This window comes from Myotis daubentonii, chromosome 12 (assembly GCF_963259705.1).
Source record: "Myotis daubentonii chromosome 12, mMyoDau2.1, whole genome shotgun sequence".
Taxonomy (NCBI): Eukaryota; Metazoa; Chordata; class Mammalia; order Chiroptera; family Vespertilionidae; genus Myotis; species Myotis daubentonii.
Genome location: NC_081851.1, coordinates 61,391,304 through 61,463,102, shown reverse-complemented (window position 1 = coordinate 61,463,102; position 71,799 = coordinate 61,391,304). Strand labels below are relative to the sequence as shown.

The 71,799-nt window shown below is 42.0% G+C and overlaps 4 protein-coding genes across 7 annotated transcripts in view; all 4 read left to right on the top strand.

Annotated features, from left to right (window-relative positions):
- LOC132213709 (protein FRG2-like) overlaps nt 1-159 on the top strand; it is an 801-nt gene extending 642 nt beyond the window's left edge. The window contains exon 1 of the mRNA XM_059660666.1: nt 1-159. This exon is cut by the window's left edge and continues 642 nt beyond it. Coding sequence (XP_059516649.1) covers nt 1-159 — 159 coding nt within the window.
- A 3,203-nt stretch (nt 160-3,362) lies between these two features.
- On the top strand, nt 3,363-4,163 carry LOC132213708 (protein FRG2-like). Its single transcript, XM_059660665.1, has one exon. The coding sequence runs from the start codon at nt 3,363-3,365 to the stop codon at nt 4,161-4,163; it is 801 nt and encodes a 266-aa protein (XP_059516648.1).
- A 3,196-nt stretch (nt 4,164-7,359) lies between these two features.
- On the top strand, nt 7,360-8,160 carry LOC132213706 (protein FRG2-like). The gene has a single exon (XM_059660664.1). The coding sequence runs from the start codon at nt 7,360-7,362 to the stop codon at nt 8,158-8,160; it is 801 nt and encodes a 266-aa protein (XP_059516647.1).
- Nucleotides 8,161-26,768: 18,608 nt separating this feature from the next.
- Nucleotides 26,769-55,953, top strand: RMDN2 (regulator of microtubule dynamics 2). 4 transcript variants are annotated; one of them, XM_059660086.1, is made up of 10 exons: nt 26,801-27,283; nt 38,212-38,386; nt 40,385-40,487; nt 41,775-41,835; nt 46,074-46,149; nt 47,362-47,439; nt 49,052-49,150; nt 50,391-50,444; nt 50,531-50,611; nt 55,358-55,953. In XM_059660086.1, the coding sequence occupies exons 1-10, from the start codon at nt 26,802-26,804 to the stop codon at nt 55,409-55,411; spliced, it is 1,263 nt and encodes a 420-aa protein (XP_059516069.1). In that variant the 5' UTR covers nt 26,801; the 3' UTR covers nt 55,412-55,953. The 4 variants fall into 4 exon arrangements, with proteins under 4 accessions (XP_059516068.1, XP_059516069.1, XP_059516070.1 ...); XM_059660087.1 differs by having other exon boundaries at nt 26,820-26,918; XM_059660088.1 differs by lacking the exon at nt 38,212-38,386 and having other exon boundaries at nt 27,154-27,283.
- The last annotated feature ends 15,846 nt before the right edge of the window (nt 55,954-71,799 follow it).

Below are 71,799 nucleotides of genomic sequence, written 5' to 3'. Positions count from 1 at the left end.
GCCGAGGCGTGGCTCAGCCCGGCCCCACCGCCGGGGCCTTCTGGTCCACAGGGAGATGGAGAGGAGAAGCCCAGAGCCCTTCCTGGGAGGGCGCCCTGGGAGCCGGGGCCTTCCTGGATTCCTCCGCAGGGCCCTGTGGGACAGAGACACAATGTGTGACTAAGTGGTTCGAATTGTCCTCACAAAGACTTTGAAAACCAAGACTCAGCTGGTGAACCCAGGGTTTCCTGCAAGACTAGAGTTCCAAACGATAAATTTCATCTTAGACACTTCATCTATGTTGTGGACACTGCTTTGGAGAGCCAAGCATTACTTCAAAATGAGAACCAATCTGTGGGTTCAATGCTCATGATTCAATTCCGAAAAGCCTGGAGCTCCTTTCGCTGTCACCTCCATCCCTGGAAGACTGATATCGCAAGCCTTGAGGACCCTTTCATTCTGTTGGAGAAATGTTTCTACTTTTCCATTGGATGGAATCCTCCTGAGATCACCATGTCCCTTTTGTTTCCCGCGAGTGACTGCATATGAAATGCTATTGGTCGCATGTATTTATCCTTCAGCTGGCTGATATGATAGGTGTAATTGTAAATTTCCTCCTATGTTATAGATTTCAATGGATTCCATTTTATTAGAGGATACTAAATAAATATTGGATAGTCTTATTTTCTTAATATATTGTATTTTATATGATTTTTTATTTGCACTTGATAATGGACTCATGTAATCTTTCATCAAATAAATTCTTATAATTTTTATATTTTTATTGCCCGTATTTACCTATCAAATCCCTCTGAGTGCTGTTTGTTTCAAGTCATTGATGAGCGTTACCTGCTCAGGTCCCCGGAGTCATGGCTGTTTGGCGCTCCAATCTGTCCATGTGCACATGGGGCACTGGGAGCCTTCACTGGGCCCTTACCTGGCTCTGGTTGGAAGGCCCAGCTGATTATGTAACTTTTATATAAGAAAATCAAAGTTTGGGGGGGGGGGAGATGAAACCAGTTTAGCCCAACTGGCATAGTTCAATGTTTCAGCAAGACCTAGGAACCAGGAGGTGATGATGATTCAATTCCAGGTCAGGGCAGCTGCCCAGGTTTTAGGCTCAGGATGCCTGGGATCAGTCATTCTCTCTCATCATTGATGTTTCTCTCTGTCCCTCTCCCTTCCTCTCTAAAATAAAATAAGATATATATTCAAAAGAAATGAGAGTTTAGTCCCAGCTTTTGTTGATGTGAACTCGACAGACCAGAGCGCCAGGGCCCAAACCAAAAATTCCCTCATTGTTCTCCTGCTATCATGTTACTTGTGGCCGCTTGACTATCTGTACTCACCTCAGCAAAAGAAGCCTGTGTCTATCATTTTACTCTTTATCCAGTCTAAGAGGTTCCCCCTCCCCCCACGGCCCTGCTTTGCTTTCTCCCACTTCCCTAATCTATCACCAGTGGATTTCCTGTAACCCACTTACGTCTCCTCCTTTGATTGCAAAGTATAAAACAGTGATGGCGAACCTTTTGAGCTCGGCGTGGCAGCATTTTGAAAAACCCTAACTTAACTCTGGTGCCGTGTCACAGGTAGACATTTTTTGATATTTGCAACCATAGTAAAACAGAGATTTATATTTCTGATATTTAACAAAGAAAAATCAAGCAACAAAAATGAGTTCAGAGGTGACACGCGTGTCATAGGTTCGCCATCACTGGTATAAAACAAGGTGGAAAACTTCCTTTCTCTGGAGCATTATCCCAATACAGTGGTCGGCAAACTCATTAGTCAACAGAGCCAAATATCAACAGTACAACGACTGAAATTTCTTTTGAGAGCCAAATGTTTTAAACTTAAACTCTATGGGTAGGTACATTGTTCTTAACTTAATTAGGGTACTCGTAAGCTGGCATTTGCTAAAAGCGTCCTCAATCTGAGGGGTCGACCTCAGCGAACATACCCCCACTGCTTCTAACGCCACTTCTTCCAAATAGACTCGCACAGGCCGAAAACCGACTTCTGCGCACGCGCCACGAAGTTTCCCTCGCACTGAACGTAGTGCGTGCCCGCACGGGTCCAAAGAGCCACATGTGGCTCGCCAGCCTCGGTTTGCCGACCACTGTCCCAATACATTGAGCTTCTGCTTCCTGGCAATTGTCAACAGTTTGGCTCAAATAAACTCACAAAAATTCTCTACAGGTTAGAGTGTTTTTATGCCAGCAACAGTCTAAAAATCTCATTTGGGATGAAGTTAAACCACTTATAAGACACTAAGAAATCAAACCACCATGTCTGAAAAATCTTTAAAGAGGGTATTTGTAACTGATATTGCAACTGAGAAACAAACTACCTTGACCCAAAACCTTTGCAATTTCATTTCTGACCATAATGGAGGGTTTTCTTGTCCGTGTTGCCCTCAGATCCAGTTTTGTTTTGAGTACTACTCAGCTTTGAAGTTTAGTGATGAATCCTATGTATAGGGCACGGTTTGGGAAGAGATTGGCTAGGAAATCAGTTCCCAAAAAAGGTCTTTTGAAAACCTTCCTTAATCATTAGCATCGTAACTATTTTTTTAAGTATATTTTTATTGATTTCAGAGAGAAAGCGGGGGGGGAGAGAGAGAGAGAGAGAGAGAGAGAGAGAGAGAGAGAGAGAGAGAGAGAGAGAGAGAACGAACATCAATTGGTTTCATCCTGCACACACCCGAGTCAGGCCAAATGAACCCACAAACAAGGTACTTGCCTTGACCAGAATTGAACCTAGGACTCTTCCATGAGTCTGGAGTATGGTGTGAGAGGAGGAGGAGCGGATGCAGAACCAGATGCTCTAACCACTGAGAACAGTGGCCAGGGCCTCACTTGGATCCTTACTGACCAGTTAGAGCAGCTCCATAATGTGCCATCAGAACATGTGATTCCAACCAATCAAGATAGTACTATGGGGTCCAATGAGTCAGCTCCAGATTGGATGAACCATTTGCTGACAACAGAACTCTCAGGGAGCAGAGTGGGGAATTTATAACAATCAGCCTCCCCTTTGTCTAAGGGAGACACGCTCAAGACCCTTCCCGCCAGAGCCTGACCTGAATCACGTGTCTACTTGTATCGCCCCCACCCCCACCCCACACCCCTATGATGGAAACTTCTGTTGGCATGAAATTGATTGATGGCAGTGACCTTGTGTGGACAAAAACAACCCTCCCTATCCCTAAGGGATTTGAGCGCACCCGAGTCTCCGATGATTGGTTGAAGATACAAATTGCCAGCCAATGGGAGTGAGCCACACCCCACCAGGGCCTCATAAAAGGCAGGCACCTCAGGCCAACCTGCCCTTCTGATTCCAGACAGATGCCAGGAGGAAGGGTCTCTCCTTTGGGCCGCGAGATGGGTTCACGACCAGGAAACCGCAATCTCAGCCGCCCCTCTGGGCCAAGACCCACTGACCCGCCTCCGCTCCGAAGGAATTCCTTAGGAGGAAGAGGAGGCTCGGGTGTGGAGGAGAAACCACTGGAAGAAAAAGGGAAGACTTCCTCCCGGTTCACAGAGACCGCCAGCACCCAAAGAGGAGAAGCAGGAAGCTGCTCCAGGCAGGGGAGCTCCGGGAAGAGGAAAAGAGGCTCCAGGGACAGCCCCTGCGCCACAGCAGAGCCCTCTCCCGGAGAGGAGCGCAGTGCGGTTGGGGAGAAGCCAGCAAAGATTCCTGATGCTGCTGGCCACCGCAGCTGCGGCCAAGAGACTGGGCGCCCCTGCCCCAGCCGAGCGCAGAGGAAGCGCCCTGGGCACAGGAAACAGCCCAGATCCAGGCCCTCGGGAGGCCAGCCGCCACTGCTGCGGACAAGCCTGGTGACTTCCCTGCGCACCATGTCGGAGGCCACTTATGGCAACATCGTCCAGATGCAGCACCAGCAGGCACCTGCCCCGCTCAGCTGGCACCACTGGGCCCTGCTTGCCGAGCTGCGGGGGCATTTGCACGCCCAGATGCAGACCATCTATGCCATGGCCACCCAGGCCGCCTATGTCTTCCCTGCCGAGGCGTGGCTCAGCCCGGCCCCACCGCCGGGGCCTTCCGGTCCACAGGGAGATGGAGAGGAGAAGCCCAGAGCCCTTCCTGGGAGGGCGCCCTGGGAGCCGGGGCCTTCCTGGATTCCTCCGCAGGGCCCTGTGGGACAGAGACACAATGTGTGACTAAGTGGTTCGAATTGTCCTCACAAAGACTTTGAAAACCAAGACTCAGCTGGTGAACCCAGGGTTTCCTGCAAGACTAGAGTTCCAAACGATAAATTTCATCTTAGACACTTCATCTATGTTGTGGACACTGCTTTGGAGAGCCAAGCATTACTTCAAAATGAGAACCAATCTGTGGGTTCAATGCTCATGATTCAATTCCGAAAAGCCTGGAGCTCCTTTCGCTGTCACCTCCATCCCTGGAAGACTGATATCGCAAGCCTTGAGGACCCTTTCATTCTGTTGGAGAAATGTTTCTACTTTTCCATTGGATGGAATCCTCCTGAGATCACCATGTCCCTTTTGTTTCCCGCGAGTGACTGCATATGAAATGCTATTGGTCGCACGTATTTATCCTTCAGCTGGCTGATATGATAGGTGTAATTGTAAATTTCCTCCTATGTTATAGATTTCAATGGATTCCATTTTATTAGAGGATACTAAATAAATATTGGATAGTCTTATTTTCTTAATATATTGTATTTTATATGATTTTTTATTTGCACTTGATAATGGACTCATGTAATCTTTCATCAAATAAATTCTTATAATTTTTATATTTTTATTGCCCGTATTTACCTATCAAATCCCTTTGAGTGCTGTTTGTTTCAAGTCATTGATGAGCGTTACCTGCTCAGGTCCCCGGAGTCATGGCTGTTTGGCGCTCCAATCTGTCCATGTGCACATGGGGCACTGGGAGCCTTCACTGGGCCCTTACCTGGCTCTGGTTGGAAGGCCCAGCTGATTATGTAACTTTTATATAAGAAAATCAAAGTTTGGGGGGGGGGAGATGAAACCAGTTTAGCCCAACTGGCATAGTTCAATGTTTCAGCAAGACCTAGGAACCAGGAGGTGATGATGATTCAATTCCAGGTCAGGGCAGCTGCCCAGGTTTTAGGCTCAGGATGCCTGGGATCAGTCATTCTCTCTCATCATTGATGTTTCTCTCTGTCCCTCTCCCTTCCTCTCTAAAATAAAATAAGATATATATTCAAAAGAAATGAGAGTTTAGTCCCAGCTTTTGTTGATGTGAACTCGACAGACCAGAGTGCCAGGGCCCAAACCAAAAATTCCCTCATTGTTCTCCTGCTATCATGTTACTTGTGGCCGCTTGACTATCTGTACTCACCTCAGCAAAAGAAGCCTGTGTCTATCATTTTACTCTTTATCCAGTCTAAGAGGTTCCCCCTCCCCCCACGGCCCTGCTTTGCTTTCTCCCACTTCCCTAATCTATCACCAGTGGATTTCCTGTAACCCACTTACGTCTCCTCCTTTGATTGCAAAGTATAAAACAGTGATGGCGAACCTTTTGAGCTCGGCGTGGCAGCATTTTGAAAAACCCTAACTTAACTCTGGTGCCGTGTCACATGTAGACATTTTTTGATATTTGCAACCATAGTAAAACAGAGATTTATATTTCTGATATTTATTTTCTATATTTAACAAAGAAAAATCAAGCAACAAAAATGAGTTCAGAGGTGACACGCGTGTCATAGGTTCGCCATCACTGGTATAAAACAAGGTGGAAAACTTCCTTTCTCTGGAGCATTATCCGAATACAGTGGTCAGCAAACTCATTAGTCAACAGAGCCAAATATCAACAGTACAACGACTGAAATTTCTTTTGAGAGCCAAATTTTTTAAACTTAAACTATATGGGTAGGTACATTGTTCTTAACTTAATTAGGGTACTCGTAAGCTGGCATTTGCTAAAAGCGTCCTCAATCTGAGGAGTCGACCTCAGCGAACATACCCCCACTGCTTCTAACGCCACTTCTTCCAAATAGACTCGCACAGGCCGAAAACCGACTTCTGCGCACGCGCTACGAAGTTTCCCTCGCACTGAACGTAGTGCGTGCCCGCATGGGTCCAAAGAGCCACATGTGGCTCGCCAGCCTCGGTGTGCCGACCACTGTCCCAATACATTGAGCTTCTGCTTCCTGGCAATTGTCAACAGTTTGGCTCAAATAAACTCACAAAAATTCTCTACAGGTTAGAGTGTTTTTATGCTAGCAACAGTCTAAAAATCTCATCTGGGATGAACTTAAACCACTTATAAGACACTAAGAAATCAAACCACCATGTCTGAAAAATCTTTAAAGAGGGTATTTGTAACTGATATTTCAACTGAGAAACAAACTACCTTGACCCAAAACCTTTGCAATTTCATTTCTGACCATAATGGAGGGTTTTCTTGTCCGTGTTGCCCTCAGCTTTGAAGTTTAGTGATGAATCCTATGTATAGGGGACGGTTTGGGAAGAGATAGGCTAGGAAATCCGTTCACAAAAATGGTCTTTTGAAAACCTTCCTTAATCATTAGCATCGTAACTATTTTTTTTAAGTATATTTTTATTGATTTCAGAGAGGAAGGGGGGGGGAGAGAGAGAGAGAGAGAGAGAGAGAGAGAGAGAGAGAGAGAGAGAGAGAGGAGAGAGAGAGAGAGAAAACGAACATCAATTAGTTTCATCCTGCACACACCCGAGTCAGGCCAAATGAACCCACAAACAAGGTACTTGCCTTGACCAGAATTGAACCTAGGACTCTTCCATGAGTCTGGAGTATGGTGTGAGAGGAGGAGGAGCGGATGCAGAACCAGATGCTCTAACCACTGAGAACAGTGGCCAGGGCCTCACTTGGATCCTTACTGACCAGTTAGAGCAGCTCCATAATGTGCCATCAGAACATGTGATTCCAACCAATCAAGATAGTACTATGGGGTCCAATGAGTCAGCTCCAGATTGGATGAACCATTTGCTGACAACAGAACTCTCAGGGAGCAGAGTGGGGAATTTATAAAAATCAGCCTCCCCTTTGTCTAAGGGAGACACGCTCAAGACCCTTCCCGCCAGAGCCTGACCTGAATCACGTGTCTCCTTGTATCGCCCCCCCCACACACACACCCCCATAATGGAAACTTCTGTTGGCATGAGATTGATTGATGGCAGTGACCTTGTGTGGACAAAAACAACCCTCCCTATCCCTCAGGGATTTGAGCGCACCCGAGTCTCCGATGATTGGTTGAAGATACAAATTGCCAGCCAATGGGAGTGAGCCACACTCCACCAGGGCCTCATAAAAGGCAGGCACCTCAGGCCAACCTGCCCTTCTGATTCCAGACAGATGCCAGGAGGAAGGGTCTCTCCTTTGGGCCACGAGATGGGTTCAGGACCAGGAAACCGCAATCTCAGCCGCCCCTTTGGGCCAAGACCCACTGACCCGCCTCCGCTCCGAAGGAATTCCTTAGGAGGAAGAGGAGGCTCCGGTGTGGAGGAGAAACCACTGGAAGAAAAAGGGAAGACTTCCTCCCGGTTCACAGAGACCGCCAGCACCCAAAGAGGAGAAGCAGGAAGCTGCTCCAGGCAGGGGAGCTCCGGGAAGAGGAAAAGAGGCTCCAGGGACAGCCCCTGCGCCACAGCAGAGCCCTCTCCCGGAGAGGAGCGCAGTGCGGTTGGGGAGAAGCCAGCAAAGATTCCTGATGCTGCTGGCCACCGCAGCTGCGGCCAAGAGACTGGGCGCCCCTGCCCCAGCCGAGCGCAGAGGAAGTGCCCTGGGCACAGGAAACAGCCCAGATCCAGGCCCTCGGGAGGCCAGCCGCCACTGCTGAGGACAAGCCTGGTGACTTCCCTGCGCACCATGTCGGAGGCCACTTATGGCAACATCGTCCAGATGCAGCACCAGCAGGCACCTGCCCCGCTCAGCTGGGACCACTGGGCCCTGCTTGCCGAGCTGCGGGGGCATTTGCACGCCCAGATGCAGACCATCTATGCCATGGCCACCCAGGCCGCCTATGTCTTCCCTGCCGAGGCGTGGCTCAGCCCGGCCCCACCGCCGGGGCCTTCCGGTCCACAGGGAGATGGAGAGGAGAAGCCCAGAGCCCTTCCTGGGAGGGCGCCCTGGGAGCCGGGGCCTTCCTGGATTCCTCCGCAGGGCCCTGTGGGACAGAGACACAATGTGTGACTAAGTGGTTCGAATTGTCCTCACAAAGACTTTGAAAACCAAGACTCAGCTGGTGAACCCAGGGTTTCCTGCAAGACTAGAGTTCCAAACGATAAATTTCATCTTAGACACTTCATCTATGTTGTGGACACTGCTTTGGAGCGCCAAGCATTACTTGAAAATGAGAACCAATCTATGGGTTCAATGCTCATGATTCAATTCCGAAAAGCCTGGAGCTCCTTTCGCTGTCACCTCCATCCCTGAAGACGGATATCGCAAGCCTTGAGGAGCCTTTCATTCTGTTGGAGAAATGTTTCTACTTTTCCATTGGATGGAATCCTCCTGAGATCACCATGTCCCTTTTGTTTCCCGCGAGTGACTGCATATGAAATGCTATTGGCCGCACGTATTTATCCTTCAGCTGGCTGATATGATAGGTGTAATTGTAAATTTCCTCCTATGTTATAGATTTCAATGGATTCCATTTTATTAGAGGATACTAAATAAATATTGGATAGTCTTATTTTCTTAATATATTGTATTTTATATGAATTTTTATTTGCACTTGATAATGGACTCATGTAATCTTTCATCAAATAAATTCTTATAATTTTTATATTTTTATTGCCCGTATTTACCTATCAAATCCCTTTGAGTGCTGTTTGTTTCAAGTCATTGATGAGCGTTACCTGCTCAGGTCCCCGGAGTCATGGCTGTTTGGCGCTCAAATCTGTCCATGTGCACATGGGGCACTGGGAGCATTCACTGGGCCCTTACCTGGCTCTGGTTGGAAGGCCCAGCTGATTATGTAACTTTTATATAAGAAAATCAAAGTTTGGGGGGGAAAGATGAAACCAGTTTAGCCCAACTGGCATAGCTCAATGTTTCAGCAAGACCTAGGAACCAGGAGGTGATCATGATTCAATTCCAGGTCAGGGCACCTGCCCAGGTTTTAGGCTCAGGATGCCTCGGATCAGTGATTCTCATCATTGATGTTTCTCTCTGTCCCTCTCCCTTCCTCTCTAAAATAAAATAAGATATATATTCAAAAGAAAATGAGAGTTTAGTCCCAGCTTTTGTTGATGTGAACTCGACAGACCAGAGCGCCAGGGCCCAAACCAAAAATTCCCTCATTGTTCTCCTGCTATCATGTTAATTGTGGCCGCTTGACTATCTGTACTCACCTCAGTAAAAGAAGCCTGTGTCTATCATTTTACTCTTTATCCAGTCTAAGAGGTTCCCCCTCCCCCCACAGCCCTGCTTTGCTTTCTCCCACTTCCCTAATCTATCACCAGTGGATTTCCTGTAACCCACTTACGTCTCCTCCTTTGATTGCAAAGTATAAAACAGTGATGGCGAACCTTTTGAGCTCGGCGTGGCAGCATTTTGAAAAACCCTAACTTAACTCTGGTGCCGTGTCACATGTAGACATTTTTTGATATTTGCAACCATAGTAAAACAGAGATTTATATTTCTGATATTTATTTTCTATATTTAACAAAGAAAAATCAAGCAACAAAAATGAGTTCAGAGGTGACACGCGTGTCATAGGTTCGCCATCACTGGTATAAAACAAGGTGGAAAACTTCCTTTCTCTGGAGCATTATCCCAATACAGTGGTCGGCAAACTCATTAGTCAACAGAGCCAAATATCAACAGTACAACGACTGAAATTTCTTTTGAGAGACAAATGTTTTAAACTTAAACTCTATGGGTAGGTACATTGTTATTAACTTAATTAGGGTACTCGTAAGCTGGCCTTTGCTAAAAGCGTCCTCAATCTGAGGGGTCGACCTCAGCGCACATACCCCCACTGCTTCTAACGCCACTTCTTCCAAATAGACTTGCACAGGCCGAAAACCGACTTCTGCGCACGCGCTACGAAGTTTCCCTCGCACTGAACGTAGTGCGTGCCCGCATGGGTCCAAAGAGCCACATGTGGCTCGCGAGCCTCGGTTTGCCGACCACTGTCCCAATACATTGAGCTTCTGCTTCCTGGCAATTGTCAACAGTTTGGCTCAAATAAACTCACAAAAATTCTCTACAGGTTAGAGTGTTTTTATGCTAGCAACAGTCTAAAAATCTCATCTGGGATGAACTTAAACCACTTATAAGACACTAAGAAATCAAACCACCATGTCTGAAAAATCTTTAAAGAGGGTATTTGTAACTGATATTTCAACTGAGAAACAAACTACCTTGACCCAAAACCTTTGCAATTTCATTTCTGACCATAATGGAGGGTTTTCTTGTCCGTGTTGCCCTCAGATCCAGTTTTGTTTTGAGTACTACTCAGCTTTGAAGTTTAGTGGTGAATCCTATGTATAGGGCATGGTTTGGGAAGAGATTGGCTAGGAAATCCAGTCCCCAAAAAGGTCTTTTGAAAACCTTCCTTAATCATTATCATCGTAACTATTTTTGTTAAGTATATTTTTATTGATTTCAGAGAGGAAGGGGGAGGGGAGAGATTGAAACATCAATGATGAGAGAGAATCATTGATTGTCTGCCTCCTGCACACCCCCTACTGTGGATGAAGCATGCAAGCTGGGCATGTGCCCTTACCGGGAATTGAACCGTGACCTCCTGGTTCATAGGCCTATGCCCAGCCACTGAGTCAGGCCAGTCGGGCCATGGTAACTATTTTCTAACTTTAATATTCTCCCTCACATTGATTTTTCTCTCTCTCCCTCTCCTTCCCTCTCTCTCTAAAATCAATAAAAACATATACTTAAAAAAAAATTTTCTTCTATCCTTTGTTTCAAATCCATGGCAAGAGTGCAGATCATTCAGAGTAAGAGATTGCCTTGTGTGAGAGGAGAGGGGGAGGGAAGGGCCTCCAAGTTCTGGCCACATTCTGCTCTTCAACCTTGGAGGGGTTTACGCATCTTTATGACCTTGTTTGAAATCAACGTGTCTAAATACTCCTTGGTATGTGGTCTAGTTTCTCAGGAAAACATTTGAACAGATACCACTCTCCTAACCATCGCGTTTGTCCTTCTGGATCAAGGTCACCGAGTGGGAGATTCTGAACGGGGAGCAGTGCCCCAAAGCCAGCCGTGGAGCTGCTGCATCAGCGTCCTGTGGGCCCTGTGCTAAAACTACGGACTGCCGGCCCCACCCATGCCACAGAACCAGGAAGTCACGGGTGGGGTCGAGGAATGGGTGTCATTCTGCCCTGGTCATTTTCTACAAGGCAAGTGGGGTCACTCCAAAACAGCCAGGCCTCTGTAGCCATCTCCTGAGGGCATCGGTGGCTCCCTACTGCCCTCCTGTGGTAGGAGAAGCTCCAGGCATTCCATCTGCCTATCTGCTTTATGCCTCAACACAACTTCAAGGCTAGGCCTGTGCTCCATTATGCTCTGTTTGCGACTCTCGCCCCGCCCCTCCCGGCCCTTGGCCTGTTTTTCTCATTACAGGTCTCATGATTGATGGCCTTCGGCTTCCAGTACACGCGAAACCCAGTTTCCAGTGGACCGCCTCCATCTGGCCTCCACCTGTCCCGTTTCTCTGCCTAACCCTTACAAGAGACATAAATACCCCACCCCCTAGCCCTAACTGGTTTGGCTCAGTGGACAGAGCACTGGCCTGTGGACTGAAGGGTCCTGGGTTTGATTCCAGTCAAGGGCATGTACCTTGGTTGTGGGCACACTCCCAGTAGGAGACAGCTGATCGATGTTTCTAACTCTTTGTCCCTCTCCCTTCCTCTCTGTAAAAAAATCAATAAAACATATTTTAAGAAAATATCCTGCTCCCCCTACTCTGCCTCGATGATGCCATTTTGGCCTCAGCCCTTCTGCTAGCAGATGTAACAATAATTTATAATTCTTTACCCCTTTTGGCCTCATGCGTTCCTCCTTCGGGGGACCCTAACACTCTACTCATCTATGACAAAGATCCTGCAGAGTGACTTGCTGGAGGTCATAAAGTAAATCAAGTTCAGAGTCCAAAACTCCAACCCAGGTCTCCCCTCTCCCCCTCCTCCCCTCCCCCCCCCTCTTTTGCTCCCCTAGCTTTATTACATCAAGACAGCTTAAAACAATCCCTCACCACTGCTTTCTCCAGAAGAATTCTTGATAGACTTATATCCACGTAAAACTCCCTTTTAACTTAAATTTGAACTTTCAAAAGGATATATATTTAGACTGTTGTTATTCAAAATTCTTCCTTTAACCGGCATGAAACCTTCATGAAAGAACATTTAGAAATTGCAGTGAAATGATAACGATGAGCTTTTTCTTACCATGTTTGTTTGTTTTTAAAAAACAAGACATTTTAGCTTCTATACACGGCCCCCATGCCACTCGGGGCCTGGTGGCACTGATTGGACCAGGGGGACTTGTATTCTTCAGTTCTTCATTTGAGAAGCTTAATGCTTTATTTGCAAAGCTCGCTGGCACAGAAACCCACACGGACTCAGTCCGGAGTATGGAAGAGCAGCCAGGCTCCCTGGAGGGAAAATCACTGAAAGCAAACGTTTGTTTTCCCCCAAGGCAACATTATCTTATCTTAGACTTTGTTCCCTTATTTAAGAAAAGAGGGTCAAATTCTTCCTGGGTTGCCCGAGCTGTACTTGCACTGTTGGAAGCAAGGCTGGTTTCTTTTCTTTTTTATTTATTTATTTTATTAGTTAAGTTATTACAAATGTGTCCTCATCCCCCCCCATTAACCCCCAACCTCCCTCCTATCCACCCCCCCCCCTCGCACACTCATGCTCCCATCCCCCTGTTGTCCTTCTTATTTTCCCCTATTGTAATCTCGATTTTCATACAACTATGTAAAAGGAATGAGGGATTTTGCAACAGCTCATGGTCAGGAAGTCTCTTTTTATATGGTTGTGCTTAATTGTGTCAGCGTTATTTTTATGAAAAGGCCAGTTTGTCTCAGAAAATTCGACTACCCCACCCAGGTAGGAAAGCAGGCGAGAGGTGGAGTGGGGAGGTAGGGAGGGGAAGCAGAAATGCCCAGAGAGCCAGAGGCCAGAGAAAGCTGATGGTTGGCCCACAAAAGAAACAAAGTACTTGCCCTTGAAACCAAAGGCCATGGAAATGACCACGGACACCAGCCGCTGAAGCCGGAACATGAACCCAAAGGCAGGGGTGGAGGTGAGGGTTGGGAGTCAAACAAACTCCCTCTCAAGGGAAGAAGACGGCAACTGAGCACACCACACGGGTGGGGTGCCAGGATGATCCAGGAGCCTCATCAAGAGTTTAGCTCATCCTCAGGGCAAAGGAGAGAAGGTGAATGGGGTGGGGGAGTGCCCCAGGTCTAACATCTAGGAGTAATCCAATACCTTGAATAAGCAATTTTAATTTCCATTGTATTGCTAGCCAGGACTAAGGGTTCAATCATTAAATTCAGTCACAGATTAATAAAAAAAAACATGACATTTCTGCATAGTTGAATGTTATCTCTGAAAGGCTTGCCTGCTATATGAGCAATATTTTGGTTTATTGAAGGATGTTGTTGGAGTGAATCTTTGTAAAATATTTTTACAACCCCTCCCCCCCAAAAATGTTAAGGTCATTGTCAACATGCCTTACAGAAAATCTAATTCAAATGTGTAATAAGTTAGTTTAGCTTTGATAGTACCAAGGTTTTTTTCTCCTTAGTATCAAATAATAGAACAAATTCATATTCCTAATATATAATGTTCTTATCAGAGTTTCTCATACTTTGGTAATATATGAACCTGCTTTAAAGAAAAATAAGCAGAATCCCTATGCTGACTTTTTCTATTATAATGTTTCTTAAATAGGTGCAAACATAAAATAGATATATAAAATCCTTATGTTGATGTCCCTTTATTACAGAGGATATATGCAATCTTATGCTAACCAACAAAATAACCTTCTCAATTAAATAACCTGTAATGAACAATGCTTCTCCCCAAATCAGGGAACAGAATGTATACCTAGAAACAAAGGCCTGGTTTGTCATGCCTGCCATGAATCGCTAACAGCCCTTTGAGCATATTACAGGAACTAGCTAGGGGGAAGGAGGCTAACTCCAGCAACTAGACGTTCTGGCTTTGGGAGACTTGCTGACTTTCAACCATAAAAAGTGGGCCTCTGCTTGACCAGTTTCAAGATAATCATCAGAATGGACTGTGCTGACTTACCCATAGAGAACTTCCAACTCTCCTCCCGTTGATTTCTTTGTTCTGCTTTTCCTCTCCCTCCTGATTAAAACCCCTACCTGCACTGAGATGTTAAGATGGGCTTTGCAATGAGAGTCGCCATCATCTCAGGTGGCTGGCACTTGAATAAACCACTTTACTTCTCATCAGCATCTATCTCACAAGTTTGGCTTTCTTCATGGCAGGCAGCCTAACCTGTATTCAGTTACACCTTTATAACTATAAGGAAAGAAACATAAATTAAATATAAGTAATACCCATATAATTCAAGGTAACAATTAATTTAATGATAATTAATGCTGTTTTGCTGAAACTAAATTGCTATTCTAAGAGTGAACCCAGATGTTTAGGCTTATTGGCTGAAAAAAATATTGACTAAGTGTTTCATCAGCAAAAAAAGGATTTCTTAATAAAAGGAATTATTCCGGAAAGTGGATTGCAACCCCATACATGCAGACATAGCAAGCCACATGCACACTCTGGCCTACGTGCCAAGATGAAGAGCTATTTATAGAAGGAAAAAGAAAGTTAAAGGGAGAGGAAGTTAGAACCACAGAGCGTTATTATAAACAGAGCTCTTCTGGGAGGATTCTTGTGATTACATAGAAAGCAATAACTTCCATAACCCTTGGCTCTTTCCATCAACCCTCTTGTTTGATAAAGTTCCTTTCTTTTTTTAAAATATATTTTTATTGATTTCAGAGAAGAAGGGAGAGGGAGAGGGAGATACAAACATCAATGATGAGAGAGAATCATTGATTGGCTGCCTCCTGCATGCCCCCTACTGGGGACCCAGCCCACAACCCATGCATGTGCCCTTGACCAGAATCAAACCTGGGACCCTTCAGTTTGCAGGTCAATGCTCTACCCACTGAGTCAAACCAGCTAGGAGCTAGGGCATGATTATGTTCCTTTCAAGCTTCCAGGTAGTCTTACCAGGCTTTAGAACTGAATCTAAAGAGGTAAACATGCAGGGTGGGACAAAAGTAGATTTACAGTTGTTCATATGGGGGGGAAAAAGATACTTAATAAATGATAACACAAGAATAAATTCTGTTTCATGTACTCACAATGTAAACCTAAAAAAAAAAAAGAGTGACTGCATGTTTGGTGTTCAGCATGTTTATCCCACCATGTACCCTGGGACGACTCAACCCTTTGCTCCACTTATGTGTTTTGCAGATGCAGAAAAAGGTGCATTCCAAGTCTGATGGCCATTGTAACCCACAGGTATTAAGAAACCCCCAGACTCAAGGAGTCTGAAGCCCAGAACCTCTAGCTTAATATAAAACTGGGGGAGGAACATGCCTGTTCTTTCAATGCCAGGCATTGCTCAAGCCCACCAGGCATTATTTAATTCCCTAGGAAAATGTACTTGTGTTTGTGCTATTTCCTATTAACCAAGGGCTGGGATTCACAAAGTTACATGTTAACTAGTAGATCTACTCGTAAACTAGTGGGTGGAGGCCAGGGATGCTGCTGAGCATCCTATGACAGAGAATTCTTTCTCCAACAAACAATTTTTATAGTCCAAAAAGTCAATAGTACCGAGGGACTCTCTTCTACAGGAGTCAAAAGCCACTCTTTCTGAGAAATCAGGAGGCATTTGTCCTTCTTGGAGAAAGCCGTTTCAGCGCCATTTTGGAGGTTTCTGCAGTGGACTAATGAAGGGAAGGCAGTCAGCAAGTGAAGCCTGCAAGTGGAAACTTTTAAAGTTTGTGGTAGTGAAGAGTGTGAGTGAGATAATGTAGTAACACACGAGGGGAGGCAGGGACCAAGGTATATTTTAAAGTATCTGGATTCACTAACATTTGCATTTTCTTTCTTCTTTTTTTTTTTTAATCTTTCCAGTATGCAGCTTGGCTTAGAAGGGCCCTTAAGCTATATATATATATATATATATATATATATTCATTTATTTTATTGCTTAAAGTATTACAAAGAATATTACATATGTTTCCTTTTTCCCCCCCTTGACAATCCCCCAGCCTCCCCACCCCCCAGTGTCTTATGTCCATTGGTTATGCTTATATGCATGCATAAAAGTCCTTCGGTTGATCTCTCCCCACTCCTCCCGCCCCCCAACCCTCCCCAGCCTTCCGGCTGTAGTTTGACAGTCTGTTCGAGGCTGCTCTGCCTCTGTATCTGTTTTTGTTCATCAGTTTATAATGCTTCTTATTATCCATAAATGAGTGAGATCATGTGGTATTTTTCTTTCATTGACTGGCTTATTTCACTTAGCATAATGCTCTCCAGTTCCATCCATGCTGTTGCAAATGGTAAGAATTCCTTCCTTTTTACGGCAGCATAGTATTCCGTCGTGTAAATGTACCACAGTTTTCTAATCCATTCGTCTGCTGATGGCCACTTAGGCTGTTTCCAGATCTTAGCTATGGTGAATTGTGCTGCTATGAACATAGGGGTGCATATATCCTTTCTGATTGTTGTTTCTGGTTTCTTGGGATATATTCCTAGAAGTGGGATCACTGGGTCAAATGGGAGTTCCATTTTTAACTTTTTGAGGAAACTCCATACTGTTCTCCACAGTGGCTGCACCAGTCTGCATTCCCACCAGCAGTGCACGAGGGTTCCTTTTTCTCCACATCCTCTCCAGCACTTGTTGTTTGTTGATTTGTTGATGATAGCCAGTCTGACAGGTGTGAGATGGTACCTCATTGTTGTTTTGATTTGCATCTCTCGGATGATTAGTGACTTTGAGCATGTTTTCATATGTCTCTTGGCTTTCTGAATGTCCTCTTTTGAAAAGTGTCTATTTAGGTCCTTTGCCCATTTTTTGATTGGATTGTTTATCTTCCTTTTGTTAAGTTGTATGAGTTCCCTATAAATGTTGGAAATTAAATCCTTATCAGTGATAGGATTGGCGAATATGTTCTCCCATGCAGTGGAACATTTGCATTTTCATTAAGATGATTGATGCCTTCAAAGCAGCATTATATGATTTTAATGAAAGATCTTTACATAGTTCACACCTGAAAAATGTGGGAAAATAATGATACCTAGTTATGCTCATAGCTGCATAATCGCAAACATTTAGCAGAGGAAAACGATGGCAGTGCCTTTATGTCTAAAGCTGTATTTTCACAACTAAACACTGAGTGAAACTCTGAAAATCCCATGAGCTATTGTCACTCTGTAAAATCTTACTGTATTTCTGTTTGTAAATATCTAAATTATGTAAGTGGTTTGTTAAGAGTCTTTCATTCATGAAATAGACACCCCTTCAGTTGTGCCTTGTGTACCATGAGTGGCCAGTCATTACGTCCAGAAGAAAAGTTCCTTTTAAGCCCTGCTGTTTGAGAAATGGGAACTTTCCATTACTAAGAGAGAGAGTAAATGTCATTACTGTCAATTTTTTTTTTTTTTTTTTTTTTAAGGAGCAGTGAAGAGTTGTTTTGCCTCAGGTGAGAATGGCAAAAAGCCCTGTGGCTGAATGGGTGGTTCTTTTACAGTACACTTTGTCTAACTGATGGAACATTTAACTTTATTTTTAACCTTTCACAAACAATGAAACTGGCCTTGACTTGTGAAGTGGACATATACGTGGTCAAGGACGTCCTTGAACATCCCCTCTCCAGATGAAGAAGAATGCGGAAGGGAGGGGCAAAATTCCTCTTTGCTCTGACTCTCTTGTTCTCCATTTCAGAGTGTATTCAAGGCTGCACTTTGAACAAGCTGAGTACAGAAAATCAGTAAGAGTATGACTTACATCTCCTGCAAGTTCTGAAGAACCTATTCCTATCTTGAAGTGCCACCAAAAAACTGCTGATAATCATTGAGCAAGGTCAGTATCAACCAGGCAAGATACATGCTTTTCTAAACAAAAATGTAATTTTTCCAACAAAACAAAGTTTCTAATAAGAATTCTGTATCTTAATTAGATAGATTTTTAAAAAGAAATTGATTCAACATTGAATTGCTAAGAGCCATTATATAAATGTTGCTGCTAACTTTTCTTTCATGCATATCTTCCTAAAATGCTGTTTTTGATTTATTCAGTACAGGCATATTGGGTCAACTATGTTCTTGTATTTAAGTGATGAATAATTTATTCCATTAATTCCTTAGTCTTATGGAAATAGTTAATAAACGTATCCTCATGCCTTTTCCAAAGAAAGCATTTTTGCCTTGGGAGGTCCAATTTCGTCATAACAATTTTTCAAAAATTTTCTGGGTCATTTTCTTATGTCCTAGGGAATAAAATTTTAAATGTTTATATTAGACACAGTATTATTTTCCCTCAAACTGTATTCCCAGCCTAATCTGATAGACCCACAATAACTTTATACCCCGTGGCTTAGAGATAATGGTAAACCCCACAGAAAAGCCCTCCATGGGGTGGGTAAGTGCGCCTGCCCGGGATTCTGTCCTTCCTGTAAGGGGAACAGTGAAAGGTGAACCGAAAATAGCTGAAGAGGGAGACGGAGGCAACAATACCACGTGAGAAGTGTTATGATGTGCTTATGAAAGGTGCTATGGAGAGTCCCCTTCCAATGCCTGGCTCACAGGAGTGGTTAAGAGGGTCTCTGAAACTGACTGCGTGGCTGGGACAAGCATCTTCATCTCTCTAGCCCTCTCTTTCCTCATCTGTAATTTTTTGTTGGGAAGATGAAATACAATTATTCATGTAAAGAATGGAGGAGCAGCCTGGCCAATGTGGCTCAGCGGTTGAGCGTCAACCTATGAACCAGGAGGTAATGGTTGGATTCCCTGTCTGGGCACAAGCCAGATTGCAGGCTGGATCCCCAGTAGGGGGTGTGCAGGAGGCAGCCGATCAATGTGTCTCTCTCATCATTGATGTTTCTTTCTCTCTCTCCCTCTCCCTTCCTCTCTGAAATCAATAAAAATACATTTTAAAAAACATACTATGCAATATATTGTAATAAACTTTTTTTTTTTAAAAAAAGAATGAAGCAGCAGCTAAATATAAGACTCGGTCATGGTTTTTGCTGTAGCTGCTGTTGTTTGCTCTCATTCCAGGTCACAGAACTGGGGCGTGGCTCCTGCCTGGCTGGCTCCTCTCCCCACCTTGCTCTTTGTACAGGCAGACTTGGGTCTCTGACTCGCTTTCTTAATGTGTCCTTAATTTTTTAAAAAAATATATTTTTGTTGATTTCAGAGAGAGGGAGAGGGAGAGATAGAAACATCAATGATGAGAGAGCATCATTGAACCGCTGCCTCCTGCATGCCCCCTCCTAGGGATCGAGCTTGCTACTGGGACATGTACCCTGACTGGGAATCAAACTGTGACCTCCGGGCAGGACTACAATTTCTTAATGCCTTTCTTTCGAGTGTACATATAACTTTCACAGAAGTGTGTTCAAATATTTATCTAATACAGAGTATGTGCAGACATCAAGGATATACAGATAAGTATATCCTTGCCTTTAGTAGTTCACCTTCTCCTGGACACGACAATCACTGACTAAGCAGTAATGTACAGTGTCCAAGACAGAGGTGTGCTGCAAGACAACAGAGAGGAGTTTTATATTTGTCTAAACCAGCGGTTCTCAACCTGTGGGTCACGACCCCTTTGGGGGTCAAATGACCCTTTCACAGGGGTCGACTAAATACATCCTGTATATCAGATATTTACATTATGATTCATAGCAGTAGCAAAATTACAGTTATGAAGTAGCAACGAAAATAATTTTATAGTTGGGGGTCACCACAACATGAGGAACTGTATTAAAGGGTCGCAGCATTAGGAAGGTTGAGGACCACTGGTCTAAACTCTTCATCCTTCCGAAAAATTTTTGATTGGGCATGGATGACTACTCCTTTGGGGGAGGAGGAGAATGTGTAGAGCAGTGGTTCTCAACCTTGGCTGCCCATTAGAATCACCTGGGAATCTTTTTAAAATCCTGATTTCTGGGCCTCATTCTGGATTTTAAAAAGATTCCCAGGTGATTCTAATGGGCAGCCAAGGTTGAGAACCACTGGTGTAGAGTCACTGCTCAAGGGAAGCGGATTAGACTGGATGAGTTCAGTTTTGACAGGCGGCTCAGAGCAGAGTATTCCAGGCACAGGGAAGCAGCCTGAAAAGGACACGGAGACTAGAAAATGGGTGGCTGTGGAGAGATCGTAAGGTGGTTTGGCTACAGCTAAAGTGCAGGGTGATGCCGGTGGAAGGGTAGGGAAAAGCTGCAAACAAGGGTGGGGGTAGATTGAATGCCACTGGTGCCGGGTGATTGCAAATGCTGTGCTGGGTGTGATGGATGAAAGCGTCTTAATCTGGGTTGCTATAGCACATGACCAACTGGGCAGCTTCAATGAGAAACATTTATTTCCCACAATTCCAGGGGCTGGAGATCTCTGATCACAGTGACATGGCTGGGTTCTGGCGAGGATCCTCTTCTGGGTTGCAGACAGCTCGCTTGCTATACCCTCACCTGGTGGGAAGAGCGAGTTCTGGTCTCTTTCTCTTCTTATAAGGATATTACACTATCCCATTCACGCAGGCTCCAACCTGCTGGCCTAATGATTTCCCAAAGGCACCACCTCCAAATACCATTACACCGGGGAGTAAGGCTTGGATGAAATTGGGGATGGATGAAATTCTTTAGAGAAGTTCTTTGAAGACTATAGACTCCTATTAAGGGTGGGGTGAGTCATTTCGCCTTTTTTGACATAATCCCTACCACACTGCCTGGTAAAGATAGCGCCTCTCTTTGCCAGCCAGCCAGGCAGGACCGACACGCCCATTATCTAAGTTCTACCTCTCAGATAAATTGTAATGATCAAGGAACACAATCAAAGGAATCAGAGAGCAGGCAGAGGAACTGGTGTTGCACAGGAAGAGTCCAGCTAGTTTACCCTGTTTCCTGAACCTGAAGAACAAGTGAGCAGCTGCCATCTCCCTCTTGGAGCAGAGGTGGCAAGGTCCTGTTCTCAGCCCACACCCCACGCTTGCACTGGGGACTCTTCTGTGCTGTGTGCTGGGGAGGCAGCAGGGAGCAGTTCCGTGGGCTCCTCCCGGGAAAGCTCAATCTCAAGGTGCTTTTTAAGCTCCTTTTAAGTATTGGAGAAACTGTCAAGTTTCTTTTAAAATCAAATCCTGTTTTCCTTCCTATTTTTTCAAGATATTTTTATTGATTTCAGAGAGGAAGGGCAAGAGAGAGAGAGAGAAACATCGATGATGAGAGAGAATCGTTGATGGGCTGCCTCCTGCACGCCCCCAACTGGGGATCAGCCCGCCCCCTGAGCATGTGGCCTGGGCCCCAGTCAAACTCGGGACCCTTCAGTCTGCAGGCGGAGGGTCAGGGCCATGGTTGGCCAACTGCGGCTCCCGAGCCACCTGCGCTCTTTGGCCCCTTGAGTGTGGCTCTTCCTAAGCCTTAGGAGTACCCTAATTAAGTTAATAACAATGTACCTACCTATATAGTTTAAGTTTTAAAAAATTTGGCTCTCAAAAGAAATTTCAGTCGTTGTACTGTTATTTGGCTCTGTTGACTAATGAGTTTGCCAACCACTGGCCTAGGGCCTATTTTTCTTTTCAAATAAAAACCTATTATCACTCAGCACGCCAGGTTTCCGTGCTATGGTGTTCTGGTGGAATAGTGCACCTTTTAGCATTACGTTGTAGCATCTTTGCCAACCATACAGAACAGCGCTGAAAGCGGTTCTCAGAGAGGCGCGCGCTCGCTGACGGGGCGCCATACACCGGCAGCGGGCATTAGAGACGGGCATGGCCCCATGCAGGATGATGCGCAAATTCCCCCAGAGCGTTCTTCTTTTTAAAGAGGAAAAAGAAGGGAGGAGGGGGGGGTGCTTTACTCGTTTCAAATATTAGTTTTGCCGTCTCCAACACATAACTTCGTTTTCATGACAGGACAGTGGCCGGGCTGGCTTACTCTGGCCTGCGCCTGCCTACAGCTCCTGAGCCGTTCTGCAGCCTGACATCCCGTGGAAGCCCCGTCGGTAGCTTTGTCCGGCCCGGAGAACCAGGCGGCCTTTTAGGCAGGAGGGCGGGGGGCGCAGGAGGGGGGGGGGGCGCGAGCAGTTGCTGGAGTTTATTTGGCAGAACTTTATCGTCGTCGACCGAACCGCAGACAGTGAGGCTCAGTTCTCAGAGGCGAAGCTTCTGCGAAGACGGCCGTTTCCGTTCGGAGGCGACTTGGAACGGCGGGGGGCGAGCAGGCGGGGCTGCGCTCATGGAGAGGGAACGGGAGCTAATGGAGCGCGGGAGGCGGCGGTGCCGTGATGACCGGACACCCGCGCCTGACCCTGTCGCGCGGGGTCTGTGCCCGCGAAGGGCCCCAAACAGGCGAACGCCAGGGGAGGGGGTGGGTGTGGGCGCGGCGGCGGCGGAGGGCCGCGGGGCGGAAGGAGCGCGCGAGGCGGGAAGCCCGCGCCGGGCCTCCGCCGGGGCGGCCGCGGGGCCCCGAGCGGGCGCGCGGGGGGACGCGCTTCGGGGGGAGGCAGCTTCCGGGCTTCAGTGTCCGGCGAGGGCCGAGGGCCAGGCGGGCGCAGTTTTCCTCCTTGGGACCCAAAGCGCTGGGCGCCCTCCCAGGTGAATGAACGAGCCGCGCGAAGAGGCGGGACCCGAGGGCGCGGGGCCGCGGGCTCCTCCCCCGGCGCCTTGGCGGTCAGGGTCGGGCCGCGGCCGGGCGCGGACTCAGGGCCCGCGGGCTGTGGGACTCCGTCCGCCGGCCGCTGCCTCCCGCTCGCCCCGCCGAGGTGCCCGGTCCCGGTCCCGGTCCCCGGTCCCCGACGGCAGAGGAGCCCGCGCGGGAGCACAGGTGCGTGCCGAGGCGGCGGCGGGCGCTCGGCGGCCGGGACGGGACGCGGCCGGGGGTGTGTGCCGAGTTGGGAAAGCACTTCCGGGTCGCCGCCGGGCCCGGGGTCCCGCTGGGTCCTTCTTCCGGCGGCGGAGGGGCGCCTGCGGGGTGCAGCCCGGCGGCCGGGTGCGGGCTGAGAGGCGGCGTGTGCCTCCCGGCGGGACGCGCAAACCCCGCGGAGTTCCCGCCGGAGGCACTTGCTCGCCGCTCCCCTGGACCCCGGGTCTCACCTGTCAGCCGCCAACACACTCTCCTGTTTTGCTCAGAACAAACTCGCGCTTCCTACCTGGTTCACCCCAAACGGAGACTAGAGGTTCAGCGCCACAAACATGCGAATAAGCCAAACACCGGGGAGCCTTACATTAAAAAGAAATAACATAGGAAAAGTTGTGAAAACCTGGTGAAATGTGAGCGTTAGCCGACACTTCACGGATCGGATTATCCAGGTCGCTGTGGGACATCTGACTGCTAATTCAAGATCCTTGGGCGACTCCTTGGGGATCTTAAACCTCAGGCTTGTCCGTAACCCATAATGTCCCTCTACCTCCCCCCCCCCCCCCCCCCCGCCCCAAGACTTTCCATTCATCCCCTGACTCTATCAGTTACATATTTTACCTATTTCCCCTAAGAATCTGCTGATGAATTAAGTGAATATGTGTTAGATATTGCTGCAAGCACTATAATTAACTTGGTAAAGTATAACTTTTATTTAAAAGATAATTTAAACTAGAACATAAACATTAAATGATGTTTTCTGAAGTTAATTTCTCGTGACTGTCTACAAAGACATTTTAATATGGAAATTTCTTTCGCGACAAATACCACAGGATCCAACTTATGTGTGGAATTTAATGAACAAAATAGCCCTCAGAGGAGGTGGGTAGGGGAGACTGGACGAAAGAAAGTGAAGGGATTTAGCTAAAGAACATCTATGCGTAACCCATGGACACAGACTATAGCGTGGTGATGGCCAGGCTGAAGGGGGAGCCGGGGAGGAGGTGGGCAAAGGGGGTTGGGGGGACGGGGACATCTGTAATAGTGTCAACATAAAAATAAAGTAAAAAAAATTTTTTTTGAGTCAACATTTTGATTTCAGTAGAATTCTTGATTCTCATTTCTGAATAACCTTTAATTATGTATTGCATGTTAATTTCAGATGGCAAAAAAATTAAAATGTCTGTCATTTTCCATTGTCATTACAAATTGAACCTTGTAACCGGAATAATACTTACATCTAATTATATAGTTAATAAGTTGTAAAATAATTTTTTTTATTGGTTGATTTTAGACAGAGGCAGGGAGAGGAGGAGAAAGAAAGAAACATCTATTTGTTGTTCCACTCATTTATGCATTCACTGGTTGATTCTTCTATGTACCCTGACTGGGAATTGAACCTGAAACCTTGGCCATATGTTTAGTATTTATATTAAATAGTGAACATATTTGTAATAGTAGTTTTAACATTGTCCTGCTTCTTTACATGTCTAGTAATTTTTGATTGGATGATCAACACTGATTTTTATGTTGTTGAGATCTGGATTATTATTATTATTATTATTATTATTATTACTATTTTTTACTATTTTAAAGAGTATTGACCTTTTTCTCTTGAAGGCAGTTAAATTACTTAAAAATAAGTTTGGTCCTTTAGTTTAAAGGCATTTTAAAGCTGTCTTAGGGCAAGTCTAAATAGCCTTAACTCTAGGGTTAATTAAGCCCCACTACTAAGGGTTGCCAAGGAAGGCATTGCGTCCCCTGCGGAAAGCCTCATGTATTTCATAAGCACTGAACTTGAACACGTGCCAGTTCTGTGTCATCTTTAGGAATGGTTAAGCTAATAGCTCCAGGAATGGTACTTTCCCTGGCCCGATGGGGTTTGACTCCGTGCAAGTGCTGACTGGCATGCAATCACAGATTTGGGGAGACTCCTCTACCTATTGCGGGAGCTCTTTCTCTGCCTCCCTCCATCACCTCAGGACCATGCCACGCAGATTGTAGGTGCTGCAGTTCTTCTGAACTCTGATCTCTGGCCAACTCAGTGAGACTACCAGGCTCTGTTTGGTTTTCCTCTGCAATTACAGACTTGGGGAGATGAAAGAATTTAACTCCTTTGTTTCCTTTTCCTCAGAGATCATAGGTGGCAGTGCTGTAATGCTCTTCTGCTGTAGAAAGTGTCGGGAAAAATAAAATAAAAAATTACACATTTTATGTTCTATAACAGACAGTTTACCATTATTTGTAATGTTCTTCCAAGTTGCTAACAGAATTTAATACAAAATAGGGGAAGTTGATGGGAAAACAATTCGAGGAACTTCTCAGTCTGTGAAAAAGCCTTACTATATTTTACTCTACGTAAATTCATCATAGTTCTCATATACTGAGTGCCATTTTAAAGTCTCGGAAGGAAAGGGGGCTTTATGTTAATATTTTCCTTTAATGGTCTTTTGACTTTAAGAACAGAGACAAGCAATTAAACTAGTGAAGATGGGATGTCCTAAAGAAAGATTAGGTGCATTTAGTCAAAGTAGCTGTGGTTATATGGAATCAGGTGGGTCAAAGCTGGGGCCTTGAATGCAGAAAGGTGACATTTCAGAAGGAGAAGAGAGTCAATTAAATGACTTTTTGTTACTTTTTAAAAAAGTTACAATTTGAGCCCTGGTAGGGTAGCTCAGTTGGTTAGAGCTTCGTCCCCTTATGCCAAAGCTGCATGATCCCTGGTCAGGCCACGCACAAGGAGCAACCAGTACAAGCATGAATAAGTGGAACAACAAAGCTATGTCTCTCCCTTCCTCTTCCTCTCTTTCTAAAATCAATTGAAAATTTTTAAGTTAAAATTTGAAAGAAAGGAAAACATTAAGACCCCAGACAGAAATAGCAATGTAAGGAGCAGAAGATTTCTGGGTCCTAGGAAGAAAGGAAATGAAGGCTGCACATATGTTAGCATTTCTGCTCTCCATGTTGAAAAAACAGAGATGGGGGTTGGATTACAAACTTGCCAAAGTTCTCTAATATATTTTGTACCTCAACGCTCTGGGGTTTAAAAATGTTTATCACCCTAAATATAAACACTAGGTGCTAAGGAAGAGCTTCTTTCTGGCTTCTTTAAAGATTAGATAAGACCCAGAAATCAGCATACTAGTTAATTTTACACAAATAAAAGGTTCAAACACAGTTAAGCATAATTTTAATTCTTAAATAGTTTTTTCAGGATTTTTTTTTTAACATATTTTATTGATTTTTTACAGAGAGGAAGGGAGAGAGACAGAGAGCCAGAAACATCGATGAGAGAGAAACATCGACCAGCTGCCTCCCGCACATCCCCCACTGGGGATATGCCCGCAACCCAGGCACATGCCCCTGACCGGAAGCGAACCTGGGACCCCTCAGTCCGCAGGCCGACGCTCCACCCACCGAGCCAAACCGGCTTCGGCAGGAATTTTTTAATGATGCTTTTATCTCTCTCACATCCTTTAAAAAGATACGGTAGAGTAAATGTCAGATCAGTCATGTAGAATAAGTTGGTACTTTACAATGGACTTCAATAATATTCTTAAAGTAAATATTTCCACTGGGCCACATACATTATAAAGGTAATAAATTTTAGTTTATGATTTATGATTTATCAAGTATTTTTGTGTATATTTGATGATTTAGACTTGGCTTTTGCTGTTTAAAAAGCTCTAGCATTTTTTTTGTACAAAGACAGAGACAACATTCATTTATATTTATGCTTTTTAATTTTAGAAACAACCAAGAAATGCCTCATTCCACAAACAAAGAACTGATACTTGGCATCATGGTGGGAACTACTGGAATCAGTTTGCTTCTTTTGTGGTACCACAAGGTTTGTAAACCAAGGACAGCAGTGAATTTACCTAAATTTCTTTCTCTGGGCAATGCATTTGATTTGGTGACTTCACAAGATGAGATGCAGAATGACCAAGGAACAGCAGCGATCTATCAAGGAAGGCAGCTTCAGATACTGGAGAAGTTAAACGAATTACTGACAAATATGGAAGAGCTCAGAGAGGAAATCAGAATTCTTAAAGAAACCATTCCAAAGCTGGAGGAATGTGTATGTGGTGAACTTGGAGGAAAGACAACTGCTCACAGGATTAGTCCTCAGCACAGAACTAGGAAAAGAAGGCTTGCCACAGTTCAAAGTTCAGGAACAAGCAATAGTTCAGAGGAAACAGAAAGTGAAGGAGGGTAAGCTTCCTTAAGATGTTTTCCATGTTGAATTGCTTATTGATTGCATTATTGCTATTATTTAGGTACTTTCATTATGCATTATGGAGGATAAAGTTGCTTTAAGATATTTTCCATGTTGAATTGATTATTGATTGCATTATTGCTATTATTTAGGTACTTTCATTATGCCTTCCCAGTCATATACAGGGGTGGGCAAAAGTAGGTAAATAATAATAAATAATACAATAATTAACAAATAATATAAGAATAAAATTTTTTGCATACTCACTGTATTCTGCTACAAACAAGCTATAAAAGAAAGTGATTATTTTGGCTTATATTACAATTAAAACTATATTCAATAGAGGTCGGTATTTAAGCTAGGGTAGACCGCATTGAAAAAAATAATATAAGTAACTTACTACTGCTAGGTGGTAGCATGTTCGTATTGAAGAAGACAGTATTTGTTTGCTAAAATTTGTAACCTGTTTTCATATGTAGCTCCTTATATAAGAACTAGAGCCCGGTACACAAAATTCGTGCACTGGAGGGGAGAGGGTACCTCAGCCCAGCCTGCACCCTGTTGCAGTCCGGGACCTCTCAGAGGATGTTCGGGACCCCTCATTCCTTACCGCCTGCCTGCTCCCTGCTCCTTACCACTCGGCTCGCTGCTCCTTAGTGCTGCCACGGAGGCAGGAGAGGCTCCCGCCACACCGCTGTGCTCACCAGCCACGAGCCCCGCTTCTGACTGAGCAGTGCTCCTCCTGTGGGAGCGCACTGACCACCACGGGGCAGCTCCTGCATTGACCATCTGCCCACTGGTGGTCAGTGCGCATCATAGCGACCAGTCATTCTGGTCGTTCTACACCAGTGGTTCCCAAACTTATTTGGCCTACCGCCCCCTTTCCAGAAAAAATATTACTCAGCGCCCCCTGGAAATTAATTTTTTTTAAATTTTAATAGCAGTTAAACAGAAAGATATATGTATTAATGTTTCTACCTTTTTCGTAAAATATAGTAAAGAAAGGTGTAAATTAGAAACATTGAAGTTTGAAATTATGAAACTATTTATTGAACTCAGAATAGAAAGGTAATACAAAAAAAGTTAAAACAAATGCACCTGTGGCCATCACCGCCCCCCTGGATCGCTGCAGCGCCCACCAGGGGGCGGTAGCGCCCACTTTGGGAATCACTGTTCTACACTAATGGTTGCTTAGGCTTTTATTATATAGACTAGGGCCCCGGTGCACGAAATTCGTGCACTGGGTGTGTGTGTGGGGGGGGGGAGTGTCCCTCAGCCCAGCCTGCCCCCTCTCACATACTGGGAGCCCTCAGGCGTTGACCCCAGCCCAGGCCTGACGCCTCTGACAGAGGCGTCAGGCCTGGGCTGGGGGCAGAACCAGTGATGGGGGGAAATGAGGGTCCCCTGCTGGGCGGGAGAGCGGGTTGGGGGCGAGTTGCCCTGCCGGCCCGCGTGATCGGGTCCCGGGCGACCACTGGCACTCACGCCGCCAACCCGCTCTTGCGTGCGGGCGGACGCCGCAGCTGCCCCGCCGGCTCGCATCCAAGTCTGCCGGCCGGATCGGGTCCCGGGCGACCGCTGCAGCTGCCCCGCAGGCCCGCGTGATCGGGTCCTGGGCGACCACCGGCACTCACGGGTTGAGGGCGTGAGTGCAGGCGGACGACACAGCCGCCCCGCCAGCTCGCGTCCGGTTTTCCGGCCGGATCGGGTCCCGGGTGACCGCTGGCACTCACGCCCCCTACCCGCTCTCGCGGGTTGGCGGCGTGAGTGCAGGCGGACGCCGCAGCCACCTCGCCGGCCCGCGTCCGGGTCTACCGGCGGGATCAGGTCTTGGGCGACTGCTGGCACTCACACCCCCAACCCGCTCTCTGATGGCACTGTACCATCCTGCCTGCAATATGCAAATTAGCCGCCATCTTTTTTGGCGGTTAACTGCCATCTTAGTTGGCAGTTAATTTGCATATCTCACTGATTAGCCAATGAAAAAGGTATCGGTCGTACGCCAATTACCATTTTTCTCTTTTATTAGTATAGGATGGTCCAATAAGTGCAGTTCAATAGAACCTTGTGTGATGATGGAAATGTTCAAAATTTATGCTGTGCTATGTAGCAGCCACTTGAAGTACAGCTAGTATAACTGAGGAACTAATTTTTAAATTTTATTTAATTGTAATTAAATTTAAATTGCCATATGAGACTAGTGGCTACTGTATTGGACAGTGTAGACCTAAAAAGATTTGAGAATGTTCAAGTAAGTCAATTTCTTCCTCCCATGGGATAATCCACTGAATTCTAAAACCAGGAACATCCATAATATTCTCTTAGAGGAAAACACAAGCGGTTTATGAATAAAGAAATTGTGCTTGACTAGTGTTTTTGAGGAGTAAAATAGGCAAGTAAGTAAAGAAGCACCAGTGGATATGACATAGCCCCAAATTCTTTAGGGTGGGGACCCCCATGTTTTCATTGTCGTATTCCTCACATCTGATGTTGCTGGAACATATCTGTACTGGTTGACCTAAAATATGTATTTTTTTGTTTCTGTTGATTATAAAACTACTTGCTGTTTGTTATTGGATTTGTTCAAATCCTTAACCATGTACTATGTCTCCCATCCAAGTACTAACCAGGCCCGACCCTGCTTAGCTTCCGAGAAAATATGTCTTTATATTTACTAAACTGCATTTAGTAACTACTATCTCTTTCTTTCTAAAGGAACTAATGGTGGAAAGGGAAATTCTAGAGATAGCCTAATAAATTGTTTGGTAATCCCCAAGAAGTATTTTTTCTACCTTTCAAGTCACAAGAGTTTAATATTGTAATGGAAAACAAAACAAAACAAAACTTAACCAGTGCTAATTTAGTGATGAACATTATTGTTTCTTTGCATAATTGGATATATCTGGTAAGCCATTTGTACAAATAACTATAATTAATGTAATAGGTTGAATAATTTACATTCACTACACTCAGATAAGCTAAAGATGTAAATGTACATTACTCTGTAACTGAATTCAGTTCACCAGCTCTGTTTTTGATAATGTGGGAAAACTTGAATTTGTCGAAGCAAGTTAACTCAGTCAATTCTAGTTTAGAGCTAGTGTGTGTGTGTGTGTGTGTGTGTGTGTGTGTGTGTGTGTGTGTTAAAGATTCAGTCGCAAAAGATTTCCTTTTGGAAAAGGTACTCGTGGATCTTAGTGTCACTTAGGAGCAATCGACAGCTATCTCACAACACAGGGGGAAAAATAGTAGATTGCTGGGGAGAGAGCCATACTCTTTGGGCTTCTTTTTAAAACAGATTATTTAAATTGATTTTTAGAAAGAGAGTAAGGGACAGAGAAAGAGAGAGAAACATCGATTGGCTGCCTCCTGCGCACCCCCTTCCAGAGATCTAGCTGCAACCTGGGCATGTGTACTGACCGGAATCGAACTCGCAACCTTTCGATGCAGAGGACAACACTCAACCAACTGAGCCACACCAGCAGGGCTCCCTGGGCTTCTTACTCTCTTACACATCTTGCCTGGTGTCCTAAGAATGTAAGGCCCTGAACACTTTCTCCCCCCCCCCCCCCCCTGATTCTTAAAAAATTGAGACTACTTTTTTGGAGCCGTTTTAGGTTCACAGAAAAAATTGAGGGGAAGGTACAGAGATTTCCCATATGCCCCTGACCCCACACATCCCCCCACCTCCCCATTGCACAGTACCAAAAAACCTATATTAATACATCATAATCATTCAGAGTTCATAGTTTGCCTTAGGGTTCACTCTTGGTTGTACATTCTATGGATTTGGACAAATGTTTAATGATATGAACCCATTGTTATAGTATCAGACTATTTTCACTGCCCTAAAAATCCTCTGTGCTCTGCCTGTTCATCGCTTTCTCCCCTCAATCCCTGGCAACCACTGATCTTTTTGCTGTCTCCATAGTCATACCTCTTTCAGAATGTCATATAATTGGAATCATACAGTATGTAGTCTTTTCAGATTGACTTCCTTTACTTCATAATATGCATTTAAGTTTCCTCCATATCTTTTTATGGCTTGACAGTTCATTTCTTTTTAGTGCTGAATAATATCCCATTGTCTAGATGTATCGCAGTTTATTTATCCATTCACCCACTGAAGGACATCATGTCATGGTGGATTCGAAGTTTGGGCAATTATCAAGACGGCCACCGTAAACATTCATGTACAGATTTTTGAGTGGACATAAGTTTTTGTCTCATTTGGGTAAATACTAAGAAGCATGACTGCTGAATTGTATAGTAAGAGTATGTTTAGTTTTGTAGGAAACCTCTCAACTGTCTTCCAAAGTGGCTGTCCTCACTTCCAAGGTGAACCACCAACAATGAATAAGGGCTCCTGTTGCTCCACATCCTCAAAGGCATTTTGGTGTCAGTGTTCTGGATTTGACCATTCTTATAGGTGTGTAGTGGTATCTCACTGTTGCTTTAATTCATATTTCTCTGATAACATATGTTGTGGAGCATCTTTTCATATGCTTGTTTGCCATCTGTATATCTTCCTTGCTGAGGTGTCTCTTAAGGTCTTTGGCCCATTTTTAAATCGGGTTATTCATTTTCTTGTTGTTGAGTTTTAAGAGTTCTTGGTATATTTTGGATAACAGTCCCTTTTCCAGATATATAGTTTATAAATATTTTCTCCTAGTCTGTGGCTTTTCATTCTCTTGTCATTGTCTTTCACTGAGCAGAAGCTTATCAATTATTTCTTTCATGAATTGTGCCTTTGGCGTTGCATCAAAGAAGTCATTGCCATACCCAAATTTATCTAGGTTTTCTCCAATGTTGTCTTCTAGTTTTGCATTTTATATTTAGGTCTGTGGTCCATTTTGAGATAATTTTTGTTGGGGGGATATAAGGTCTACGTGACCATCCTTTGTCCTGGCCATTTCTCAGGGTTGTGATGAGAAACCTTGAGAGGAATGAGGGAATGTTTTTCTCCAGGACTAACACGAGGCTTAGCAGATTTACTCACTGCTTGTTCTAAAAGTGGTGGATCCCCTAAGCTCAGTGTACCTTCCTTTGTAACACAAATCATCGCGAATGTAAGAGTTTCTGGGCCCTGTGAATTGTCCTGTGGGCCCTGGAGTTAAGGAGAACCGACACAAATATGCTGGTGCTCACACTACTTGATATGCTATGGGTGATAAAGTCCTCTGTCTCTGACCCAAGAATCATGTGTCTTCAGCATCCATGAACCAGTGACAGATTTACTAGCTTGTGTGTAGGGTAAAATAAAATTATAAACAGACAACTGTTTGGTGAGAATTGGAGAGTTTTAGGCCTCTGGAAAGGAATTTGTTCCCAAAGGTTTCCCAAAAGAAGGTTGTTAGGAATGAAACAAAAACAGATGATAGTAGGGTATTCAGGATACTGAGAAGTAAAAAGAAATATAATTTAGAGGGTGTTGTATGTCATAAGTGGTTGTACACATACAGCTGTTATGTGGACAGTGCTTCAAGTTGGTTTGGAAAAGGAAAATGATTCTGTTAATTTTGCCTTTAAATGGGTATTAAGTTGTTTCAAGGGGTTATAAACAGTGGCTCAGCAGATCTCCATAGTCTGTTCCTGTGGTCCATGCAATCAGATGGGACACTTTATTGCCAAGGTAGATGAAGCGAGGTAGAAGGGGGCGAGAACATTTGCTGTTTAGGTTTTATGTTTTTTTCTTTACTTTCTCAGGATATCTTCAGATCAAGTTTTATAATACGTAGTCACTTTCCATATTATTGGATGGTGTAAAAACCTGGGGTAAAGCATGTTTGGTGAAAGAAGAATGAGTTAGTAGGCCAAGGGTATGGAGAGCAGCCAGTAAGAGAGACCATCCCAAGCAAAGGATTGTGCCAATATACTGTATATGTTATGGCCTTCATTTTGCTCTTTTCTCATCACTTGATTTCTTGGATGACTCCTTAAACGTGACAAAGTTAGAATACATATTCTACAGTCACATGGATTGGAGCTTTTCAGAAAGGTGAGCCGCAGGACAATTTTATTCTAAATTGACGTCATTAGATTCTAGAGTCTGCTGTCATCACATTCTGTGCTATTGCCATGCTAATTCCACAAGCAACTTAAACATTCAGTCTTCTGACCTGTTCCACCTATACAGGCATTTTATGGCTTAAAGATGATGGCTTAGAAAGGAAGGGAGAGATTTATTTTTTGATTAAACTTAATATGGGAAAATGTGTAAGGTAAGCCTTTAAAAAGAAAAAAAAATTTCTGTATATTTATGTGCTAAAGCTCATTGATATATTCATAAACCAAGCTTTAATGCTTCCTTTAGTGTCCCACTGTGACTGAATAACTGGGATATCTGGGTATTTATCTGAAATAGTCTTGCGAGTGATTCTGTTTAATCTGTGGTTAATATTTTAAAATGCATCATATACATTTATTTTACTAACTCTTATCAGTAGAGGAACTTAATATTCTCAAACAGATATTATGGCTTATTATTTTTTAAGATGGAAAGTTCTACCTTTTCCTTCAGGGGATCCTTTAGTTTTGTGCCCTCTCATGTGTTTCCCCTGATCTTTCTTTCTGCCTGCTTCTCTAAGTCTTTCAACTTCTCTTCCCCAAGGTTTAATAGACCAGGCAGGTACGTAGAGGTAATTAGAGACAGTCTTTTAGACTTAGCATCCTTTTGGATACCTGTGTGACCATCTGCTTTAGCTGCTATAATTTTCTTGTTCCCTGTTGTTTCCATATTGATAAGGTGGATATTATTCTTTAGGAGGCTTGGGAGGTTTCCACGTCTGCTGCCTATTTTTTTCCTCATCTGACATTTTTCTCACTCTAGCTGCAACAAAAAGGACCAGAACTTCCAACAATATTGTCCTGAAGATCATGTTACTTCAGACCCCTTGCACCATGGGACCTCTTCTGTTACTTATCAACCTAACGTTCATGATCTCCCTGCAAACTATTCTAAATTACGAAAAGTCAGTATACGTACAGGAAGTAAAAATTTCACTACTCCATCAAGTATATCTGCTTTCTCATCTTTCTCTGATAGACATTCTTTATTCAGCAAATTTCAGAAAAGCAGTGTTACCCTTCAGCGTCAAGAAAGTAGAGCTAACTTTGATTCTGAAGACAAAAGCAGCCTCAATACTTTAAAAACTTCCCCAGAACATTTTGCTTTTACATTCCGGAGACACTTCTCTGCTCGTAAACTAAGTATAATTTCCTGTTATGAAAGCTCTATGTATTTTGATCTTCAATCAAGTAGTGAGAACATGAACAATCCAAGTGAAACTCAAGTAGATTCTAAAAGCTCAACTATTGCTGATGTTGAAAAATACCTAAGTTCTTGTTCTCCTGATTATAACATTAAACATTTTATAAGTTTTGAAACCAAAGTTCATTCCTCGGCCAATCCAATAGATGCTGCTAGAGTTCCCTACAGACAAAGCACAGCAACCTTCATTTCTCTCCCAACTCTCATTTCCTATTCTTATGAACAAAGAGAAATTGCCAGTGACACACAAGAAAGAAGCCAACCAAAGAAAAAGCTCCTTCCTGCTGATGTTCAAAGTCACAGAGCCGGCCGTCCTCTAGCTGTGATTCAGCAGCAGACCTCTGAAAGCGCCACTTCTGTTCCCCCTAATGTTGCAGTTGCTTCGTTTTATAAACCTAGTAGGAGGTTTACCCCAGTTCTAATTGAAGTTCACTCAAATTGCTTTGGTGGTGGAAGTATTGCTCAGTCATCTCAAGATGAAGACAAATCTTCACCTATTGAAATTCCTAACTTAAGGTCACCTCAGATTTTATCCTCTCTTAGAAGGGCAGCTCAAATCGGAAGTTTTCCTACCAGGTGTACTCTATAGTCTGTAGAAATCACTTCCCAGTTTTCCCCGAAGCCTCCTCCCTTACTAAGCTTCACTCCATTTTCTGAAAAAGATTGCTATGTTGCAGTTTATATTTAATTTTAATGTCTGTGTTTTCTGAAAAATAGTTCATTCATAATATTGGAATATGGAAGTCAAACATTATTCATGTGTTTCAGGCTTTTAACAGATTTACTACTTATAGATTGACAGGGCCCAGATTTCTGAGTGACTGTTGTAATACATTTGTGGTCTGAAAATAACGTCACGCTTTGATATATAGGTCTTCTAAATGTATTACATTGTTTGAGAGTTTAACATCTTTTATCCTTGTCTCATGATTGGAGATAGTATTCCTATATAATATATATATAGGGCGGGGCAAAAGTAGGTTTATAGTTGTTCGTATGAGAAATAATACAACAAGTAAATAATAATACTCACACCTATAAACCTACTTTTGTCCCACCCTGTATATTTCCATATTTATCAGTTCAGAAATTTTCATTTCCATAAGACTTCTTAATTATATTTCTCATGCCACACATTTCACTGACAGATGATGTTTTTACTAATACAAGGACCAAAAATTATATGTAAAAACATTATCATGGAAATATGTAGACTACTGAAACCAGATATTTTAACTAAATACTTTTAATACACATTTATGCATGCATGTGTCTGGGAATTCAGAGAACTCTGAAATAAAAAATGTATATATTAGTATTTTTTATTTTTTAAAGTTAATACATTTCAGGTTTTTTCCAACATTTTTATTTTTAAATTGTCAAATAAAATTTTTATTTTAAAAAGTATCTCTAAAATTTTTATTTTTAAGAGTGAATATTTTTTATATTTTTCTATTATATTATACAAAGTTTATAAATATATTTATCAGACTAAATAATGAATGGACAATGTATATAGGCAATTAAAAATACTTAAGTTAGAATAGAATTAATCTTTTTAGAGGAAAGGAATTTGCATTATTTTCAATTATCGTAATAAAATGTTCCTTATATTTGTCATTGGGCTAAGATGTTATTTTTATTTTTTTACTCCCCGCCTTTGGCTCTCTCTCCCCCCAGCACTATTTGTTGAAGAGACTCTTTTTTTCTCCATTAAATAGTCTTGTCAAAAATCATTTGACGATATATGTGAGGGTCTACTTCTGGGCTCTGTTGTATTCTATTGATGTATATGTCTGACTTTATGCCAGTACACACTGTTTTGATCATTGTAGCTTTGTAATAAGTTTTTAAATCAGGACGTATGAGACCTCCAACTTTGTTCTTCTTTTCCAAGATTGTTTTCGCTACTCAGGATCTTCTATATACATTCTAGGATGGATTTTTCTGTCTTTACAAAAGACATTGTTGGGAGTTTGAGAAGGATTGCACTGAATCTTTGGGTAATATTGACATCTTGACAATAGTAAGTCTTCAAACCGATAACATGAGATTTCCATTTGTGCCTTCATGTGTGTTGAAGCTTTTTCAATGTGCTGTAGTTTTCTCAGTGTGTAGTAGTTTTCAGTGGCTATGTTCTGGATGTATTTTGAAGATAGAACCAATAGGGAATTTCTAACAGGTGATATTGCTTAGGAGAGAAAAAGAAGGTCAAGGATGATTCTACGTTTTTTCACTTGGGCAACTGGAAGAATGAAGTTTCCATTAATTATGTTGTAGAAGAGGTTGAATATCATTTCATACAGTGTCTTCGTTATAGGACTTTGAAATAAATTTATTTTATATTGGAAATAGTTGCACTTCTCTCAAAAACTTGTTTCATGTATATCTTTGTTAACATCTGCTGTGACTACATGGCTGCTGGAAGATACAGACATTTGTGTCCCTCGTAGCAAGGATGTAGATATTTAAAATTTATGTATTGTTTTTATTGACCTCACTCACATTTGGCCTTGGTTTTATCTTTTTTTACTACTTCTAATTAGTTCTTTTATATGTTATGTATCCTTATATACCGCCTTAAAATCTTTTTAGAATAGGACAGGGCTTGAATAAATGAAAACAAATGGTTTTTGTATGCCACCAAAAAAGGGAAATGTGGAAGGTAGCATGAATTTGTAAAAACCTAAGTTGAGAGTGAGAACATTATCTTGAACTGTAAATATGTGTGTGTGTGTGTGTGTGTGTGTATTTGAATGCCTACTGAGTTCCTACAATGGTGTATCATACATTCAACAATATTCAGTGCATACCTACTATGTGTCAGATGCTGTTTTAGGCACTTGATACATCGGTTAATAAAACAAAGAATCCTGTTTTCAGGGAGCATGCAATCTAGTGGGGGTGATACTGATAAAAAGTAGCATCTATAGTAGATTAGTAAATGATATAGTGTATTAGAAAATGATACTACAGAAAAGAAATGCCAAGCTAAGAGAGATTGGCCATGGAGAGAATGTGGGTGGGTTGGAGTGTGGAGGTTGCAGTATTAAATAGAGTGGTCTGGATGGGCCACATTTGAGAAGATGACAATGGAGCTGAGACTTGAAGGAGGGGAGAGCAAGCAAAGGTCCTGAGGTTGGAGTATGACTAGCATGTTTAAGGAACAGCGAGGCAGCCAGTGTGGAGCTGAATGAATGATAAGAGTAGTATCGCCAAAACCGGTTTGGCTCGGTGGATAGAGCGTCGGCCTGCGGACTGAAGGGTCCCAGGTTCGATTCCGGTCAAGGGCATGTACCTCGGTTGCGGGCACATCCCCGGTGGGGGATGTGCAGGAGGCAGCTGATCGATATTTCTCTCTCATCGATGTTTCTAACTCTCTATCTCTCTCCCTTCCTCTCTGTAAAAAATCAATTAAATATATTTAAAAAAAAAAGAGTAGTATGGAACCAACGTCAGAGAGGTGCTGTGGGTGGGAGACAAATATAGGGCCTTGTAGACGCTTGTGAGGACTTAAATTTTTTCTCTGAGTGAAGGGGGCACCATAACAGGGTTTCAGCATAAGAGTGGAACAATTTGACTTACATTTTAAAAGAATCACTCTGGCTATTGGAGTATAACTTTTAAGAGTTGATATAATTTCTGCAATTTTAGGTATATTACAGCTAGTACTGATACAGAAGAACAGAGTTTTCCAGTCCGTAAAGCACTTAACAAATATGTTGAGGAATTAAATTTAGATATCCTTCTTCAGAAGGCAGATAACTTACGTATGGATGAGTCTAAAAAGATGGAGAGTTTTGAACTACTTTGTGACCACAAAGAAAAGGTAAGATGTATATGTTAACGAGTTTGTATAGCTTTAATTTTTGTTTAATCTATGATTCTATTCATATCATGCCCATTACAATTGTGTCACAGTTTACAAAAGATAAATGACGGATACAAAATTTTTCTCTAATATGACTAAAATTTTTTAAAAGTATATATAAGAGCCCTAATCGGTTTGGCTCAGTGGATAGAGCGTCGGCCTGCGGACTCAAGGGTCCCAGATTCGATTCCTGTCAAGGGCATGTACCTTGGTTGCGGGCACATCCCCAGTGGGGAGTGTGCAGGAGGCAGCTGATAGGTGTTTCTCTCTCATCGATGTTTCTGGCTCTCTATCCCTCTCCCTTCCTCTCTGTAAAAAATCAATAAGATATATATTTTTTAAAAAAGTATATATAAGAGCCCTGTGTGATGTGGCTCAGTTGGTTGGCACATGCGCCCTTACACCAAAAGGTCATGAGTTTGATTCCCACTCCGGGCACGTGCCTAGATTGTGGGTCTGGTCCCTGGTTGAGGTCTGTGTGAGAGGCAACAAATCCATGTTTCTCTCTCACGTCAATCTTTTCTTCACTTTCTCTCCCCCCTTCCTTGCTCTAAAATCAATAAATAGTCCTAGCTGGTTTGGCTCGGTGGATAGAGCATCAGCCTGCGGACTAAAGGGTCCCAGGTTCAATTCTGGTCAAGGACACATGCCTGGGTTGCAGACTTGATCCCCAGTAGGGGACGTGCAGAGAAGGCAGCCGATCAGTGATTCTCTCTCATCTTATCGTAGCTGTTACTAGAGCCCCCATGAATGGACATTGTCATCTGTGGATATTTCTCTCCCTTCCTCTCTGAAATCAATAAAAACATATAAATAAAATAAACATATCTTCAGGTGAGGATTAAAATAAATAAGTAAAAGATATATAGTTTTAAAAAGAATATATACAACTTTCATAGATTCTAAGATTATAAAAATGAAAACCAGAGATATGAGTATACAGATTTACTTGGATTTTTGTTAATTTATTATATTTAATAACTATTTGATGACATAAATAACAAGGCACACTGCTACTCTTGAGAGGAGAGCTACATTTTAAGTTTTCTAACTTAGAGTTATTCATGTAACAGCCCTCAGTATTTTTTTTTTTTAATCCTCACCTGAGGATATGTGTATTGATTTTAGAGAGAAAGGGAGAGAGAAAGAAGCATCAATGTGAGAAACATCAGTGGGTAAGCACCCCAACCAGGGATCAAACCCTCAACCTAACCTAGATATGTGCCCTGATTGGGAATCAAATCTGCAACCTTTTCGGGGTACAGGACAACGCTCCAACCAACCGAGCCACCCAGGGCAACACCATCAGTGTTTTAATCTACTTCTACTAGTGATCAGTTTCCAGTGTTTAATGTTGGGCTGAATTGGGAAAGCCCATCCCTGCCATTGTCATCACCACCACCACCACCACCAAATAAGGGTTTGCAGTATCTCACGAAACAAGAAATCTCTTTCCAATGAACAAGCCTAATCTTTGAGGATCTAGCAACTCTAAACACATTGTCTCAAAGTTTTTAAATCTACAGGATTATATTTAAGTAATTTAGGTTAAAAAAAATACTGCTCTTTTGAGCATATGTGATCTGTAGTATCTGATATTATCTGAAATATCCCTTGAAGCATCATATCAGTAGTCGATAACTTAGAAAGTAAGTGAGAAGATACTACAACCCAGAGGGATGTATGGATTCCGGCACTTGTCAGTTCTCTCTTCTACGTAGGTGGGAGCTAGTGCCTGGATAGTATTAATTAGTTTTCAGTTCCATACGTAACACTATATTAAATCACATTCTGTAGCCAGGAATATTTTAATTGAAAATGTTATATGCACAGGAATAGATTCAGTCATCTATAAATACCAGCTTACCTGCCTAATCTTTTGGATGTTACAGTGGAAAACATTTTGAGTCTGGTCAAGTGAGTGAATTAATCTAATGTGCAGGTCTCTCTTTTCAGTTTAGAGATGAAATAGAGTTTATTTGGCGGTTAGTTCGTGCTTATGGAGACATGTATGAGCTATCTACAAATACAGAAGAAAAGAAACATTATGCTAATATCGGTAAGTATTTTGTAAAGATTGATTATCCTCAAGTGACAATTGTTGGCAATAATAAAACACTAATGAATTTTAATGAAAGCTGAATTATCTAAGCTAAAACTCATATGTTTATTCTATTTCAGTATATCCTACTACTAAAAAATACATAGTCTAAGAACAGGAAAAATTTTTTTAGGACAAAAAAACACACATGTAAGCATAATAGAATAGGCGACTAAAAAACTCAGATTTTAGCTTATAATGTTTATAAAACCTCAGAAGAGACGTGAAGTGGTAATTTTCAAGAACCAGTAACAGGCAGAAGGCAATAGTGTTTCACTGCAATTAAAATAACGTTCTTAGTTTCTATAACGTAGAACTCTGGGTGCCACGAAGAAATAACTACTTAGACTTCAATGTTTTTTCAAAATTTATCTTAATAAAACAAGATTAGCCTTGAGCTGATCATTGTTTTAGCTGAGTAGTAAGTACATGGTGATTCTTTTTACTGTCCTCTATACTCTTTTGCATATTTTTGAACTTTTCCGTAATAACAACAACGAAAGAAAACCAGCCAGAATGTCAAGCTGTCTATACATACGCATGTCCCCTTGACTCGCACTGCAGAGCAAAACCCTTTCCAGCAAAACGCCCCTTAACTCCATGACGACCTTCAGGGCAATAATTTGATGTGAAACTTCTTTAATTCGTGCATTCCCAAGTCCTCTCTTTCCCAAGCTTTCCTTGTCTAAGACAGCAAGAGGAAGAAGCAGCAGGGCGCTCCAGACCTCTTTCCAGTCTCTCTTTCTTTCCTTTTTATTTCCAAGAAAGGAATATTTTCAAACTTCCGGTAACTACTTTTCTTGCACCGTAGTTTTCCTTGCCAGTTGACCTCTGCGCCATAATTCTGTCTCAGTGGGAGGAGGGTGGGAGGAAGCCTCCTCTTGTTCTTCACATATTCATCACCCGTTTTATGGGGACAGTTTTTCCACAGCAATTCATCGTGCAGGCCATAGACAAAATGTAGGCAAGAGAGTTATTAACTTGAAAGTAAATAAAAATTTAACCACAGGGAACAAACTGATTTTTTTATGCCTACTGAGAAAATTAAAGTATATCAATGTTAAATGTTCTGAGAGTCATCAATTTTAAACACTCCCCTGTGGTCAAAACTTTTGCTTTCTAGCAAGTTTCCAAGTGAAGCTTCTGGTCTTGGGACCATACTTTGGAAACCAGTAATTTAATTCAATAATCTACCCTCCACCAACTCACATGAAGGTACTAATTGTAAGTCCGTTTATCTTTCAGGAAAGACTTTAGGTGAAAAAGCTGTTACTAGAGCCCCCATGAATGGACACTGTCATCTGTGGTAAGTACATAGAATTTATGCAGCCTTCAAATTCTAACATGCCTCTGTGAATTACAATGAAATGTAAAAACATGATTGACTTATTTAACCTGTCTGTCACATTCGCTGAAAAACCTATTTAGTAGATAACAGTAACTGTTCTTGTTCTGTTTATTCTCAGGTATTTTTCATTGTGTATATTTTAAATACATTTAAGGTGAGCTTTTATTGAAGATTTCATAAGTGAATCTACCAAGTCCAGTGGCTTTGAATTTGATAAATTCTAATTAAAACTAATTTAACATAACAAAAAAACAACAACACAAAAGCTAAAATGATGCTGTGTTTCTAACCCAGATGGATTGATGAAGTTGAATAGTTGCAACAGAGACGCTCTGACCTCAGAGTCGAACATGTTTGCTAGCTGGCCCTGCAGCAAAAGTTTGCAGACCCATGGTTCACAGGGCTATGTGATGGTTTATAAGCCTTCATTTTGAAATAAAAGGCGAAATCCTTAGGAATAATTATCGTAAAAGACTAACACTGAGGGAATAACTGAAAAACCATATTATTTTAAAGGCTTGTTTTTCATCTTCATCTTTTCCAGAATGAAATTGCTTTGTAACTTTAAGGCTACACAAGCTTTCTGTTCTGGAATCAAGAGACTAAAACCACCAATGGATTTGCAGTTTGTTAGCCAAATTGGCCTGACCTTAATTATAAATAATGTCTTACATATTTGTTGTGCTCTACTGTTAACAAATTATATCCACATGCCTCGGAGCATGTGATTCACAGAACAACTTGTTTTCATTTTACAGATGAGGTAAGCAAGGCTGTGTGTGTGTTGATGAGTAGATTAATATCCAAGGCTCACACAACAAATGGAAAAACGAAGGCAGAGCTTATGTTCTTAAATACTCAGTATTCTATCACATTATTCTCCCTCTGCTTTTGTCCAGTATAAATAGCATTCATGCTCAGGCAGAAGTGCTGCAGGACAATGAACGGAGTTGTTTTAGTAGTTGTTGAAAAAGAATGTTTGTCGATTATTAAAGATATATTACATATCAATGCCAATAAAATACAGAATTTTTGTCAAGATGCGTGTAGTTAGAATGACCTCTAGGTGGAGGCAATAGACCATGTTGTGAATTAACTTTCTTCAGCGTTCCCATCGACTTGAGAGTTTAGGAAGTAACAACTTAAGTTACATTTTTAATGCTGAACAATGTAAAAAACAATAGCACCCACCCAGAGACGTGGGTGGAACTGATCGCCAGAAAAGCAGTGCTGATCCTTTGGGAAAAGTGGTCAGGTGTATCGTGAATGTATGATATGTGGGAAGATACATGGTACTTTAGACTTTAAAGAAGCAGACTTCAGAAGGGATTATAAAAAAATAAGACTCTAGTGACAGCTTATTTATAAGGGAAAATGTACATATTTCATGTAATGATTTCATAAATCGCATGTTTTTTTTCTTAAGAGTAACTTGGAGAGAATGTGCTGAGAGCACTATAAAAGCCTAGAACTACCACACGTGCATTAAGTAGTTCTCATTTTCAGAAATTAGAAGGTTGATTCCACCACTGTAGATCAGTGAACATAGATTCTTTTCCTTTAATTCCAGCCCTGATGGTTAGTTGGGTTGTTCTCTGAATCTCTGGATAAGGACGTTCAAATAGACCCAACATAGATTTTCTTAAAATGTGACATGGTCTTTTTTTTTTTTTCTTTGCTAGTAGATAGAATAGGGAAATGGAGCCAGTGTATGTGGATTTAAGCAAGGCATTAAGGCAAGTTCATTCCTAAAATTCTTGTGAACAAGATGTAGAAATGTGGGCCAGCTTCTGCACTGTCCATGCTGACAGGAGGGTTTGGGCCTCATTATTCCACAGAATAGCGATTGTCAATATCCTTGTCAACCTAGAGATGATTCTAGAGTTCCAGGTCTATGTCTTAAACTCTAGCGTGGTTAGTAGTTTTGTCAGTGGGGAAAGATATAGAAGGCATTCTTATAAAAATTAGAAAATAGCATAAATTAGGAGGAACAGGGCATATGAAGGATAACAGTAGTAGTTAAGAAGATTTTCACGTTAAAAGCTACAGAACAAGGTGGGGAAGGAAGGAAGGGGAGAAAGTGTCAAAATTTAAGAACATTAGGGACAAACAGATGAAAATTTGAATAAAGTGGAATTTAGTTAATAATTTGTTAATGTTGGTTCATTGTGAAGATATATCAGTATTGGAGGTCAATATTGATACAGGTGTGATAAATATAGTCTAATAATCTAAGATGAAAACAATAGAGAAAATTGGATATGGGTACATGAGAACTCTGTGCTGTCTTTGCACCTTTCCTGAACATCACAAGCTACTTTGAAATAAAAGTTTATTTTTTTAAAAGTGGCCTAAGGTTTTAAGTCCAAATAAGTTACAACACCCATAACAAAAGTGGGGAGTTTGGATACACAGTTGTGTGGAACTTTACTCCACATTCTGGAACTCTCTGGGAGGAATGACAGAACAGAGAGCATTTCAAAAGAGCATGGAAGGGCCCTAACCCGTTTGGCTCAGTGGATAGAGCGTCGGCCTGCAGACTGAAAGGTCCCAGGTTCGATTCCAGTCAAGGGCACATCCCCAGTAGGAGGTGTGTAGGAGGCAGCTGATCGATGTTTCTAACTCTCTATCCCTCTCCCTTCTTCTCTGTAAAATCAATAAAATATATATTTTTAAAAAAAGAGCATCGAAGGGACAGTAGTGGCTACCACTGATGAGCTCAAGAGTCTTTCTCCTGTCATCTCATCATAAATTCTCTGGTGGCTGCAGAGATGTATGTGAAATGCACTCTGATTTGACAATTTGCGAGTAGTAGTATGTATCTGCTCATCTAGTAAGTGTTCACATCATTTTTAGTAGGTTGACTTAGTCATCATTCTTGCTTCTACAGTCGCAGATTCCATTGATGATGTAGAAACTGGGAAGGTAGGAAGTCAAAAAGTCATAATTGAGAAGTGGTCATTTCATTGGTTGTGCCTAAGTTATGTGAACTATGTGACCTTTTGTGTCCCGAAACAGTGTTACTTTTCCAAAATAAGAAAATTGTTCACTTCATATCCATACTTGAAAGTTACGCTTATCCACAGAAACAACAGAGTTCAGTAACACCCAGAATTCCCTTTTTCGTTTCAGTTAGAATGATCCAAGTGAAAATTAACACCTCCTCTTGAAATGCTTAGGTAAAGGAATATTTTGCCTAAGACAGGAACACTCTGAAATAAATACTCAAAGACTTTTGCACAGACAGAAGCACTCTGAATGTGAAAAGTAATATATCCCCAATTTTTAGAGTAAGCAAATTGCTGAACAGACATCATATTTAATTTATAGTCAAGTAATTATTTATGTAAATTTTATGTTCCCATTGGGGAAAAAAGTAAACAGTCCACGGGCTGCTCTGTTCTAGTAATGCAGTGTTTCCAAGGAAGGGAAGAAGGACATGGGAAATTTTTTGAAAAAGCATATTCTACAATTACCTTTGACTTCATTTAGTTTGAGTCATCATACTTATTTTTAGCTTGAAATGACATTAAAGGAGGCCATGACATTTTAATTTTTATTTTTAAAGAAGAAGCGGGGGTTTATTGATCCAATGTATTTTTCAGTTTAATGCTTTCATGATTAGATTTTTTTCTGAGAGCCTCTTTGTGACTTTAATGTTGATGATGTTGATAGTGGCAGCTAACATTTCTTGAAACTCACTATATGCCAGGCAGTATTCCAAGCAATTACATGTTTTGGGTATCTACCCTTACAGCATGCGTATGAGATGGATGGTGGTGCTGTCCTCAGTTATAGATGAGGAAACTGGTCTCACATTCATGTCAAGTATTCATTGTTTTCAGGGCCCTTGCATCCACATGAATACTTTTGTTAAATATTAATGACTACTTCAAAGACATTTTTAGAGATATACTTTTTATTGATTTCAGAAGGAAGGGAGAGGGAGAGAAAGATAGAAACATCAATAATGAGAGAGAATCACTGATTGGCTGCCTCCTGCGCACTCCACACCGGGGATTGAGCCTGAAACCTGGGCATATGCCCTGATTGGGAATCAAACCATGACCTCCTGGAGCATAAGTTGACGCTCAACCACTGAGCCACACCAGCTGGGCCAAAGACATTTTTTAACTGTTATATTTGATGGTATTTGAATAAGTTCACACAATATCCACTGTTTTTACTTTTTTCAGGTATGCGGTTTTGTGTGGCTATGTATCTGAGTTTGAGGGCTTACAAAACAAAGTCAACTATGGATATTGCTTCAAGGTATTTCTTGATATAAAAAATGTTTTGGGCCAGGGCAGGGCAAAAATGTTTTAATGTAGCTATATATTCCATTAACATGTCTAAATGAAATTATTCAACAAATTAACCTCTACGAATTCATCCTTTTTATTTAAATAAAATGAAATGACATTCTTCAAATAGTACTGTGCCAAAAGGAATCAAACTGTTTGGGTGATTAGAGATTATTATTATTCTAGATCTTAAAAAAAGTCACATAGTAGACAAGTATAATTTTTTCAAAGATAGAGAATTAGCCTGTTGGCCATGAGCTCACCAATACTGTAAGCATGACTGGACTAATTATTAACATTTTCTGCATATCGATTTACAGGTAGAGTAGAATCCAATCTCAGCCTTAAAATGACCATGGTAGATGAATAAAATAAGTAATGTAATACACGTCATGTATCATGTGCCTGTAGTTGTCATAGCTCAATAAATAACCCCTCAGTTTCAGTAATTATAGTGATGGGCAGAAAGTTCTTTGTTCTTCAACCCCCTGTAACCATTTGATGATGTCAGTGGAGTAGATTCCTCTCCCATCCAGTTCTGCTATTTTTTCCTCCATTGTACCCTCATCATTTGATATTTGTAAGCTTGCCTCTGAATCAAAAACTTAGCTGGGCAAGTCATAGGCAGATAATAATGTGAATGGGTATTTTCTGTTTTTATAGTGACACTAGAGGCCCAGTGTACGAAATTTGTGCACGGGTAGGGTACCTAGGCCTGGCCGGTGATCAGGGCCGATCAGGTTCCCTTGCCTCCCTGCCTCCCCGCCTCCTCCTTCCCTTGCTCCCTCAGAGTCCCACTGCTGCTGCTGCTGCTGCTACTAGTTGCCTGCCATGTTTCGCGCCACCCCCTGGTGGTCAGCACAGGTCATGCGAGCCATCAAACTCCCATTCTCCCAGTCGAACTCCCGAGGGGACACTTTGCACATTAGCCTTTTATATATATAGATTTTGGCTTTAACGTATCTGTCATCTTATTAAATCATAGTCACAGTTCTGGTTCTAATTCTGAGCAATCATGTTTGGTAATGAATTATTGATAATAATGAGTTGTGTTAATGATAGGGATTGAGGAGGAAGATGAAACAACATTGTAAAGCTTCTTTGAATTTACTAGTCACAGTTCCATCCAACGTTACCTTGAAACCTTGGGAGATGATTTTTCTTTGGGATTTTCTTTCAGGAACATCTAGATAAAGCAATCCAATTATTACCTGCAGAACCCTTTTTGTATTACCTCAATGGAAGATACTGTTATGCTGTAAGTTTTTATTTATAAATCTTATTTGAATATATTCTGATTGTATGATATATTTTTAGTGACTTATTTATTCTTTTATTGTTTTACCTAGTGCCTACTATAGGGAAATAGATAGAAACATTACAAACTTTGAGTTTATAAATTTATATTTTATAACTTATATTTTTGTTTTATATTTACATTTTATATATTTATTTTAAATAATATGTAAATTTTCTTCCTTTACTGCTTTTCTGTTTCCCCTTGTAGCAGGCACATTATCTCCCTCTGTGCTCTCTTGGCGGGTGTTGGTGCACTACTCTCTGTTGTTCGGGAGCATGTTTTTCATTCAGAGTTGATTGAGTATAAATTATGTGCTCACTGGCCAGAAGATAGATAAAGCACTGTCCTTTTGTTCAAAACCTCAATTTAGAAAGGGACACAAGACATATAGAAATAAAGGCAGCTGCTAAGTCTAAGACCAAGTGACTTAAATGACATTAGTTTGTGGAAAATTAACAGAATGTGAAAATAATACTTAAGAAATGCAGGAAAAATTACCATGAAGATAAATGCTATTTCTGAATGAGAAAATTCAGGTAAGCAAGAAAGGAAACTTTTAAAACGAGGCTTGAAGAGGATTAGGGATGAAGAAGGAAGCTTGCTTTTATTGAACACCTGCTACATTGAAAAGTTGTAGCAGTAGATGGGTACCACTAAAGAGAGCATTAGACAACTCTAAGGTAGATCTGAAGAAGTTACCTAGAATGTAGAACAGAGGAACAAAACGATGGAAAATATGAAGGAGAGATAAAAACACATAGAAAGTAACTAAGGACACCACACAGTAATTAATTTTTACCCACCGCTTTTGGTAATGAGAAGGACAAGAAGACAAAAAAAATATTAAGAGCATCAATACCCTTTTAAGTATTCATTTCTGAGTCCTTTTAATCTTTTATAATAAACATCTAATATTCATATTTGGGGAAAATGAAAAAGTTTTAAAAAAAAACAAAAAACAAAAGGTAATATGGAATTTAACTTTGATGGTTATTGGTTTAAAAATGTCCCCTGGATTGTGAATATGTAAATTGGGCCCTCACTCTACATTCCCTCGGGGTTGAGAATTGTCCACCTGTTTAAATTTCTGAGATGCTTCCCCCTGGGTCAGGTTAGCAGCATGGAGGAGGCGGGAAGAAAGCAAAGGCAGGATCTTGTCGCTAGTACCCCTATGCCAAGAAACATTTTGCCATCATCTGAGAGTCATGGATCAGATGCACAAAGTTAATTTAACATTATTCTTTACCCCCACCCCAATTTGAAAATCTTCTTACAAGTATTTCAAATTGGTTTTGTAGCCAATGCTTTTAGAGTTCAGAGTTGTTTTTTTTGTTGTTTTTTTTTTTTACCTTTAATCCTTTTTATTTTATCAGAGTTTTTTGAACTATGAAAAAGGAAGTAAAGTATTAATACCATAAAGCTGATATCTCTCATGTTATTTATGGATATGTATTTACATGTATTATATGCATATACGTACATAGTTACATACATAAACATCTAATTGGGAAGAGATTATCCATTCAAAAGGTGAACACTTTCTAAGAGTGATGTTGCTCTGCATTTACAGGTCTCGAAACTGAGCTGGATTGAGAAAAAGATGGCTGCTACTCTGTTTGGAAAAATACCAACCTCAACTATACAAGAAGCTTTGCAAAATTTCCTTAAGGTGTATTTTGTCTATCCATTATTTTAGTGTCAAACTGGGTTCTATCTGGGTCAGTCTTTCCTACCTTTCCTTGTCAAGGAAATTGTTCTTGTCTCCTTGTGTAGATCTCTAACAGTTTGAATCCTAGTTCTGTTTTAAGCCTCTCATAATGTGAGTTACGTTTTAAATCCAAGCGGCAGCTGTTTATGCCCCAGGTCCCAGGTACAACAGCCCTTACTACCAAATCCAAGAGCAACTCTTCAGGTCATGGGAATATGTTTAAAAAAAATTTATGCCCTGATTATTAGACTTGGTCTCAAATACTCCCGATTAGCCTAATGTAGACACAGTTTAATCTTAAAGAACCAAAAGATGCCAAAAGGAAGAGTTATTTTAAAAGTCATTCCATAAGTTGTGGACAAGTCTATGAAACATTTTTGGGGCATCAAATCAAATCAGTATTTTCACTGGTGTCTTAAAATGTATAATTGCTATACGAATAAAACTCTAAGCAGTACTGTGTGTGCGCGCACATGTAAATGTGTAATATACCCACATATATAACTGACTTCCTGTTGTGCTAATCCCCTCACCTTTGTCTAGAATTAATTATAGATTCTTATAGGTACTAAGGTATTCCCCCCACACACACCTATGATTTCAGATTTGTAACAATACAGACAAAATCAGGCTTTGAACCTGATATTGTCCAACATATTGTACCTGCTGATTTTTTTTGGGGGGGGGGGCGTGGGGGCAGGGTGTGCTTCAAGGAGTTAACCTTGTAGAACTGAGAGGGAATTAGAGATCATATAGTCTAAAATGAGAACTAGATTTCATTGCACTTTCTGAACAGTGGCTAGTGGCTGCCTAGAATGCTTGCCCGTGGCTCAGTTGGTTGGGAGTACACGACCAGTTATTTTTGTTCTCTAAAGGAAAAGAGAGAGGATAGAGAAGAAGAAGTGGGGAGACGGTTCTACAAAGAAATCCCCAAACCTTAAAGGATCCCATTGCTTTGTAAGCTTTATGACCATGATAATAATTTCATTTTAATGGATAAGCTAAAAAGCTATTTTGCACCCAAAGGATACTTTGAAACCAATAAAAGGACTCAGATGAGAGACAACCAACCTAAATTCTTAGGGCAGTTTGAATCAATTTGGTTAATATTTGATTTATTGAAGTATGTCCTCTCCACTGGTGGTTTTTGTTGCTTGAATATCACCCTGTTTTTCTCTTTTCTGTTTTCTCTAAAAATCAGGTTGAAGAGCTACACCCTGGTTTTTCGAAGTCCAATTACATGTACCTTTCCAAGGTAATGAAAATGGCTGTTTTAATATCACTTTGACTCCATTACATAAAAGATGATTACCTTTGACATCGGTTCTTCTCCATTTCTAGTGTTACAGGGATCTTAAGCAAACAGAGAATGCCATGAAGTTCCATGATTTGGCAGAGCAGCTTCCTTGTATTACCAAAGAGGTAAGCCCAGACGGTGCCAAAGAGCGCTATTATTTTACCAGGACTACCCCAGCTTCCCATGTGAACAGTGGCTGGCATACATCTGGAGCTCTCTTCTATACTAAAACCTCTTCACTTGGACTTACGTGAACTACAAAGCTTTAAAGCTTGCTGTAGGTAGCCTTTCACCAGGAGACCCCTTGTGTCTTTAAGGGACTCACAAATCATGGGCTGGCAGTTAACCCATCCTGATACTTGTTAGGTGTGAGACAGCAGGTAATGGGACAAGCCCCAGCAGAAAGAGTGGGGACAGCATAATTCTGGGGAGCTGGTGATTAGACCTCCATAGGCAGCTAGACAGGCTGCCTACCTTTGAACAAGAGGAGTGTCTGTGGGTTTGCCATCATCAGTCCCCAGAGTTAGGGTTAGCCTTTTTTCCTAGTGTCCTTGTGTTCCAGCACCTAACCACTAATTTAGCAGACATTTATTTAGGGCTTCTAGGTGCCAGGCACTGAACTAGCCCTAGGGCAACAAAGATAAACAAATTATGGCATTTTTATAAGTTCTTTTAAGTAATACATTAACACCCTAGGTTACTCATCATATTTTCTCACAACTTTCACAACATACTGTTTTGATAGAAGGTAAACTTCTAGTGGATTGGACACAACAGTTGAGTCAGTGTATTAATGTTTATGATTAAAGCTATTGAAGAGCTTTCAGTTTTTAAAAAAAAAATCTAGCTAGCAGCTACTTCAAACATCTGTGATGTCCAGTTTTCCTCATGTGTTTATTTTAAATGTATTACATTCCTTAAATTCTTTCTGATAGGTGCTCGGTAAATGTTTGTTAAATATAAAAATGAATAGGATATCCTACCACTTGAATTTATTGCCACTGTTTCTAACTTACACACTTGTTTTAAAGAAACAACAATATATGGAGTCCAATAAAACATATGGCTAAAAGTATAAAATTAAATATCATAAACATTATTTTTAAACATATATATCTTTTTTTATTTATTTTATTTTATTTTTATTTTTTCAAAATTAAATCTTTATTGTTCAGATTATTACAGTTGTTCCTCTCCCCCCCCCCCCCCATAGCTCCCCTCCACCCGGTTCGAACCCCACCCTCTGCCCTTACACCCCCCCGCCACTGTCCCCATCCATAGGTGTAAGATTTTTGTCCAGTCTCTTCCTGCACCCCCCACACCCCTTCCCCGCCCAGAATAGTCAGTCCATTCCCTTTCTATGCCCCTGATTCTATTATATTCACCAGTTTATTCTGTTGATCAGATTAATTATTCACTTGATTTTTAGATTCACTTGTTGATAGATGTGTATTTGTTGTTCATAATTTGTATCTTTACCTTTTTCTTCTTCTTCCTCTTCTTAAAGGATACCTTTCAGCATTTCATATAATACTGGTTTGGTGGTGATGAACTCCTTTAGCTTTTTCTTATCTGTGAAGCTCTTTATCTGACCTTCAATTCTGAATGATAGCTTTGCTGAGTAAAGTAATCTTGGTTGTAGGTTCTTGGTATTCATCACTTTGAATATTTCTTGCCACTCCCTTCTGGCCTGCATAGTTTCTCTTGAGAAATCAGCTGACAGTCATATGGGTACTCCCTTGTAGGTAACTGACTGTTTTTTTCTTGCTGCTTTTAAGATTCTCTCTTTGTCTTTTGCTCTTGGCATTTTAATTATGATGTGTCTTGGTGTGGTCCTCTTTGGATTCCTTTTGTTTGGGGTTCTCTGTGCTTCCTGGACTTGTAAGTCTATTTCTTTCACCAGGAAGGGGAAGTTTTCTGTCATTATTTCTTTAAATAGGTTTTCGACATCTTGCTCTCTCTCTTCTTCTGGCACCCCCATAATTCGGATGTTGGTACGCTTGAAGTTGTCCCAGAGGCTCCTTACACCGTCTTTATATCTTTGGATTCTTTTTTCTTTTTGTTTTTTCAGTTGGATGTTTTTTGCTTCTTTGTATTTCAAATCTTTGACTTGATTCTTGTGATCCTCTAGTCTTCTGTTGGGAGTCTGTATAATATTCTTTATTTCAGTCAGTGTATGCTTAATTTCTAGTTGGTCCTTTTTCATATCCTTGAGGGTCTCACTAGATTTCTTGAGGGTCTCACTAAATTTATCGGCGGTTTCTAGAAAATTCTTGTAAAAAACCTTTTAAGTGTGGTTTTGAACTCTATATCCAGTAGTTTGCTTTCCTCCATTTCTGTCATTTGTGACCTGTTTCTTTGTCTCCGCATTTTTTATGCTTCCCTGTGTTGATAGAGTGGCTTTCTGTGCTAGGTGTCCTATAGGGCCCAGTGGCTCAGCCTCACCAATTACCTGAGGTGGACACTCTTGGTGCACCCCTTTGTGGGCTTTGTGCACAGTCTTGTTGTAGGTAAGCCTTGATTGTTGTAGGTATCACTGGGAGGAATTGACCTCCAGGCCAATTGACTGTGAGAATCAGCTGTGTCTACAGTGGGAGAACTTCTGTGCTAAGAGACACCCTTCTGGGGCAAGACTTGCTTCAGTGGGGCTTTAATGCTCACTGAGTCTGCCTCCTGAGTGTGTCCCTTATGGATCTGAGGAGTTGTAATCTGGATGGTCCCACTCTGACCACTGGGTAAACTGGCTCTTGGATCTCTAAGGAGGTGCTAATTTAGCCTCTGCCTGAGGCTACCCAGCAGGAGCTATGGAGAGATCTGCAGATTCCTCTTCTTTGTTTGGGTTTGGAGGTGCCCAGATGAGGCCCAGCTGTGAAGCAATGCAAGCTGCTGTGGGGCCTTGGGCCTTCTTTTGGAAGTTCTGGGTCTCTCTGACTCAGCTGCAGTTTGTTAGGTAATTTTCAGATTGCAAAGGGCCAGGCCTTTCATATGCAAAAGCCTCTGCGCACAGCTTGGGTGGGGCGAGGTCTCAGGGAATCAACAGGGCGGAGCAAACAGCTATGGCTGATCCTCAGTCCTACCCTAAGAGGCCCCGCATCTCAGTGTCCCGGTAATCGCTACAAGCACCTCTGAGAAAAAGCTGCCCTCGAGTTCTGACCGATGCCAGACAGTCCAGTTTCTCCCCATATGAGTCTGGGTCCCCAGAGACTCGCCCAGAACTGGAGTTCAGAGCAGTCGGGAGCTTGAGACTCCCTCCCGATTGAAAAAGACAACAGCATCCTCAGTTGCCAGCCCTTTCCACGTGTGCCTTCGTACCTCTGCACTTTACTTCCACACCTCCTCTGAGTCTCAGTGTGCTTTTCTCTTTCCTTCTAGTTGTAGAATTTCCACTTGGCCAGCCTTCCTGTGGTTCTGGATGATATCCATTTTGTCTTTTAGTTTTATTTTTGAAGTTGTTGTGGGAGGCAGCAATTTCCGGTGTTTACCTATGCCGCCATCTTGGTTTCTTTCTATATATATATATATCTTTATTGATTTCAGAGAGGAAGGGAGAGGGAGAGGGAGATAGAAACATCAATGATGAGAGAGAATCATTGATCAGCTGCCTCCTGCACACCTCCTACTGGGGACTGAGCCTGCAACCCAGGCACGTGCCCTAACTGGGAATCGAATCGTAGCCTCCTGGTTCACAGGTCGACACTCACCACTGAGCCACATCGACTGGGCAAACATATATGGTTTTTAATCTTACCTATAAAGTCCCTGAGAATGTCAGGAAAGAAATGTGTATTTGCCTGTGTGGGACTTACAGCGGAATCTCAGATTTCTTCAGATCCTGCTGCTAGGGCTAGGACTTCTTCCATATCTTAGAGTTGAAGAAGAAAACAGTGTTATCATTAACACTCTCCTTCCTGTTTGCTACCCCTCCACACCTGGTGGAGGAAGAGCCTGGACATATGCCGGGGTCCAACCCCAGCAGGTCCAGGGGTTCCCAAAGGCGTAGACGGAGTCGGCGAAGAAGAAATGACACGGAGACAGCGTTCAGTTGATCAGCAGCCTAGCCAGGCTCTCCAGCCAAGTTCTGGTCTCGATCTCCAGAGAGGTTCTGCTTCGGATCTCCAGCGAGGTTCTGTAGCCATGTTCCTTCGCTAGGTTCTCCAGCCAGGTTCTGTCTGAGATCTCCAGCCAGGTTCGGTCACCAGGTTCTAGTCAGGTTCTCTTGCCATATTTCTGTAGTCAGGTTCAGTCCAGGATCTTTTGCCATGTTCTGTCCAGCAAAGTTCTTCTGTCTGTAGGTTCTGTGTAGGTTCTGTCTTCTTAGTTCTGCCCTCTAAGTTCTGTGTCTTGCTGTCTTGTTACATCTGCATTTATACCAGTTGATTCAATCCTATCAATCTCTATTACAAAGGTTAGGGCATTTCTTATCTCCATTCCAGGGAGTAAAGATTATGTAGCTTAAGCATGATTGTTCATAGTTAAAGTGATTAATTACCCGCCTGGCACTTAGTTGAGGGGTTTTATTCCTTCCCTAACTTCAGGGGAAAATCCCTACCTGGGGATTCAACCTTTCTCGGAGAGGTGACCTTGGTTAAAACACAGCGCCAAGAAGGTGAGCAAACATATTAAGAACCGTATGCCATATATGCCAGGTCCCTTGAAACAGCAAGGATGGACCGGCTCCCGGCAGACATAGTTCTCCACGGTACTCATGTTCTCAGAGATCTGAATCATGCCTGGTCCTCAGAAAGCCACATTTTTGTTGTAATGGTCATTCAAAAAAGTCTCCCCCCAATCAACAGAGTTCTACTTCCAAGTACCTTGAGTATCAGGAGGAATGTGTGAATTTTCATTGTGCATTTGTGTTTTCTTTATAGGATAAAAATGCAGAGGAAGAGATGAAAAAAATAAGCATTGCCTTGAAGAAGTAAATAAAGGAACTTACTCTTCAAAAAATTAGATGTGGCCTACTAAAATATTAAACTTATCAAAGTCGTGTTTTTTATTATCCTCTTTTTATGTAAGGGTAATATACTCAGATTTGAAGGGAAAGTCATGTTTCTGTAGAATGCATTCTCTAGTACAGCTGTGGGCAAACTACAGCCCACGGGCCGGATCCGGCCCATTTGAAATGAATAAAACTATTGAAAAAAAGACCGTACCCTTTTATGTAATGATGTTTACTTTGAATTCATAGTAGTTCACACAAACACTCCATCCATGCTTTTGTTCTGGCCCTCCGGTCCAGTTTAAGAACCCATTGTGGCCCTCGAGTCAAAAAGTTTGCCCACCCCTGCTCTAGTAGAACAACACCAATCATGTTATTTGGAGAAGTCTGTTTCCTATAATATCAGTAAAATGATCTTTAAAAAATGTATGCTTTATATTTTTCCTATCAACAAACTGTAGTCTTCAGAATCTTTCTTTAAATCTTTCTTTAAATAAAATACTTAAATCAATCCAATAAAATGGACTCCGGTGAGTGTTTTATTGTTGCTTCAATGGAAACTTTACAAAACAATTTCATTAGTGTGGATGAAAAATGGAAAAGTGGGCAAAGGATGTGAACTAGTCATTGGTAGAAGAGAAAATATAGCCCAGCCGGCGTGGCTCAGTGGTTGAGCATCGACCTATGAACCAGAAGGTCATAGTAGATTACTGCTCAAAGCACATGCCTGGGTTGCAAGCTCAGTTCCCAATAGGAGGCGTGCAGGAGGTAGCCAATCAATGACTCTCTCTCATCATTGATGTTTCTACCTCTCTCTCCCTCTGCTTTCCTCTCTCTGAAATCTATAAAAACTTTTTTTTTTTAACAAAAGTTTCAGATGAAAATTGAACCCTGCTTTATCTTCATACTAAACTAATTTTTCCAAGTGTTACCACATCTCCTATTTCAATGAAAGCTTTTTACATGCGGAGATAGGTTAAGAAAGCGATGCCGTCCTCATTTTCCCGGGGAGGAACTGGACCGAAGGTTAGATTTGCTGGAGGTCACATACCTCGCTAATGAGAATAGGAACTCGACCCAGCGGTCCTGGCTCCCTGCCTGGGCCTGTACAGCGAGCAAGGAAGGGTCAGAGCCATACAATCAATCTTAAACCATTTAAGATTTAATGGCCGTAGGAACTGTTTCCTTTGTTGCCATTTGCCTTTAAAAAAGTGCTTAAGGCAGCTAAAAAAGATAGCCCTCTAAAAACAAAGAAAGACTTGTTGAAATTTGTGTCACTGTTAACCTAGCCAAGAACATACTAATAATCTCCCACAGTGGGGGGAAATGGTTCATTGGAGGGAAAACAGTAATTTAAGATGGGCTTTGGATGGGAGCTTGGTGTCCATATAAGATAAATTCATGGGGTTCGCCTGGAAAGGAGCCCTGTTCCACTTAGGGGACCGTTTACTTCATCTGGCTGTGGGAACTTCCCCTCAAGATGTTGCTCAGTCATACTTTGTTTCCCTTTTCATTTTGATGCAATCATGTGAATTCTCACTCTTCCATAACTATAATTTACATTTCACAGCATACTTAGTTGAGATTGTGATCTACCTCACAGTTTCAGATGCCCCCCGTCAGGACTGTTGCATTGGGCTCTCTGAGTTGACCACAGAAATTTGGGGGTGAGGGAAAAGTTTGTGTGATTTTCCCAAACTCAGCTCTGTATTACCAACACCCGGTTTCTTTACAGAGGCCAGCTTGGAAGTTAATAGCTGCATGTTCCCCCGACCTCCCATGTTGGTCTCAGGCTGGTCATGCTCTCAGCTCCCAGGATGCACAGGGCTGCTGAGGAATCCTCTTCTTTTTTCTTTTAATTTTTAAATTGAATCTGTTGGGGTGACATCTATAATAATAAAAGCATCATATGCTAATTAGACCGGACGTCCTTCCAGACGACCTTCTGGATGAAGCCGGGGCTGCAAGGGAAGCCCGGGTCCCAAATGCCAGAGGGAAGCTGGTGCCAGCAGCCGGGGGAAGGAAGGCCTACTCTTGTGCAAATTTTGTGCATCTGGCCTCTAGTTAGTTAATAAGATTATATAGGTTTGAGGTATACAATTCTGCAATACATCATCTGTATATTGTATTGTGTTCACCACCCCAAGTTGAGTCTCCTTCCATCGCTATTTATGCCCCCTTTACCCTCTTCTACCTCCCCCTACCCTCCCTTTCCCTCTGGTAATCACCATACTGTGTCTATGCCCATGAGCCTTTTTTTTTTTCCGCTAAATCCCTTCACCTTTCTCACCGAGCTCCCAAACCCCTCTGACAACTATTGTCTGTTCTCTGTGCCCATGATTTGTCTCCACAGGAATGCTCTTTTGAACATAGTGAGCTAGATCCCCAACTTCAGTTTCTTGTTCAGGAGAGAAGCCAGTGATCAAAAGAATCAGGCAACCAAGCAGACTGACTGGCCTCGGTCCTGGCACAGCATTTTCCCAGGTCTGGGAGGAGCTGCTCACGACTCCATCCCCACAGTGAGTGCTCTATTTCCCAACAACTTGACCCTGTGGACTGTTCCCTAGAAGGGGTGTCTCCTCCTTTTTGCATCAGCTTTATTGCAATAGAAATTACATCTAACAAAATGCACCCATTTAAAGTGTACAGTTTGGTGAGTTAACACAAATTTATGCCACAGTGTAAACCCTACCACAGTCAAGAGATAAAATATGTGCATCGTTCCAGAAAGTTTCCTTGTGTCCCTTTCCACTCAGTCTCCCACCTGCACCCCAGTGTCAGGTAACCACAGATCTGTTTTCTGTCACAGTAGTTTAATTTTTTTTAAGAATTCCATGTAAATGGTATTCTTTCGCAGAGCACAGTTTTGAGATTCATCTGTGTTATTGGATATATCAATAGTTCATCCCATTGTATTGCTCTGTAACATTGCACAATTTGAATATACCATAAATTGTTTATCAATTCACCTGTTTGGGGTTGTTTACAGTTTGAGGTTGCTATGAATTTAACTGATATGAACATTCATGTACAAGCCTTTCTGAGGCCATGGAGAGGGGGGAATGAACACCTAGACATGGAATTGTTATGTCACTTGATAAGTGTATGTTATCTTTACAAGAAACTGCCCTACTGCCTTGCAGGTGGTTGTACCATTCTGCATTCCCATCAGAAATGTATGAGTTCCAGTTCTACAGCCTCACCATCACTGGGCATGGCCTATCTCAGTCTCTAATTTTAGGTTTTAATTTGCACTTCCCCGACTAGTCATTTGAGCATCTTTTCATGTGCTCATGGGTAAACCTTCTGTGATTTACCTGCTCTGATGAGCTCAATGAACTAAATTCAATAATCCTCTAGCCCAAAGCATCCTTGTCAGTTGCTGGTCGGTTGTTATTTTTCTTTCTTGCCTTAACAGCAGCAGCAGTAAGAGAGCTGACAGGAGCTGGGATGTCTCTCCTGTCCCTGGGGGAGATCATCAAAACAGACCTTCCGAAGTCCCCTGCATCAAAAGTTGAGCTGCTATCTTGAGCCTGCAGCACCGGAACATTGCTGGGAGAAAGGAGTTACCAATCATCTATCGTATGTGCCTCTTCCTCCCTTGCTCTCCTGTACTTATTTCCTAACAACTAGTCTTGAGTCCTCTGACCTCTTACCACACAGTTTATGCTTCTACTTCTGTTATTCTATTCTGTTTCTTTGAATTGTTATCTACTCCGTAAGTGCATGTATTCATTCTCTAAATCAAGCATGTCAAACTCAAAGGCTAACATGGGCCAAATAAATGAGGCATGCAGCCTGCAGGCCTCAAGTTTGACATGCTTGCTTTAAATACATTAAAAGACACTGCATCTTATCTTGCTTCTGTGTTCCAGTGATGCTCAAAAAATATTTTCAAAGTTGAATTAAGTTTGCAATTTTACACACACAGACACTCTACACTCTTGTTTAAAATGTAAAACAAACTGCAGTGCGCCTGGAAATTATCTTTACGGAATACATCAGCATGCTGTTTTGAGTTTTTGCACTGCATGTATTAATTTTAAAAGAATACATGCCTTGGTTCAGTAAAATTTGCAGAAAGCCAGACATCCCATGAAAAGAATTCATTGGTTGAGATGTTTATCCCTCCAGCTATCTTTCCCCTTTTGTGACTACAAAGAATACTGGTGTTTCTTTACTTTTCAGAATACTCTACTCCAGAAGACTTCTGACAGCAACCAACAGGATGTCCCACTGTGCAGAAGCAAAGGGTCTTTATGCGTCTGGCTCCTCCCTACCCTTTGGCTGGTCTGCCCATAGGTGTGTCCGCTCTCACACTCTCACACTACCTCAACCAGAAAGTGTCTCTCTCAGCCAGTACACTGTACTGTGCAAGACCAGACCCAGAGAGGCTGGGCCCAGGCCACACCCTCTCTCCCCGCCTCCTCTTGTTGTGGTGCTTATGTGATGGGGGTGAGGGGCTGGGGGAGCCCAGAGGATGACATGGAGGAAGACATTCTGATGTGGAGGAAGACATTCAGAGGGCCACAAAAATCAGACTTTTTCAGAGGAGAAGTAAGGCCTTCCAATGACTGATGCTCAGTTAGCCAATCTTCCATCAGCTGATAGGATAACTGATATCCATAACAATGATCATAAAGCATTCAGAATCCTGAGAGGCCTTCTACATTTAAGAAAGATTAAAGTGTATGTGCTACATGTTAATATTTTAATGTAAGTAATTGTACTAGAATCTTCGAAAAACCCATTGTCTCCAATTTTTTGATAGCATTGCTTGAATTCATTTTTTGACATCCCCCAAATATTTGTTTATTTATAAATTATACATATTAATACTCTGTTAAAATGTTCATGATAAAACATACACACAGAGAACATTTTAAAGGGTAAGATTACCTCCTTTCTTGATTAAAAATTTTTTTAGCAAAGTAGGGGGGAAAAGGACACTTTCTGAGCCCATCATGCTTATTAACACAGAATTTAGAAGCATTTGTACTGAAGTCAGGGATGAGACAAGGATGACATTATCACTATTACTATTTAATATTGTTCTGGAAGTACTAGCTCTAACAGGAAAAGACAAGTAAATTACATTTGAAAGTAATATATGAATGGAGTATAATAATAGATATCATTACTTATGTTGGTAAATAAATTTATATGCATGAAAAAACTGAGAGAATTAACTTCAAAACTAATGTCAACAATAGGAGAGTCTATTGAAGTAATGCAGTAAAAAAATTAATGTGTACAAAAAAAAGAAGCATCACAAATACAAATAACAGCCAGTTAATACCCCATTTACCATAACCACATAACAAAATCAAATAGCTAGGAATAAACCTTAGAATCAAGCCTGATAGGTAAGCAGAAATCTAAGGACCCAATGGTTTGAACAAATAGAAAGACATTTTGACTAAGAAGACAGCATCCTAAAGTTATCAAAAATTCCTCAGTTAATCTTGAAATTTAGTGCAATTTCAACCAAAATACCAATACAATTCTTTTTCTGTTCTAAGATTCAAATAGAAAAACAAAGAGCAAGAGTACTTGTGGAAATTCTGAAAAAAGCTGAGTAAGAAAGAGAAGCCATACCTACCAGGTATGAAAAAAAAAGTATTGTAAATCTATAGTATTTAAAGCAGTTTTGTGAATAAATGAACAGAGCAGTAAAATCGAATAGAAAGACAATAAATACACCCTAATACACATGCAAGTTTAATATAATGGATCAAGGTGACATGCAAAATAGACCGTTCTATAAACAAGCCTTCTTCAATAAATGGGGGAAAGGAGAGTGGGAAAGATGGGATACACTAAAATTAAGCAACAGGTTTAGATCTAGTTTAACCAGCAGGAGGCAGCAGCATGCTGAAACCCATCCTCCCCATTGCACCATGATGGTCACAGTCCTCTAAGGGCACCAGCGGTGTTACATGGATCATCGTATCCTAAGCATGCACAACTGTGTCTGGAGCTACACACAGCTCATTAAAGGTCCACAGCATCTTTAGCCTGGGATACCACCACAGGGAAAGGGATGCCAACTAGGAAGGAAGTCAAGGCTCAGAATTAAAGAGAACAAGTAGAAAAAGAGGAAATGGAAGAGAGAGAATAGCCTCGCTGGGCACGCAATCGGTGAACGCTTGTTGATGGGCCCAACTTAGAAAGTGGTGCCTGTGACAGAGAACCACGGAGATGTCATCACGGAGACCTGGTGTGTCATCTGGGAACAGCCACCACCTGCCAGGAGCCCAGAGGCATGGCTCTGTGTGATCTTGAGCAAACCAAGCATCCATTGTTGGGGACACTCCTTCCTGCTGTGTCCAGCTCATAGGGTTCACAGAAGAAGAATGGGACATGACCAATCTGAGTATACATTGCAAAAACTATGATTTATGATAATTGTTCACTTTAAGTTGAGCCTTGCTGGTAACATGCCCTGACCGCCTGTGATCACCTTTTATTTCCAAAGGAGCCATGGGTTACATGGACTATGTAGACCCAGCAAGAACCCAGACCCTTCCCCAAAGGAAGCTGAGGGTGAGCGCTGTGGAATAATCAGCATCTCTCACTGTTCTGTCCAAATGCAGGTCCCAGGAGGGAGCCATTACCCTGCGAGCCTCCTGCTTCATTTTCCTGCATTCTGCAGGCAGTGGGGCATCTTGCAGAACTTGGTGAAAGACCCAGAGCTCAAGCCAGAGCATGGCAGCAGCGAAGGCTTTCTTAGATGCAGAGCTCACTTCACAGTCTCTTCTTCCCTACTGACATCTGTAGCTCTTCAGCGGGTCTGATAACACATTCAGAGATAGACTCCCAGGTTCCAGAGAAGTGCTGAACTGAGCTGGCAGGTACCGTGTTCTTTCTGCAAGAGTCTGGTGGGAAAGCAACGAGGCCAGACACCCACTGTGTGTGCTACAGTGCAAGGGTGACCAGGGCTGCTGCAGGCATCCTGGTGCCTTATTACCTATTTCCAGAGAAAGAGGAGAGGGATCAAGAGCAAAGATCATGGGAAATGTGCTGCTTTATCACTGGAGTTCATTTAGTTCCCAGAAACGAGCTTCTAGGGAGGCGTGGCATGGTATGAAAAAGAAAAAAAACTACTGGACTCAGGCTTGGGTTCAGTTCTAGACCTGGCACTTGCTACGGGTATGAGCTTGGGCAAGTGACTTACGCTCTCCCAGCCTTAGCTTCCTTGTCTGTAAAATGCTAATAAAAATTCCTACTATACAGAATTTTGTAGGAAGATTATATTGTACATAACATAATTGGCAAGAGATGGAGAATGCTCCTCAGCGTCCCTCCTGGAGGGGCAGGGACTCTCCTGGCTATTGTGTCTTCCCTAGACAGTTCCCCCGGCCCCTGCAGCGCCACTAAAGGGGTGCACATAGAATTTGGTAGCTGCTTGTTGACTATCCCCCTAGCTTCTGGTTGTTTAATAAATTTCTGCAGAAACAGCCCAGCTGGCATGGCTCAGTGGTTGAGCATTGACCTATGAACCAGGAGGTCATGGTTTGACTCCCAGTCAGGGCACATGCCCAGGTTGTGGGCTCCATCCCCAGGGGTGTGCAGGAGGCAGCCACTCAATGATTCTCTCTCATCATGGATTTTTCTCTCTCTCCCTCCCTCTCCCTTCCACTCTGAAATCAATACATATATATATATTTTAAGTAAATAAATAATAAATAAATGAATTTCTGCAGGAACGGGCTGGGCAATGTGCCCACTGAGCAGAGTCCCTGAAGTCCATGGTGGCATCAGAGGAACTTGGTGCAAATTGTGGGAGAGAAGCTGTGTGTTTTGCTCCATCACACGCTGGCTGCCCCCAACGCTGTGCTGCACACACACTCGATGGTAAGTCGGTGCTGGTTTCCTGGACTTGATTGGGTCCCACAACATAGTCCAGAAGCCTGGTGAGACGTTCCTGAATTCACATGTTTTGTGGGTGTTTTCAGTTTCCCATTGGCTACTGAGAGCTGGCAAGGAGCACAAGGAAGGAAACCCACAAACTGCTCGTAGAGAGACTGTTTCACATGCGTGGCCACGGGGGCTCCTCTGTCCTCCCCACAGGCTCGCGGTGCCCATTTCGCAGGAGCTGAAGCACAAGCTCCCCGACGATCAGTAAGGCACACAGTGTGACAGACTGCTGATGCCTGAGCTAAGACACAGCCCTTTCACAATGAGATGGCAAGAGGATAAAAATGTTAAGAAGAAAAAACAGAAACACTTCCAGGTGTTTTGTAAGTCCGCGGAAGCTTCTGTAGCCTGGTAGTTGTTGACTTTGCCTCCCAGGCTGACGTCCAGGACTCTTGCTACCTCCTTCCCTCTTCTCACCCCTGTTCTCCCTCATCCCCTTCTTTTCTTTGCCCATTTCATCCATAGAAAGGCCTGTACTGGCTCCCTTTTATTTATTTTTTATTATTTACTTATTTATTTTCTGGCTCCATTTTAGGCAGCACAAATCTCCCAAGCCCAGGAGAAGGGCTTTGGGGACTTTCCACAGGAGGGCGTCTGCCTTGGTTTTGGAGCCCTTCATGAGGCCAGCGCCCCGTTCCCAGGCGCCAGGAGCATCTGGGCCAGGCGGGCCTGACTGCTAGCTGTGAGTCTTTCCTTGCACAAAGCATGTTGCCCTTCCTTCCCTTGGGGTGTCTGCGGCTTTTCCCAGCAGTCAAATAAGCTGTGCTCTGTGTGACTGGCTCAGTTATCCCGGTACAAGCGGGTAGGCGCCAAGGAGAAAGCTGATACCCGTGTTGTGTAAGCTGTTTCCTGGGAAGTTTGCCTCCTGCGTGGTCAGAGCTGGTTACCACTATCTGCGTACCCCACCCCTGCCCCCCAGGCATCTGTGCCTTCTGTGAAAGAGCCTGAGCATTTGGGGACATGGCCTGTGTCCTTTCGTCTTCCTGAGCTGGCGTACAGCCAGACAAACTACATATCTTCAGTCTTTGGATCCCCAGCATCAGGAATAAAACTGCCACATAGCAGGCGACAGTAGAAATCCTCTGGAATCAGAACAGAGGACGGTGGGTTACACTGGGTGCTTCTCACAGCCCCCAGGGCTGGTACTAGCAGGGATACTGTGGACAGGTGGAGGAGGAGGCCTGGCTCTGGGGTCCATGTGGCTCCCATTGAGGCAGGGCCCCAGGAAGCCAAACAAGCCTGAATGCCTTTGTGTCCAGCTTTACCTTGAGTTTTGTAAGTAACGATGAAAAAGAATGATATTTTTTGAGCAATGCTTAAAAAGACAGATACTGACAGAGGATATTTTTCTTTTTTAGAAAGAGTGGAAATGAGGGAGGGAAGGAGAGAGAGAGAGAGAGAAAAAGAGAAGAAGAGAGAAACATCAATGTGAGAGAGACACATGGATTGGTCTCCCTCACGTGCCCCAAACAGGGCCTGGGATTGAACCTGCAACCCAGGTACGTAGGTGCCCTTGACCAGGAATCGAACCCAAGCCTCTTCCGTGTGTGGGCCAGTGCTCTAACCACTGAGCAACCAACCAGGGCCCTGGGTACTTCCTTTTAGTGCACTATCATAAAAGTTATGGTTTCTCATTTTAAATTCCAATTGTTAATAGCAGACACATAAGAAAGTATCTTGCAACCTTGTCCTAATTGTTTAATGATTTAAGGGGTTTTGTCAATTCTTTGGGATTTTCTACATAGACTATCATGTCATCTGCAAACAATGACAGTTTTAATTATATCTTCATAATCCATATATTTATTTTCTTTTAAAAAATCTTATTGTATTAACTAGGGTGACCACTACAGTGTTAAACGGGAGTGATGAAAGGAGACATGCATGCCTTATTCTTTGAGACAGTGTTCAGGTTCTTACCATTAACAATAATGTTAACTGTGGATTTTTGTAACCTTCTCTATCAAGTTACAAAAAATTTCCTCTATTCCTACTTTTACAAGTGTGTTTTTTTTAAATCATGAGCAGGTGTTGGCTTTGTCAAATGCTTTTTCTGCATCAGTTGATATGTTTTTTATTCTTTAGCCTGTTGATGTGGTGGATTACATTAATTGATTTTTAGATGTGAGACTAGCCTTGCAAATCTGGAATAAATTCTACTTGGTTGTGGTATATAATTCTTTTTATACATTTATTATTTGACTTGTTAATATTTTAAGAATTTTCACATCTATGTTCATTAGAGGTATTGGCCTATAGTTCTCCTTTCTTATATCCTCTTTTTCTAATTTTGATATTAAAGTAAATAATGCTGGAATGAGTTAAGAAGTGTCCTTTCTGGTTTCTAAGAGAGATTATAGAAAATTAGTATAATTTCTTCCATAAATGTTTGAAAGAATTCACCAGAGAAACCATCTAAGCCTGATGCTTTCTTTTTTTGGAAAGCTATTAACTACTTATTCCAATTCTTTAGTAGATATTGGCTTATATAGATTATTCCTTGTGTGAATTTTGGTAGTTTCCATCTTTCAAGGAATTTGGCCATTTCATGTAAGTTATCAAATTTGGGGTCATTGTTTTTCTTTTTATTTGTATCCCTTGGGGAGGAAATTAGTAAGGGATTTTCATTATTTAAACCAGGTTCTATATTTCTATGATGATGATAAGAAATGATACCTGTAACACACTTAACAACAGGACTAACAAATAGAAATGTTGGTTGCTGTTATCTGTATTACCTTCAATCCGTACTAGACTCATGAATTCTATATGTATGTTTAAGCTTCTCATCTACCCTGATTCCTCAGAAGCGGGACTTCTGCAATGGTGGGGCAAGAAGCTTGGAAACTCTCTCCCTCCAAAATTATGATAAAACTAAACAAAATTGTTAAAAACAACTATTTTTGTTCTCTGGAAATTGGTCAAAGGCATGTAACAAATTAAGAGCATTTATTGAAGAAAAAAAATATCACTGAACCTTAGCTATTAGCATTTTTGCCTGGAATTGCTCTCATTCCTCCCTACCCCTAACTCAGTTTGTGTGGTAATTATACCAGGGTGGGTCAAGTAGTGAAATCTTGTAGCTTCTCTGCCAGGGCTGCTGACTTGATTGGAAGAAAGCATGGAAAAACCCAATGCCAGTGGGTGTTGCAATGAACAGTAGCAATCTCGGTGAGAAACAAACAGGAAAGGCCAACATCACAGACAGCCTACAGTTGTGATTTTGCTTGAGGCAAGCAACAGAGAGACAGACTAGTTATAAATTTAACAGTATAATCCAGGTAATGAAGTAGAAGTAGTGAGTTCCACATATCCTGGTAGTCTGAAAAGCTACACACATGCCCATGGCCACGTACCCACTTGGGAGAGACCAGAGAGGGTCCTCATTATTCACACATCCTTGGCTGAACATGAGTCCTTGCACATGTAAAACAAAGATGAGCTTGAAAAAAAGTAAGTCTGGGGTAGACTTGTAAACTGTCTGAATTTTGAGTGCAATTTTCAACCCATACAAAGATTCATTGACAAAGGATATAAGACCATCTGACTCAAAATATTTGAGCACAACCTCTAACCTATCATTGGCTGACCACTAAGCTATGCTGTCACAGGGAAAACCCTAAGGGAACCAGGCTTAAGAATAAGAATAACAAAAAAAAAAAACTAAGCAGAAATATGTGTAATAAAAAAAGGAAAAGAAAAAATATATGAAGAAATAATGGGCAGAAACTTCCAAAATTTAATGAAAAACATCAATCTACACCTCTAAGAAGCTCTTCTACTTGCCCTCATCCCCCTTTTCCTCTGGTAATCACCATACTATTGTCTGTGTCTATTAGTTGTTTTTTTGTTTGTTATTTAATCCCTTACCTATTTCCCCTAGGCCCTCAAACCCTCTTCCCTCAGAAAGCTGTCAGTCTAGTCTCTGTATCTATGAGCCTGGTTCTGTTTTGTTTGTTTATTTTGTTCATTAGATTCCACATATAAGTGAAACCATATGGTATTTGTCTTTCTCTGGCTGGCTTATTTCACTTAGCATAATAATCTCCAGGTCTATCCATGGTGTTGCAAAAGGTAAAATTTCCTTCTTTTTTATGGCAGAGTAATATTCCACTGTGTATAGGTACCACCACTTTTTTATTCACTCTTCTACTGATGGGCACTTGGGCTGCTTCCAAATCTTGGCTACTGTAATGAATAGCATTGCAATGAACATAACTGTGCATATATTCTTTTGAATCATTGTTCCAGGCTTCTTAGAATATATTCCCAGAAGTAGAATTGTTAAGTCATAGGCTATCCCATTTTTTTTTTTTGAGGAAATTCCATATTGCTTTCCACAGGGGCTGTACCAATCTGCATTCCCACCAACAGTGCACAAGGGTTCCCTCGGGCTTGGTGTTAGGTCATAGGGATATGAAATGAATAAAATTTAGCTGATGATCTTAAGTAACTTACTCACTGACATAAAATATCTTGTGGGATTTTCCCCCCAGTCTGTAAATATAGAGAACATAGTCCCACCCTCTTTCTCAGAAAGTTGTTTATCAAATGAGGCTAGTTTCTTCAAAGTGTGAGAGATCGTTGCTTATTATTCTGTCCCCTGGAGCTCCAGCAAATCAGACCTGGAAAGTCTGCCTCTTTAGAAGCAGCTGTAGATAGAATAGGGGGGATGGAAGGGGAACGGGAGTGGAAATTGGGGCCATTAAAGCTATGCTGCAAGAGCTACAAAGTCCTTACATTGCACTGGGCCATCCTGAAGAGGTAATGAAGATCAAGTAAACACCGAGGGGCCCAGTCCTATCTCCTCATGAAAAACACTCCAGGGTTCACATGATCCTCTACATTCTTGAGGGAGGGGGATGTGAAGACTGTGGAAGCCATGACTCAATTCTTCTTTGAATTACCATTGTTTACACATTGCTCTCTCACACTGAATTTTCAACTCCTCATTGGCAGAGACCATGATTTATACATCTTGTTATCTTGCTTCCCCAGCCTCAGTGCCAAATATGAACAATAATAATTATGATGATGATAATTGTAGCTAACGTTCTGTGGCATGTTTACTGTATTCCAAGTCCTGTGCTAGGTAGGTAGCAGGTATGATTCACTTAAATATTCACAACAATAGTTGAATTTGAGACCTTAATTTCTCCATTTTGCATATGAGGGGATGACCACTTTAAGAGGTTAATGTGCACCAATTCAAACATTTCTACAAACTGGCAGAGATAAGATTTGAACCCAAGACTTGAAGAAAGCTCTTAACCCCACATTATATGAACTCTGTGCACCTATCCCCCTATCCCATGTGGCATGCATCCTATCCCCCAGTGCCTACTCAGGAACTTGACTCCTACAATAGGCTCCTCCCTGTCCTGCCTCTTCTGTTCCTCTCCCTGTTGGACCACTGTGGCCAGCATATGCACATGCCTAAGCATCACTTCCTTTGAAAAAATACCTTTCTTGACCATAGTATCTCCTTCTATATATCCCCACATACAGCACTAATTTCTCTGATTTTCCCCTCCTGTTCCTGAAAAAGCAAATCATGTGACCAGCCCATCACATTGTTTTCACAACTCAGATGTGTTTGTGGAGCCTTAAGAAGTTCGTTGGGCCTGTGCCCTAACTGGATGCCATCTAGTTTCCACTTGGGAACAAAAGCTGGCCTGGATATCCTACGATGCCTCAATTTCTAATAAAATCCCCGGTCACCTCATTAAGAATTTGGAATCGAAAGAAAACATGATTCTCTGTGAACTCCACATATATTTCTTAAAGTAAGAACAAAGGGCAATTTCACTATAAGGTTCCAAGTGATTACTTTCATTCCTCATCTATTGAATTGGTGTAATAACATGTGTTATTCTATTAAATTATGATTGATGTTATTATCTATAGGATCTATGTAAACAGAAAATTAGGCAATAACTATAAAAAAGGTCTTAAAAAGGTAAGCACTCTGAAATACAAGACAGTACTTGAAAGACATGAGTTTAAGTAATTGGAATGGGCTCTTATTTAATTTGGGGTGATTATTCCTATGATTTGTATTTATGGTTCCCCCCTCCCTTACACACACACACACACACACACACACACACACACACACACAATGTGCTCTAACAGAAGCATCACAATTTGAAATTGAATAGTAATTCTTACTCTGAATCTAGCTTCCTGCCTATAAAAGCAATTCACTGACCTTTAGAACTCTCCCGAATGGTCTCAATGCCTAAGATTCAGAAGGAGATGAGACAGAAGAAGCACCATACAGAGGATGCTCATGGGTAATCCTTTGCTTCTGTGAACCTTCCACCTGGAAAAATTACCTGAAAAGTATGACAAAGGGCACATTATTTGTAACACCTGAATCAGAGTTGTGGCGAGGGTAGAACAAGCTGTAACGTGGCCTGGTGAGGCTGGGTGTGCCTGCAGGGGAGAGAGCATGTTCAGGAAATACATCACCAACTCCAGTGACAGGGATTAAGATTTACTCTAGGGCATGACACCTCATTAGCTCAGGCTTCATTAATCTGGAATTTATACAATTAGACGAAGTGTGGTTTGGTGTTTATCTTTGATTTGCCAATCCTTTCTTCAGGGCCATGCAAATTCACAGTGAAAACAAAATTTGAGGGGAAAGTGTTGAAGATACAGTCAATCCTTTGCATTCAATCAGAATATTATGTCTGGAGGCATTTGTGAGTGGTGATGAGACTTTAAATTCCTTCTGTACAGTGCAGTGGAGTGGAAATGAGAATTCTGAGTGACCTTCATACTCTTGATGATTCTTCATAGACGTTTATGAACCTCCCTAAGGAGCCTTCTTCCCAAGGACTAGTTCTCTTTCTTTTAACTGCCATTATCAGCAGTTGCTGTTTTTTTCCTGGGGTTGTTTTCTACAAACTTAAAAAAAAAAAATCAGTTCCCAAGAAGTAGAGGGACTCTGAAGTCAAATAGAAAACATTCATGCTACTTTGACATGAGAAGGTAGGCAGTTTACTCCCATACTCTGGCCTTACTTTTTGTGGGATTCAAATCTCAGCAAAGTCACCATGCAGGATAGATCTTCAGCCACGCACTCCATGGCTTTCCAATCTACAAATTTCAAGGCTCAGTTGTCATTCGAAGTAGTGATTCTGAATCTCAGTTATTATATCATAATTCATTGTGAGATTGACAGTATTGTGTTACTAAAAGTAAAGTACAGCTAGTGCAAATAATGTCCTTTAAAAACAAATGAGTGACTGGCTGAATTAAGATCACTCCCTATGATAACGTTTTTCACTTGAATCGTGATAAGCTTTTCCGAGTGAGGAAAAAAAGAGTGCCTCCCAAAGGTAGTTGCCAAAGACCCACAGCCTGTCTTACCTAAGACCAAATATTTGATGCCAAGTGGCCATTCAGTAATCAAAAGTTGAGTATCTCAGTGCTATTACCTTAAATGTCCTGGGAAGTTTTGGGAGTTTCATGGGCATGTCAAACATACATATGCTGCTGACCATATGTGCCAGAGCAGGAGAGAGCTTCAGAAATGCTGCTGAAGAAAGAGTTCAAGCTCTATCCAAGGGATCCAAGAAGTACCATTTATTGGTCCACAAATACTTGAAATAGTAAATTAAAGTCAGTCTCATCTAGTCCCTAAAATGGTCCCCAAATAGTGTGTTAAGCATATATAACACACTCCCCTACTCCATCTGGGTTATCGCCACCCCACAAGCACATCATATCCATTCATTCAACAGGTGTTTATTGAGCACATCTGAGATGCCAGCACTGTGCCATGTCCTGGGGACTCAGCAGGGGCACGACACATGACCAGGCCCTCCCATGCCTCCGGGACTTGTCCAGGATCTTTTCATCCACCTTCCTCAGTATTGCGTCTCTCTGGTAAACTCCTAAGCATCTTTCATGGCCTAGCTCACATAGCACCTCCTTTCTAACCCCACCTCCCCACATTCCCTGGGACAGGGGTGGGCAACCTTTTTGTGAGTGCGTGCCAAAACCAGCAAAATCTCTGACTCAAAATTCTTCTGCATGCAAACCCTAATTTTTTGAGAACATGTTACACCTACTTGATATCTCTTAAGGTGTATGTATGCGAAGAACCTTGAAGAACTAATAAAATTCATTCGAGTGACAAAAACACAGTATATGATGATGAAAAATACACTTATTTTTTAATGTATACATGTACACTGATAGTCCGACAGAAAACTTTATGACTCCATTTGATATTATCAGTGGGACTTTTGCTGCTGCATCACTGATGACAGAGATTTTACATCAGGTTTATATTTCGTGACCTTCAGAGATATGCACAAGCTACTACTTTCATCCGTCAGGCTACTCCTATTATGAGACTTAACAAAATTCATTACTGAGAACAAAGATTCACAAGCGTATGTGGATGAAAACATGGAGAGTAATGCTGTTGCAAAG

Bases quoted from the DNA above. Each gene is read 5' to 3' on its own strand.
- LOC132213706 (XM_059660664.1), top strand. From the start codon at position 7,360: ATGGGTTCAGGACCAGGAAACCGCAATCTCAGCCGCCCCTTTGGGCCA.
- LOC132213708 (XM_059660665.1), top strand. From the start codon at position 3,363: ATGGGTTCACGACCAGGAAACCGCAATCTCAGCCGCCCCTCTGGGCCA.
- RMDN2 (XM_059660085.1), top strand. From the start codon at position 26,802: ATGCTTTTTAATTTTAGAAACAACCAAGAAATGCCTCATTCCACAAAC. The intron at 27,284-34,116 runs GTAAGCTTCCTT...TTCTCACTCTAG, and splicing joins GAAACAGAAAGTGAAGGAGG to CTGCAACAAAAAGGACCAGA.